The 71,532-nt window shown below is 38.2% G+C and overlaps 7 protein-coding genes, 1 non-coding gene and 1 pseudogene across 9 annotated transcripts; 6 read left to right on the top strand and 3 right to left on the bottom strand.

Annotated features, from left to right (window-relative positions):
- Positions 1-9,362: 9,362 nt before the first annotated feature.
- On the bottom strand, positions 9,363-10,514 carry LOC125588350. Its single transcript, XM_048759657.1, has 2 exons — positions 9,827-10,514; positions 9,363-9,490 (listed from the first exon to the last, which is right to left on the bottom strand). The coding sequence occupies exons 1-2, from the start codon at positions 10,512-10,514 to the stop codon at positions 9,363-9,365; spliced, it is 816 nt and encodes a 271-aa protein (XP_048615614.1).
- A 17,686-nt stretch (positions 10,515-28,200) lies between these two features.
- Positions 28,201-29,214, bottom strand: LOC106365859. The gene is made up of 2 exons (XM_013805369.1): positions 28,882-29,214; positions 28,201-28,815 (listed from the first exon to the last, which is right to left on the bottom strand). Exons 1-2 carry the CDS (start codon positions 29,212-29,214, stop codon positions 28,201-28,203), a joined length of 948 nt encoding a protein of 315 aa, XP_013660823.1.
- A 4,006-nt stretch (positions 29,215-33,220) lies between these two features.
- LOC125589419 lies at positions 33,221-33,326 on the top strand. The gene has a single exon (XR_007325611.1). It is a non-coding gene; the product is annotated as a small nucleolar RNA R71 (small nucleolar RNA).
- Positions 33,327-37,164: 3,838 nt separating this feature from the next.
- On the bottom strand, positions 37,165-41,529 carry LOC106365839 (annotated as a pseudogene).
- Positions 41,530-46,083: 4,554 nt separating this feature from the next.
- Positions 46,084-48,401, top strand: LOC125588349 (uncharacterized mitochondrial protein AtMg00810-like). The gene is made up of 3 exons (XM_048759656.1): positions 46,084-46,181; positions 46,262-46,655; positions 48,384-48,401. The coding sequence occupies exons 1-3, from the start codon at positions 46,084-46,086 to the stop codon at positions 48,399-48,401; spliced, it is 510 nt and encodes a 169-aa protein (XP_048615613.1).
- Positions 48,402-49,755: 1,354 nt separating this feature from the next.
- Positions 49,756-51,932, top strand: BNAC06G08300D (protein yae1). The gene is made up of 5 exons (XM_013784845.3): positions 49,756-49,950; positions 50,028-50,087; positions 50,906-51,027; positions 51,113-51,234; positions 51,312-51,932. The coding sequence occupies exons 1-5, from the start codon at positions 49,935-49,937 to the stop codon at positions 51,601-51,603; spliced, it is 612 nt and encodes a 203-aa protein (XP_013640299.1). The 5' UTR covers positions 49,756-49,934; the 3' UTR covers positions 51,604-51,932.
- Positions 51,677-52,958, top strand: LOC106365831. Its single transcript, XM_013805338.1, has 2 exons — positions 51,677-51,689; positions 52,348-52,958. Exons 1-2 carry the CDS (start codon positions 51,677-51,679, stop codon positions 52,956-52,958), a joined length of 624 nt encoding a protein of 207 aa, XP_013660792.1.
- Positions 52,959-59,939: 6,981 nt separating this feature from the next.
- On the top strand, positions 59,940-62,762 carry LOC106365824. The gene is made up of 3 exons (XM_013805327.1): positions 59,940-60,585; positions 60,814-61,040; positions 61,119-62,762. Exons 1-3 carry the CDS (start codon positions 59,940-59,942, stop codon positions 62,760-62,762), a joined length of 2,517 nt encoding a protein of 838 aa, XP_013660781.1.
- Positions 62,763-65,808: 3,046 nt separating this feature from the next.
- LOC106345664 (probable hexosyltransferase MUCI70) lies at positions 65,809-70,093 on the top strand. Of its 2 annotated transcripts, XM_022711269.2 has the most exons (8): positions 65,809-65,913; positions 65,985-66,339; positions 66,427-66,942; positions 67,020-67,375; positions 67,963-68,174; positions 68,469-68,725; positions 69,082-69,260; positions 69,620-70,093. In XM_022711269.2, exons 1-8 carry the CDS (start codon positions 65,851-65,853, stop codon positions 69,704-69,706), a joined length of 2,025 nt encoding a protein of 674 aa, XP_022566990.1. In that variant the 5' UTR covers positions 65,809-65,850; the 3' UTR covers positions 69,707-70,093. The 2 variants fall into 2 exon arrangements, with proteins under 2 accessions (XP_022566990.1, XP_013640291.1); XM_013784837.3 differs by having other exon boundaries at positions 65,810-66,339.
- The last annotated feature ends 1,439 nt before the right edge of the window (positions 70,094-71,532 follow it).

The following is a 71,532-nucleotide window of genomic DNA, read 5'->3' as shown; positions in this document are numbered from 1 at the left end:
ATTAAGTTTTCGTTTATAAAATGAAAAATTAAAATTATATCCTATTTTATGTAATTTATAATCATAATCATCAAGTTATAATACAATTATTATATTGAACTAAATATGATAAAAGTATATTAAATTGATAAGTTTTATTTTTGTAAATATAATTATTTATTTTAAAAATATATATTATTTATGACAGAACGACTTAAAATTAGCAAACTATATAATACATTTCTAAAAATTAAAATATTTTAAACTTTTGTATATACAATAATATATTATGTAAATGAATACGGATTAAAAAATATTGGTAAAAGGAAATCTAGTTTTGAAGGACGGGTCAGAATTTAGTTTTGAAGGACGGGTCAGAATTTAGCATAAATTAAATACAGAATAATTTTTAAATATGTTTTCTAATTAATATATTAATTTTATTAGTAAGTAAATGCAAATAAAATAAAATAAATATATAATAGGAAGTAACAAATACATATGGTTTTAAACAGTTAATTAATTATAACAAGTAAATTATAAAATTATTATATATAAAATAGTTGTATAAACATTCAAGATTATGATTAACATTAAAAATATATAGCACTAATGATCTAGAACAAATATATATTTATATATAAAAATAAAAACAAACATCATCGCGGTTGCGCGGATCAATATCTAGTTATATATTAAATCTTAAATATAATAGCTTATTTTGACCCACGAAAATAATTTGTATTATGAGGGTTTTCAAAACTCTCTTTTGGTGAAAATTTTCAAAAAAAAATCTTCTACGATTTCTGTTTTTTTTTTTAAAAATGTTTGTGGGACTGGGGGCTAATGACGAAGAAAGGTCATGCTTTCATTTTGAATGATTTGTACACATTATAGATCCGATTCGGTATTTCCCTTTACTATTTCATAAATCCATTTGTCTAAAAAAAAAAAAAAAAAAACAGTGGTACGTAATATATATATATATATATATCTCTACACAAAGGACGATAAAACAAAGAACGAAGATAAATAGAGTTTAGAAGAAAACATGGTGCGTGTTGAAGATCAATATTGACTTCCAATATGGAGAACAAAAGAAACATCTTCCCAGTCTTCAATTTGAGTTTGATTCTTACAAAGAAAGAGAGAACGAATTGCAACTATTTTATACATGAGTAAAGAAATATATATATATATATATATATGAATAAAGATAAGTATTGTCTTAGTTTTTTCGTAAACTCAATATATTTCATAATGACTAAAGAATTAATAAATGTTGTCAAGCCTTTTGTCAGAAGTTCTACACAGGACATACGATGAAAAATAAGTCTAGCATTTGCAAAGGGTATAGGAAAAGGCTTAAAGCGACTTTCCTTCACCCAACGGCTGCAATTGGTGTCTCTTGCTTCCTCTCCCTACAGTCCACGCAATGCTCCGTGGTTGATGTCTTGCGTGGCTAGGCCTTCCTGCGTTCTTCCTTTCTGTTATTCGTCGTTGTTGTTTTGTTCTTAGTTTTTTTTTCGGTGTGTCTTTTCCTAATTTCTATGTTTTCTGTCAAAAACTCGAAAATGGTGAATAAATTAAACATTTTTACCAAAAAAAAAAAGGGTAAAGGAAAATTCCAACTATTGAACTTATTTTTACTTAACGCCATTATGGTTTTGAGATATAAGAACTGGGGTGATATGGTGTTTTGAGTGATTAGAATGGGTGTTCAATAGCTATATCTATAGGAAATAAAACTTGTAGAATGAGTTTGGAATCTTCACAAAATCGTAAGAAAATCTAAAATTAATTGAGAATCATTTGAAAAGTTGTAATATATATTTTTTACTAATTATAAAAGAGACGTGATGATAATTATGATGTCAATTTGGCTTACGTGACATCATAAAAATCAATTGAATAAGTTGTAGGTCCAAAATCCAATAGCTAAAGAATATTATATCAACCCAAAATATAAGAAGCGTGTATTCTTTCCTTAAATAAAAGCTAATGGAAGTAGAAGCATTGTGGTGGTGAATGGAGAGCATGCTTCAACATTCAACATGCCAGAGCTTTGGGACATACTGTAAAGAGCCTCATGTCTGGCCAAGCTTTGCGACGGAATTGGAAAGAATATAGACGCTACAGGTATGATTCTCGGATTTCAACATCATTTATGTTCCACGAGCGCGCAATCAGATTTCAGACTTTTTAGCTAAAACTGCTAGATCATTTCCTAGGGAGTTACAATTTATTGGTTGTAACTCCCTAGTTTGAGTAATAGAATGGTCTTTTGACGTAAAAAAAAATAAAATAAAAATAAAATAAAAGTTAAGGTGTTACCTAATATGATTAACATATATATGACAATTAATGATTATGATGAAATAGATTTGATAACAATTTTTGTATAGTTCCTAATTTTTGTTTAATTTATATTATTAAAAAAAAATTAAACAATCACATTAACCATATAATAAAAAATTTAGATTTTTTTATTATATGTTATATTTTGAATTTTTTAAAATGACTTTAAATTACAAAAAAGGTTTAAAATATTTTTGAAATTTTTGTGATCAATGGCTTAATTTTTTTTATAACAAGATACAATGATCATAAAATCGTATAATATGAATTTTTATTTAATAGATATTCATATTAAATAATATATATAGATATATATTTAATATTATTTAAATTAAACTATGTACCATTTAAAAATATATAAATATGTTAATTTTGAAATTTGCATCGAAAAGTATCATATCAAAAAATTTGGATTTAATTTTTTTGTTACATCAAATATATAAATGTTAATAAAACCATATGAGTAGTAAGTCTCATTAATAAATATTTATATTAAAATATACTATATATTTATGTCAATATCATTGAAATAAATTATATACCATATAAAGTAAATAAAATGATTATTTTGATTTATTTACCATAAATATATAGCAAATAAACAAGAGGTATTATGTTGATTTGTGTGATTACTCTAATCTCCTATATTTTAATTGAGAAACAATTCAGCATGCGTAAGATTTTATTAACTAATATTGTTCGAACATCTTACCCGAGATCGATACAACTAAGATTTATTTAGAAGCTATTGAAATCACCTAACGAGAACATGGATTGCACAACAAATTTGTTTTCCCAACCCTAACCCCCTTTCTATTCGTGACAACACTGCCATAGAATATTTGGAACTGTCGATTGACAATATGAAATGGTAATTGTTTTAAGTTCAGCTCATTTTTAAATGGACCACGTACATACTAAAATGTGTTTTGATTAAAAATTATTGTATACCCAAAATCAATATGAACCATGGTCATTTCCGCTTAAAATTTTGTCATAATAAAAATATAGGGTTAAGCAAAAAATTTAAATTAAAAAAAATACGAATCAGAACGGATCCAAAAATAGTACTGAACTTTACCAAAATTGGTTAGATATCCGAATGGGTTCAAAATTTTGGTATCTAGAGAACCGGAACCGAATCAATCCGAACCAAAATATTTCGGATATCTGAATATATTCGAATAAGATTTATATACTTAAGTATATTAATTATTTCAAATTTAATATCTACAAGAATATACAAAATATATAAGATTTTTTAAGTTGTCCAAAATACTTGAAAATATATACAAATAGTTATAAGTACATGTTTAAAAGCTAAATGATACTTAAAATACCTAAAATACTTAAAATATTTATTGATTTCCTATCCAAATATTAAATCTAAGCCCTTTTTATGTTAAGTTTAAGTATTTTGGCACACATTATTCAAATTTATATATTATAAATAATTTTTATTTTTAAATTTTGAAAAATTTAAAGTATATATGAACTTTAATTTTTGAAAAAATAAATAAATAGGTTATATGAACCCAAACCCGAACTAGACCCGCAAAGATCCAAACCGAACCAAATCCGCAAGAATCCGAACCAAATAGTACTCGAATCCCCAACTCTAATCAAATGTAAAAAAAATTATTGATAACAAAATATAAAATATTTAAATACAATATATTTTAGTAGTTAGTTATAAGTAGATGTGTATGAAATTAATTAACTGCATATAAATGGTGAACAAATCCAAACTGTTTCTATAAATATGTAACATTATTAACATATATTTATACGTAAAGAAGAGAAAATCGGGAGTTATTGTTTCTTAACGTATTGATTTTTATATATTTTTCAAATATAAGTATACTAGGTGTTTTGTCCGCGCTTGCGGGCTTAATAATTTTACAAAAACATTTATATAAATAAACTTGAAAACATTCTTATATACATAAAACTATATATGGATTTATATTTATTTTAAAAATATTATGATGTAAAATATTTTTGGATTACATAATACTATCAAATTAATGAAATTTGTTTTTAATTTATGGGTAATTATATATTAATAATAATTTAATTATTAATTAATGATAATAAAGACTTCAAACGGTCTAAATTTGAACATGAGAGAATATTATAAATATTTTTAAATTCTTTGCAAATTTTTTTTATAAATTATTACAATGAGTGATTCTAATTGTCATAAGAAATCTATCTTAAAAGATAGATGATCCATTATATCTTATGTGATATATATATATATATATATATTAAAATAGACACAGTTTAATATTACTAAACTTAATATAATATAAACATGTATATAATATTTTCAAATTACTTAATTAAATATAATATATTTAACTATGATATTATCGTTAGAATTTTTAATTATTCAAAAGATAATGATAAATTATCAGCTAAATAAATCACTAAAATTATTTATTATGATTAATAATTGAAAATAAAATATAACTAAATCTAAATTATGGAGAGTATGACAAATAAACAAATTCACTTCTCAAATAATAGCATAGATTTTGGATTTGTTCCATATACGAGTTAGATGATTTAACTATAGGTTTTGTGACTTGATTCATTATAAGTGTAATGTACAACCTTATATACAGACTCCTATGGCTAGGGTATTGAGAGACTCAAATTATGTACAATTAAACCCTTAAGCATATATTTCCTTATACATCTATTACGCCCCTTCAAGATGGAGATGGTTTGACAACTCCAATCTTGTGACATGTATGCTGAAAAGGTTATCACGAAAGTTGTTTGGTAAGAGCGTCAATGAGTTGGTCTCGTGTTGAGACGTGAGTTACACGAAGTTGTCCTGACTGACTTGATTCATTTTAAGTGTAATGTACAACCTTATATACAGACTCGTATGACTAGGGTATTGAGAGACTCTAATTATAAACAATTAAACCCTTAAGCATATATTTCCTTATACGTCTATACGCCCCCCCCCCCCCCGGCAATATGGAGGTGGTTTGACAACTCCAATCTTGGGACATGTATGCTGAAAAGGTGATCACGAAAGTGGTTTGGTAAGAACGCCAACGAGTTGATCTCGTGTTGAGACGTGAGTTAAGCGAAGTTGTCCTGACTGAATCTGTTCACCGAGGAAGTGGTAATCCAACGCACTATGCTTCATTCTGAAGTGAAATACATGATTAGCACAAAGATATGTCGCTCCAATATTATCACAGTAGATGAGAGGGATCTTCGGTATTTGGATACAAAATTCTATTAACAAGGAACAGATCCAACGCAGTCCTGCAATGGCGTTTGAAACTAATCGGTACTCAGCTTATATTGATAATCTAGCCACTCCCTTTTGTTGCTTCGAAGACCATGAGATAGGGTGACTTCCCAAGTACACAGCATATGCATTTGTCGAAACAGTCATCATTTTCCCATGCCCAATCTGCATCTGAAAAGGCATGAAAGGACAAAGGACTATTCTTGTGCAAAAGGATACCATGTGACATCGTATCCGCAAGGTAACATAGAATTCACTTAGCAGCATTCCGATGAACATCTGATGGGCGATGCATATACTGAGATAACTTGTTGACTATGTAAGCGATGTCAAGCCGTGTGAATGCAAGATACTGAAGGCTTCTGATAACTGTTATGTACATTAAGTCGGGTCTGACAGTGGAGATTCAAGGTTGACTGAGAGCTTTTCAGCTGAGTTCAAAGGTGTGGAGACCGTCTTCTTGTTCTGCATATTAACTTTGTGCAGTATAAAGTTGCACAAACACAAAGATTATAAGAAATTATCTTCTTATTAGATTTAGAAACTCTCTCAAAACTAAACCTTTCAATGTGTTTCTCTTGATGGAACATCTCTCCATGAGAACTCTTTATATACGACGAATCTACATCTTTTCCTAAGGGTGAAGCTACATCTTTTCCTAATAATAATATGGAAACATTCCTAAACTCAATATGTTTTCTTTTTTCCTTAACCCATCAAACTTCACTTTAATGAGTTAACTTGCTCCTCAAGTTAATTGAAATTATCCAACATTCTCCCCCTTAATTCCAACTCGAATCTCGGGTATGTTGATCTTCTGAACTCCGATGAACTTGCGCATTGCTTCGAACTTAATCCTTGCCAATGGTTTAGTGAGTATGTCTGCCTTCTGCTCCACTCCAGGTACGTGCTTCACTTCGATTAAGTCGAACTCCACACATTCTCGAATGAAATGGTACTTCGAGAGTATGTGTTTGCTTCTACCGTGAAACACCGGGTTCTTGGTGAGGGCTATCGCTGACTTGTTGTCAATCTTCAACACGACCTTCTTGTCTTCTTTGTTCATGATCTCGACCATCAACTCCTTTAACCATATTGCTTGTTTTGCAGCTTCCGTAGCTGCCATGAACTCCGCCTCACATGAAGAGAGTGCCACTGTGGGTTGCTTGCACGATGTCCACGTGATCGGCGATGTTCCTAGGTAGAACATAAACCCTGTAGTGCTTCTTCCATCATCAACGTCTATGTTATGGCTGCTGTAACTGTAACCTGTAATCTCCATTGTTCCATCCCGTTTGAAGAAGAGACCATACTCTGTAGTGCCCTTTATGTATCGTAGTAGATGCTCCACTGCTTCTCCATGACTCTCTCTTGGACTCTGCATATATCTGCTTAATACACCAAACAAAAATGCCAAGTCTGGTCGTGTATGAAGAAGATATCTTAAGCATCCTATGGTGCTTTGATACGATGTTGCATCAATCTCAGGCTCCTCCTCTACCTTTGATACTTTCAAACTCGTGTGCATCGGAACGTGAGTATAGTTACATGACTCCATCTTCGTCTTGACAAGTATACATTGCGCGTATCCTCCTTGCTTGATGTGAATGCCATCAGCTCCTTGCGTTACTTCTATACCAAGATAGTATCTAAGCTTCCTGAGGTCTGACATCTCAAATCTTCTTGACATATCATCTTTGAATTGCTTGATAACGTTGAGCAAAGTTCCTGTTACAAACAAGTCATCAACGTATATAGCTATGATAAGAAGCTCCACCCTTCTGTTTCTTTTGATATACCGCAGGTTCCTTGGTGCACTTCGTGAACTCCAACTCCTTCAGAACACGGTCGAGTTTGATGTTCCAAGCTCTCGGAGCTTGACGCAAACCGTATAGTGCTTTGCTAAGTTTGTACACATGATCCTCCTTTCCTTTCTCTACAAAGCCTTTTGGTTGAGTCACGTATACATCCTCATTTAAGTCTCCGTTCAGGAACGCAGTAGTCACATCTAAGTGATGGATTTCCCATCCATTAGTCGCTGCTAACGCCAAGAATAGTCCTATGGTTTCTATCCGAGCAACTGGTGCAAACACTTCGTCGAAGTCTATGCCTTGTTGTTGCACGTAGCCTTTTGTAACTAGCCTTGCTTTGTATTTGATCACCGTTCCATCTTCATTCCTCTTGATCTTATAGATCCACTGCAAACCTATCGGTTTCAGACCTGTCGGCTTCTTGACGAGCTTCCAGGTCTTGTTTTTGATGATAGATTCGATCTCTGCCTTCATTGCATCATCCAAGCTTGTATCACTGCAGTTTCGATGTAACTTTCTGGTTCACCATCGATGGTGAGCAAGAGTCTGCCACCTTCAACTTCACCGAGTGGGATGTAATCATCGAACCACTTTGGTTTTCTGATGTTACGGCCATATCTTGATGTTACATGCTGGTCCTGGTTTGCGTCGTTGTTCTCTGCTACTTGCTCTTGTTCACCTGCGTCTACAGCTTCTTCTTCTTCATTATTGTTTTTCTCTTCGTGGTGTTGGTGATCTTGATGCTCATCACCATCTCCTTCTTCTGTAACATCGATATGAGGAAGCTTAAATGATCATGGTTCTTCGTCCACTTTTGTTGATAGTGTAGACCAATCCCAACTTTTCTTCTCGTCAAAGATTACAACTCTACTAACAACTATCTTCTTCGCGACCGGATCATAGAGCCTATAAGCTTTTGAGCCGGGCTATGTGCCTAGGTTGATCACCATCCTTGATCGATCATCCAGCTTCTTGAGATGAGGACCGTTGATTTTTGCGAAAGCTACACATCCAGAGATCCTTAGATGCTCAATGTTCGGTTTCTTAACATACAAGCCTTCGTATGGAGTCTTGTTTTCTAAAGCCCTTGTAGCAATGCGGTTTATGAGATACGTTGAATGACATACTGCTTCTCCCCATAGATGATTAGGTATCTTCATAGCTTTCATCAAACTTCTAGTCATCTCCATTAGTGTTCTATTTCATCTCTCGACCACACCGTTTTGTTGCGGTGTATACGGTGCGGTGAGATGTCTAGTTACACTGTTTTCTTCAACAAAACGAATGAACTCAGAAGATGTGAACTCTCCTCCTCTATCGGTACGAAAAGTCTTGAGTTGTAGCTTCGTTTGATTCTCCACATACTCCTTGAACTTTTGGAAACGATCGAACGCTTCACTTTTCTCTCTTAGCAGAATCGTCCACTTATATCTTGAGTAATCATCAATTAAGACAAATACATATCTATTGTTTGTTGGTGTTGATGGTGATATCGGACCGCACAACTCACCATGTACCAACTCCAATGCGTGTGATGCTCGATACTTTGCTTTAGGCGGGAAAGACTTCCGAGTTTGCTTCCCAACTAAGCAGGCGCTGCACACATCTTTCTCGTGTATCACCTGAGGCATCCCTACTACCATCTCCTTGTCTACCATATTCTTCATGACTCCAAAGTTCACATGTCCTAGCCGCGCATGCCACGTCCATGTAACATCATTTTCTTGTATTTGAAGACACTTCGGATATTCAACCTCCATTGGCGTCTTGTACAATCGGTTTGGTTGCCTTGCGACTTGTACTAATAGCCTTCCACGGGGATCTTTCAGCATCAGTAAGTCTTCTTTCATATTAACCTCACAACCCATCTCGGTTGCTTGTCCAAGAGTTATGATATTGTGTTTAAGACTTGGGATGTAGTAGATATCTTTGAGTGCTCATCTCTCCCCTGTTTTTCCGATTAACGTGATCGAACCTTTCCCAACAATCTTGACGTTTGATCCATCACCGAATTTGAATTTGCCTTTGATGCTCTCATCTAGGTTTGAGAAGAACTCTCTCTTGCCTGTCATATGGTTACTTGCACCATTGTCAAGGTACCATATACTTGTATTTCCATCGCATTCATCAAACCTCTTAGGAAACACTCTCTCTTCGTTGAGGAATACTACTTCATGCATATATAATGCATCTGCTTCTTGTGTTTCCGTTAGGTTAGCTTCTTCTCTTGGTCGTGTAGGACAATGTGACACGAAGTGCCCCATCTTGTCGCATCGCCAACATCTAACCTTAGAGTAGTCCTTCTTGGTCTTGTCTGAAGCTTCCACTCCTTTGTTATGACCATCAGAACCATTAGACCTTCCTCGTCCTCTTCCTCTTCCTCTTCCACCATAACCTCTACCTCTGCCTCTTCCTCGCGAGTTGTTATGGCTTCCACTACCTTGCATATCATTCTTTCCAAACATGAGATTCGATTGACCTTCATCTTGGGTTTCTTCTTTTATGCGTTCTTCGAAATCCTTCAATCTCCCAACAATATCTTCGAACCCCGTTGAATTCAGATCTAACACTTGTTCTAATGAAGCTACGATGTGAATAAACTTCGTTCTTGGAAGCCCCTTCAAAAACTTCTTTACCAACTTCGATGCTTCCATTATCTCTCCTAACGCGGCTGCTCTCGATGCTAAGCCTGAAAGTTTTCCTGCGTAGTCATCCACCGTGTCTGTGTCTATCATCTTCAGTTTGTCGAACTCAGCCATCAAAGTCTGTAACCTCGCTTTTCTCACGCGATCAGCACCTAGGTTACGGGATTTGATAGCTTCCCAAATCTTCTTCGATGTATCATGTTCTCCTATCTGAAGTATTAGCGCTTCCGGGACTGATTGAAAGATTATAGCAATCGCCATATTGTTCTTCTTTGCATCATAGCTCCCTGGATCAATCGTATCCCAAACATCGTATAAACGAACCATCACTTTCATTCGCATTGACCATACGGTGTAGTTGGTCGATGATAGCATCGGACATCGTATGTCCTTCTTCATCTCAAGACCTTTATCACGTCCTTGATAATTGTCATCATCTCCCATGTTTTGATCAAGTTACAACTTCTCTTGTAAACGATCTTCGAAACCTGGAGCTCTGATACCAATTAAAGTTGCACAAACACAAAGATTATAAGAATTTCTCTTCTTATTAGATTTAGAAACTCTCTCAAAACTAAACCTTTCAATGTGTTTCTCTTGATGGAACATCTCTCCATGAGAACTCTTTATATAGGACGAAGCTACATCTTTTCCTAATAATAATAAGGAAACATTCCTAAGCTCGATATGTTTTCCTTTTTCCTTAACCCATCAAACTTTACTTTAATGAGTTAACTTGCTCCTCAAGTTAATTAGAATTATCCAACACAATAAATCACTGATGTATTTCTTTTGCAGCAAATGCAAACCATAGGAGGTTCTTGTCACTTCAATTCCCAGAAAATAATGGAGATCTCCCATGTCTTTTATAGAGAATTTGTTGGTAAGTGATTGAATAATCGATTTGACAAATGAGTTGTTGCTTCCTTTTACAATGATGTCATCTGATATATTATGGATTTGACCACTTTTTATACCATAGTATATGTTCTATTTAGAGTCTTTACATTATGTTTGGAGTCTATTTTAGAATATTATGGAGATTATGGAGCTAAATAAACTTAAAGGGAAGAAACCCCGTACCTGAGCAAATGAAGAGAAGACATAGTCGATCCACATAGGAAGTGTCCGTCTACACATATCCTTGGTGTCAATCGACACAAGAGCGAGTAAGATTACAAGATTGCCCCTGATGAGTTTAGACATATATATGTATATATATATTTATGCTAGTGTTTAGGCAAAAGAGAGACACATATTTGATATTATTATTCTTTGAAGCTTTTTACGATTTGGAGCAAAGATCCAAGACTCCTTCAGAGTATTGTATTGGAACTCCCACCACAAGAAAACACTCCGAATTCCGACGGAGCTTCCGACGGACACCAAGGTCGTCGGACATTTGCGACGGAATACTGACAAATTTCCGACCAAATCCAAAAAAATGAAGTCGTCGGAATTCCGTCGGCCATTTCCGACGGAATTCCGACGACATACGGTTCGTCGGAATTTTCCGACGACTTTTCGACGACATTCCGATAAAAAATGTAACCGTTGTAGTCGTCGGAAGTTCGTCGGTATATTCCGACGACATTCCGATTAACAGCAAAGTCGTCGGAATTCCATCGGTATTTTCCGACGGAATTCCGACGAACCATGTGACCGTTGCCGACAAATACATATGACCGTTGTATAGCCGTTTGGGATTGGACAATTCCGACGGAATTCCGACGGACTTCTTTATATCCGTCGGAATTTCGTCGGAATTTCGTCGGAAAGTCGTCGGAGGTCCGTAAGCAATTTCCTATAAATACAACCCCTCCTCATTCAACTCATTCACACTTCATTCTCTCTTCATTCTCTTTAGTCATAACAATTCCGTGAAAATCATGTCTTCAGAAGTTTATTATCGTTCGTGGATGGATAAACCTCATTTGGATCCGAACACCAATTTGCTTACGGAAGAATACGTTCAAGGGATTGGAGAATTCATGAGGCTTGTTCAACAGCAACCGGATGCAAAAAGTGGTATGTTAAGATGTCCCTGCTCTTCTTGCAATAATAATAAGGTTATAAAAGAATTTGATGTTTGGACTCATTTGTATATGAAAGGGTTTTCACGTAATTATAAAGTTTGGTACCTTCATGGGGAAACTGGTTATGAATATGGTAGTACTAGCGAACCTCAGCCTGTTAGTGAACCTCAGCCTGATATTAGGTTAGAAGAATCTAGAACGGATATAGATTATGGTGTAGGTACTGAGCAGATGGTACATGATCATTATAGAGGGGAAGAACCAAACCCCGAGTCTAGGAGATTTTTTGACATGTTGGATGCAGGAAAACAACCTTTGTATCAAAATTGTAGAGATGGTCATTCAGTCTTATCATCTGCAACTAGATTAATGGGTATTAAGACAGACTATAATTTGGCTGAAGAATGTATGGATGCGATTACTGATTTTGTCAAAGGTATTCTACCTGAGGATAACCTTGCACCGGGTTCATACTACGAGGTTCAGAAACTTGTTGCAGGTCTTCAACTACCGTATGAAGTGATAGATGTATGTATTGACAACTGCATGATCTACTGGAGAGCGGATGAGACACGGAATGTATGCAAATTTTGTGGGAAACCTCGTTATCAGGAGACGAGGGGAAGAGTTCCGATCCCATTCAAAAGAATGTGGTATTTGCCTTTGACGGAAAGATTGAAGAGGTTGTATCAGTGTGAGCGCACAGCAAAAGCAATGAGATGGCATGCAGAGCATTCCACAAATGGTGAGATTAGACATCCTTCAGATGCAAAGGCTTGGAAACATTTCCAGTCAACATATCCAGAATTTGCGGAAGAGAGAAGAAATGTTTATCTTGGATTATCTACTGATGGTTTCAGCCCATTTGGAAAGCATGGAAGGCAGTATTCTCTATGGCCAGTTATTGTGACACCGTACAACTTACGGCCGAGCTTGTGCATGCGACGAGAGTTTTTGTTTCTCTCAATTCTAGTCCCCGGGCCAGATCATCCTAAAAGATCACTAGATGTGTTTCTTCAACCACTAATATATGAGTTGCAACAACTATGGGCGCATGGTTTTGAGACATACGATGTTTCGCGCAAAGAAAACTTTCAGATGCGGGCAGTACTTATGTGGACAATAAGTGACTTTCCAGCATATGGTATGTTATCTGGATGGACAACACATGGGAAGCTATCATGTCCATATTGTCAAGATGACACAGATGCTTTCCAACTAAAGAACGGAAGGAAAACGTGTTGGTTTGACTGTCACAGACGATTTCTACCACCTGATCATCCATACCGCAGGAGTAAGACTTCGTTTACGAAGAACAAGCAGGTGTTTGATGGTCCACCTGAGGAAGTTAGTGGGAAAGATTTGTTGAAGCAGTTTAGGTATTTTGATGCAGAAAGGACGCCAGATGTAGGTGGACATGAAAACATTCGAGTCAATGCGGTTGGAGAGCTACATAACTGGCACAAAAAGAGTATTTTCTGGGATCTACCATATTGGGAGAGTCATCTATTGCGGCATAATTTAGATGTCATGCATATTGAGAAGAACTTCTTCGATAATCTGATGAACACAGTCCTTAACATCCAAGGTAAAACGAAGGATAATTTGAAGTCAAGGTTGGATTTAGTCGATATTTGTGATCGTTCTGAACTTCACGTTGATGAGAACGGTACGGCCCCTTTTCCCATTTATCGGCTAGATGGTGCTAGAAAAGAAGAGTTCTTTGATTGGATTACAGAGAAAGTGAAATTTCCTGACGGATATGCATCAAATTTGGGGAACTGCGTTGATAGAAGCGAAGGAAAGTTTACTGGCTTGAAGAGTCATGATTGTCATGTAATTATGCAGCGCCTCCTTCCGTTTGCCTTTTCAGCATTATTGCCACGTAATGTTCATGAAGCAATTGCAGGGATTAGTGTTTTTTTCCGTGACTTATGCAGCAGAGTATTGACTGAAGAGGGTATTAATAATTTGAAGACAAACGCACCAGTCAGCATGTGCAACCTTGAGAAGATATTTCCTCCATCATTCTTTGATGTAATGGAACATCTTGCTATTCATCTCGCAAGAGAATTGGAACTTGGTGGTCCTGTGCAGTACAGATGGATGTATATTTTTGAGCGTTATATGCATCATCTGAAGAAGATGGTCAAAAATCAAAGCAGGGTGGAAGGATCTATAGTGGCACAGGTGATCAATGAAGAAACTGCAATCTTTGCTGAAAATTATTTTCCACCAGAAGTGCAAACAAAACACCGAAGACCTGCTCGGCATGATGATAGAGGGGAGAGAGCAACATATCATGTTACTGTCCCAAGCATGTTCAAGGAAATAGGACGACTTAGTGGAAAATTCACGAAGCGGAGACTTACGGACACTGAGAACGCTCATTTGCAAACATATTTGCTCACCAACTGTGAAGATGTTCTACAATATGAGAGGTAAAAATATTTATTCATTTATTGTTAGATTAATATTCAATAAATTTATTTCATATTGATAATATTTTTGTATATAGTGTATATATGGCGGAGTTGCGTATGACTCACAGGCATGCAACAGAAGATGAGCTTCGACAACTTAGAGATAACGGATTTGCTGCGTGGCTTCGTAGTTATGTGAGTCATATATCCTATTACCCTATGCAAATGATTAGTTTAAATTTAATATATATAAACTAATTAATTTTGCAATCATATATGTTTTTTTTATAGGTGAATGATGGTTTGGCCAGAGGTCTTGTGTTCGATGATTGGATACGCGAATTTGTGCAGGGACCAAACTATGTGGTCAAATCATATCCTAAATTTTGTACGCGAGGATATGCATTCACAAGGAAAGGTCATTCTAAGACAACATATGATGCTGGTGTTTCATCTTCTTCTGGTGACGATGTCTACTACGGCAACATAAAAGAAATATTGGAAATCCAATTTCCTGGAATGGTTGGATTGCGTTGTGTAGTATTCTATTGTGATTGGTATGACACCACCCCAGATAGAGGAGTGAAGATTGATGCGTTTGGTGTTACATCAGTTCATTCGCGGCGGAAACTTCAATATTATGATCCCTTCATTCTTGGTTCGCAAGCTGATCAGGTATGTCAATATATTCATAATTTTTTACCAATATAATTAATTAATGTTATATATTGAACTAATACTTTGTATAATTGATATGTATAGGTGTGCTACATCAGTTACCCTCGGGTGACGTACAGAGACGATCCATGGGTTACTGTAACGCAAATCAACCCAAGAGGACGAGTGGATGGAACTTCTGATGATGATGAACCATTGCAACCAGAGTCTACCAGCAACGCCCAGGCAGTTGAAGATTTGGAAAATGTTCAACTCGTTGAGAATTTGACTGTGTTTGGACATGATGCTGTCGTACATTCAGAGCCGGAAGCCGAGGTTGGGGAGTTTGATGAAGATTCAGAAGATTCTGATTAGTTTTTTTTTTTTTTAATGGTCCGTCGGAAATCCCTCGCAATATACCGACGACATAGCGACGACAACGGGTTTCATTGAAAATTGGAAAGGTCGTCGGTATTTCGTCTGAAAATACCGACGACATTCCGACGAACTTGTCGAGTTCGTCGGTATTTCGTCGGAAAATTTGTCGAGTTCGTCGGAATGTCGTCGGTATTTTCCGACGAAATACCGACGACATGTTTTTCTATAAAGTTTCAATCATAAAAATCTATAAATTTAGATGCCAAAACTATGAAAATAACACATAATAAGTGTTTAGTATAGTATTAGATCGCAACCGTTCAAATATAACAACTCATTAAAATATTTATGTATGCATATCATTGTTTTCATAACATCTCATCTTAACATTATGTACTTATACAATCATATTTATATAAGCTTACACTACAAAAAATATTGTTGTGTAAAATCGTGTTATAAAACATTTTTATTGTTAAATCTTTATGCAAATACTATATATATTATCAAAGGTTTGGATTTTGCATTTAGAAACTTGAAAAGAACACCCTAAACACTAAGTCGTCGGAATTCCGTCGGAATATACCGACGGAATGTGTCCGTCGGAAAATACTGACGGACACGTTCCGTCGGAATTTCAATTAGCCCGGGAGAACCAAACCGCTTGAAAATTTTCGCGAATCGGCATTTGGTATATTTTAAATATACCGACGGAATACCGACGAACCCGTGTCCGTCGGAATCCACGGAAATAAAAACCCTTCTCCTTTCTTCTTCGTTATCTCCGCGGCCTCTCTCTCTCTCAAAACTCTCCGGCGATTTCGGCGATTTCGGCGACTCTCCGGCGATTCCGGCCTCTCTTCACCGGCGAATCCTCTCCTCACCCTCCTATCTCTTCCCCAAACCCCAAATCATGTAAGAATCATCCCAAACCTTTTTTTTTTCAATTGTTTAGGGTTTTGGAAGTTGATCTCGGATTTTAGGTTGTTTGATTGAACATTTTAGGATTGAATGGATAGTTTAGGATATATAAGTTAGGATTGTTGTTTTAGTTTTTTTTGGAACATTTTTTGATTTTTAAAAACGTTTTTTTTTATTTTTAAAAACGTTTTTTGATTTTTAAAAACGTTTTTTGATTTTTAAAAACGTTTTTTGATTTTTAAAAACGTTTTTTTGAAAAAAATATAAATATTTAACACCATTTTTCTTCATTTATAAATTTTAACAACATTTTTCTATATTTATAAATTTTTTATAATTTTGTATACATATATATATATGTAAATCATGTATAGTAAAAATTTTAAAATTTTAAAATTTTTTATATTTTTTTTTAAGTTTCCACTAATAAATATTTAACAACATTTTTTTAAAAAATATAAATATTTAACAACATTTTTCTTCATTTATAAATTTTTAACAACATTTTTCTATATTTATAAATTTTTTATAATTTTGTATACATATATATATATATATATATATATATATATAAAAGGTTTAATAGTTTTTTTTAAAACGTTTATAAAACCTTTTGTAAATATATAAATGAAAATATGTTTGATGGGTTAATTTTTTTTTTTAGGGCCGAGGATGAAGCCCGCCCCGCAGCCCGTCTTCGACGTAGTTCGGTGAGCGGTTCCCGTGCATCGGTATCGTCTCATGACTCGGTTCCCGCATATATTCCCGCTCCAGCTCCCTCTGCCCCTCACGCTGCCCCTCACGCTGCTGCTCAACAGGATCCGGGGGTCATGCCGGTTCATCTATTGGTTCAACAACCAGGTCGAGAGCATCTCCCGTTTCTCCAACTCAACCCACGACGAGGCCATAGCACTTGGTTAGTATTTTTTTTATTTGTACCGTTATATTTTTTGCTTTAATTAACTTGCTAACTTGTATTTTTTTTTAAAGGTTCACCAAGTCGAAAAATGGCATTAGCCGGAGCATCAACCAGATGATGTACTCCATGCTCCGTTTTGGATATCCAAAGTGGAGTGTGATCCCTTCCGACGAACGAGAGTTGTGGTTTCGTCAGTTTGCGGTATAGTAACCCTTCATTTTTTTTAAGTTTTTACATTTTTTTACATATATTTACTTATTAAATTGTGTTTGTTTTGTAGCAAGAGTTCAACTGGCACTCCGATCTTACGGAAACAGTCCGTAAGAAATTCAACGAAAAGGCCATGGACTCTTACACAAAGCAGATAAACGCGTGGAAGACAGTTTGGCAGAAGAACAAGAAGCCACGGTTCATCAACGGGGGGGGGGGGGGGGTGGGAGCAGTTGATAGCTCATTGGGAGAGGGAAGACACTGCAGAGACGTCTTCTAGGAACTCCAGGAACCGGAAGAGCGATCGTGGCGGGAAAGGTATGTATGTGCACAACCTCGGCGCTTGCTCCATGTCTACTAAGGAGGATGAACTTGTAAGTTTTTTATTATTATTTATCTTTATATTTTTTAAATAAATATTTTATATATTTTTTGGCTAATAATGGCGGTTTTTTTAGATCGAAGCAAATGACGGTAATCCCGTTGATCGTCTCCAACTCATTAAGGTGGCTCACACTAACAAGACGACGGGTCAAATTCAGGACCCCGTGATCAGAGGTGTAGTTGATTTGGTGGAAGCTGAGATAGTTTCTCAATCTCAGCCTCTCTCTGATGACGGCGACTCCACGGGAGCTTCAACCAACCTGTCTCTATTGCAAATAAATGAGATGGTTGAAAAGGTAATTTTTTTTATTAATATATTTTTTTTATAATGTCGATTACTTACTTGTCCATATTTACTTACTTTAAATATTTTTGTAGGCGGTTCCTAAAAGGAAAGGAGGCCGTTTAGTTGGGTTGGCCCGTCGTGCTTCTTCGTATCCGGCATCTTCTTCGCAAGCTCCGTATGCCGATCCCATGATTCTCGAGGAGCTACATGACAAAGATGAACGGATTGGGGCATTGGAGGAGCAGAACACCACTATCCTTTCGGAGAATGCCACTATCCGTTCGGAGAATGCCACTATCCTTGCTGAGTTGGCATCCCAGAAGAAGTTCAACACCGAGATTATGCAGAAGCTAGATCGTTTGATGTCTTCGAGTTCATCTTAGTTTATTTCGGCTTTATAAAACTTTCGGAATGTTTTTTTTTTCTATTTCGGTTTGTATGAATTTTAAACTTTATGAATGTTTTTTTCCTATTTCGGTTTTTATGAATTTAAATTTTATAATATTATTAGTTTTAAATTTCCAATTTTTTAAATTTATTAATATCAAAAAATATATAAAAATGCAAAATTAATTTGTAAAAAAAAAAGGGTATATACCGACGGACAACGGTCGTCGGAATATACCGACGGACATATATCCGTCGGAATTTACCGACAAACTCATTTCCGTCGGAATATACCGACGAACGTGGTTCGTCGGTATATTCCGACGACCGATGTCCGTCGGTAAATTCCGACGCCCAAAGTTCGTCGGAATAAACCGAGGAACCACGTTCGTCGGAATTGTAGTTTTCCGATGAACTCTGGTCTCGTGTAGCCGCATCGTAATATCGTCGGAAGTTCGTCAGAATGACGTTTCTCGGTATTCGTCAGAAAGTCGTCGGAATTTCGTCAGAAATTCCGACGAATTTATTTTTTCCGACGAAACGATACCGACGGACGGGTTCGTCGGAAATTCGTCGGAATAGACCGATTCCGACGAATTTCCGACGATTTCGGCCATCAGAATCCCCCTGTTTTCTTGTAGTGTCCGGTTTTTCTACTTATGCAATCCATTCAGTTATTCCTTATGTCTTGCTTGATCATGTCTGAGTAGTTTACCTTGTTATACTTAAAGTTTATAATGGTTATGATGAATTATTGATTACTAGGTGGACGGCCCGCACGCTTGTGCGGGCTTAAATATGATCAATAGATTTGATGTTTACATTATCTATGATATATGACTATTACATGTTTTCTTTTATATCAACTTTTCATTTATGTTTATGAAAGCTATCATTTTAGGCAACAAAATGAAAACATACATATGTTAACCTATCGTTTATGTACATGTAATATATCATTATGAATTTTATATGTTGTATAGGTGATGGCCTGCACACTTGTGAGGGCATAAATATGATCCTTAGATATGATTATTACATTTACATTTTAATGTTCTTAATGTAGAGATTATAAGTATTTAAATGTTGATTAAAAGACAAAGGAATGGTATACTCTTCTTCAAAAGACCATGTTCAAATTGTATTTTTGAAACCTTCTTGGGAGTTGATCCATACTCTTTTTCAAAATATGTATCCTTTTCAAATCGATCTTCTCAGTCATTTGAAACTGTTCTTTCTTTTGCAAGTTCATCAGACAATATCGGTTTACTTGGTGATATACTTACTAAAGGAGAAACGATTACTTTTAAAGATTGATATAAAGATTACTTTTAAAGATTGATATAAAAGACAAAATGAATGGTATAATAACTACAAAAAAAACCACAAAATGAATAAACAAAACCCTTTTTAACATTAATGTTGATAATAACATTATCTAAAAATAATACATTTAGTTTGACACTGTCAAAGAAGGTGAAACTATTTTTTAGTTTATCAAACTCTTTAAAAATGACTTATCAACCTCTTTCTACTGATATATTTTCTTGTGACTGCAAAAACAGATAAATATATATAAAAAAAAACATTTAAAATATTTACAAATTAACATAAAAAGGAGTGTAAATATTTACCTTCCATGTATTGAATTCTCTTCATAACAGTAGATATGATAAACAACATAATAAATGGTACGTAACCATCATGTTCTCCATCTACATTTTTAGAAACGAGACACAAGAAATCTTCAATCTCCACACAAGTTCTTTTGATTAGAAGAGGTTCGCACCGACGAATAAATTTGTTTCTAACTATTGCTTGAATCTAAGACCCTTATAAAAAGAACAATAAATTACATATACATAGATAAAATATAAGTTACAGAGTAGTTAAGGATTAATTACCTTCTCGTCAATCAACACCAAACTAAGTGTTTGACCTTGGTGCATGATATGTTCTTTACATATACTTTTAATCTTCACACGAACAATTCATTTTGTTTCTCTAAAGTTTAAATCTTCTAAGTTGTCAATACACATTTTAATGATATTTTAAAATATACTTCCTCTGTCGTTTCTATGGTGTTTATATAAGATTTCTGTGAGGATGTGCTTTATAAATTAGGTTAAGAATAATATATGGTGTATTAATTTAGTTATTCGTTTGATACGATAGTATCGTTGATGTATATTCTCCTTTGATATAATGACTACAAAAATACCTTTCTATCAATATGTAATTCTATATTTTGGATACAAAATATAAAATATAAAAATTTGTGTCAAATATTTATATGAATATTTACTTTGGCAGACTATATTTATGACGGTTGGAAATGTTTAGATTTCAATTTACATATGTTAGATTGCAAAATCATATCCTCTTAAAAACCTAAAAAGGGTTTAAAATGGAGCATCAGTTCCACAAACTAAAGTTTTTAAAATTATTACAAACAGAGTTATCATAACATAGCAATTAAATCCATGTTGGATCAAATTTTAATTTAGCACATTGTCTTTCATCTGTGATCATGACCTTTCATGAATATTGCCAAATAATCAAATATCTTAGCTCATTGTTCAATGTAGTTCACAGGCCACAAACGCAAACCTAAAAAGGTTTTGTGGTTTTTGCTCAACCTCCAACTTTTCATATCCAATTATGATACGACGAATATTATTGACTTTTATGATTCAACATTTATGGTCTTCTAAACATTATTTACTTTTAATTCTAGATTGATGTTTAAAGTTACATCATATATATGTATGCAATAAATAATTCATGCATGTTGGTATGTAGTATTTAGACGTTTGTATCAGATTCACTATTTACTTAGTTTAGTTTGATGTTTACATTTCTATGATTACTCATGAAGAGATGTTTATATTATTTTATATTACGTGTTTTGTTATAAATCTCGCATGGCATCCATTATATCCCGTAAAAAATGAAATCACAATTCATGAAGAATCATATTATGTTTATATCATATATTTGTATTAGTACAAAGTTAATTAATCTGATGCATCAAATCTCGAGTAATTTAATTTTTCAATTAGTCTCACCAGTGATATTGTAATGGGCCATTATAATAGTGAAACATTGGCTTCAAAACAACAAAATGCGGGCCCGCCCATAAAATCAAAAACCATATGTTTAAGCTAAATTTATTAAGTTAACTAAAGAGAAAAAAACAAAAATAGCACTAAATCAAGTTTTTGTTCTCAAACTATCACTCAAGGTCAAAAATCACAAAAATAGCACTTAATGTTTTATCAAAAGTCACAAACTTAAGGTTTAGAGTTAAAGGGTGGGGTTTAGGATTTAGGGTTTAGGGTTTAGGGTTTAGAGTTTAGGGTTTAGGGTTTAGGGTTTAGGGTTTAGAGTTTAGGGTTTAGGGTTTAGGGTTTAGGGTTTAGGGTTTAGGGTTTAGAGTTGAGAAATGAGGTTTTGGGGATAAGATTTCAAATTTTGAAAAATAAAAAAATTAAAATTTTCAAAAGATAAAATGCTATTTTGGTAATTTTAGTTTTTGAATGCTATTTTTGTGATATAAACTTACAAATGTGTTATTTTGGAGATTTGCCCTTTAGTAAAGTTCCTATCTATCAATCGGTAATTGTATATTCTAGTAACAAAATATAATAATAGATTATGAAAAGTATAATGAATAACTGCTTTGGAAGACTGTATCTATAAGGGTTGGAAATGATAAAATATGTATACGTTAGCCTATAAATAAGAGGACTTAAAATGAACTTGTCGATGAAGTTCGTTTTTAGATTATGGATATCCTCAGAATTTTCTATATCGGGTGAGAAAGAATCTGATAATTAATTTTTTTGATAAAGACGTCTCTGATTTTCGTTTTGAAGAATATATTTTGTATTCTAACCTTAACATAATTATGAAAATGAAAGCTTAAATGTAAATTATGCTTATTATAATCTTTGTGATTTCAAAAAGGAATATTTAAATATATTGAACATCATATCTTACCTACTATATTCAGATTCTTTAATTGAATAAATAGATTTCCTTAAGTTACTATTGATGTATTGCTATATCCTTTAATATTAATTGAAGATCTTTTACAAAGTTGTAAATTCAATTTTGTATTAGTTACAAAGTGATCTTGTTTTTTTTTTTTTTTTTTTTGACGTCAAAAGGTCATTCTATTACTCAAACTTGGGTTGGTCTGGGTAACCAAACCGGAATAGAACAACCAACAAAATGTAACTCCCTATGAAAAGATCTAGCAGTCTTAGCCAAAAAATCAGCAGTCCGATTGTGCGTCCGTGGAACGTGAGAGATTTTGAATGCTGGGAAGCATATCTGTAGCGTCCCTATCCTTTCCAATTCTGTTGAAAAGCTTGGCCACGCCTGAGGGTCCTTTACCATTGCAATTAGTTCCTTACAGTCTGTCCCAAAGCTTTGGCAGTTACAATGAGTTTAGGCAAACCATAGTGTAATATTAATTTGTTCTAGAGTTAAACAGACGGACGAAAATAATATACGGCCGAATATAACATTGGCTCTTTAGCAATAATTACCTCAAACCTATTGGTCCTATCGGTTTGATATTAGCAAACGAACCTATTTGCTAAAGAAACATCTGAGAAACATACAAATTGGCTCATTAGAAAAACCTAAACGAGTATAATAGGCCAAATGTAATTGATACACTAAAACTGAACCTTTCTTACCGTCAAGTTAACAGTGGTAATTATAGTATTTGAGATTCAATCCAAATGACCAGTTTGCACTTTATTCTTATGAGTTTTCTACTTAGCTAAAACTAAAAGTGGGGTTTGAATTTTGGTGGTAACGTACAAGTAAAATAAATGATTGCCAAGAGTAAATTCGATATTAAAAAGAAGCCAATCTAGGGTTTCTCATTGGGTGTTGATTCTTAACCAAATATTTATTCAAGCACGATGTAACACAGTCTATAACACGGATCACTCAAGTAGAACAGCCCACTACGTGGTGCTGCTCCCTTTGCGGTTCGATCTTGACGCCTAAACTATCGTTTGGATCAAGGATCAGCCACAAGCAATAGAGATCAAGTCCGCTAGGTTCACCGAGCACTCTAGTATCTACTTTCGCTGACTAGAGATGCGCGGCTCATTCACTCAATATAAAGTAATCTACTACATGGTTAATGAGCAGATTCAACCTAAGATCTAGCAGTAAGTGATCAGGTTATAACTAGCATTAAGAACATAGATGAACAAAAACACAATATAGTCGCTTATTTATGTTTAGCTTAGCGATCAACACCCTAGAACCCTAGATGAGCTAGGCGATTACTCAGCCATAACATAAGATGAACAAGACATGATAACTGAATGATACTGCATATAAATCTCAAGAGAAATCAATAGAGTTCAGGATAATCTTCTCGGTGAAGAAGATGAGCCGTCTCCCTTACAATAGAAAATCAATAATTGTCTTAGTCTCCTTGTAAACACTAGCGTAAAACAAAATAAAGATAAGGATGGTTTTTTTATGGAGGCGCCATTGACTTCAGAGGAGAGTATAAGTGATTAGGGCAAATCTTTGAAAGATATGGAAACTTCCATAAATGTCTGGAATAATCGTCCGGCTGTTCCTAGTGGGATCAACCGTCAGACTGCTCCGCTCGATTGTTCCACCGGGAAATACTCCAATTCTTGCTCCTTTCTTCACGCTTCTTCCTTCAGCTCTTTAGTCTACTTCAGACTTGAAATGACTCTAAAAGGACTAGACTAACTCGATAAAACATTGAAAACAAGTTAGAAAGCATATACACAATATTGTCAAAAACACCATATATCAATTCCCCCAGACTTAGATCATTGTTTGTCCTCGAACAAGGCAAGTATCAAGATCAGGGAAAAGGTTTGAAAGTGTGGGAACTCTCCTATTTCTCAATAACCATACCTTAACCACGAATCTTTGAACCATACAAGCAGGAAGCTAGGACCACACACTCTTACCAGAACCACACTGATCGCTGTTCAAAGATCGGCTCCATATTCTATATCTCAAACATGAAAAAGCACACTATCGAGATAGAACTCCCTATATTCATTTAAAAGTGGTGTGATCCTCTTATCACATACATCATTCAGGGTAGACGGGCTAGGTGTGAACAGGCTAATTTTATAGTGGAGTCAAAGAGTGTTTAGGGGCTACCAATTTTTGTAGTGGATGCAGGATATCGCGCAAAATAGCAAGAGAGGACGGATCCATTGATGTCCATAACTTCTTACTCGTTTTGCTGATTCTGGAGCTATCGCTCCGACTGTTCCCCTGCTCCCTATCATTGGTACCAACTCTCTTTGTCCTTATTGTCCAGCGGTTCTCTTTTCTTGGTCCTTCTGCCGTAAGTCTTTTAGTATCGAAAGGAGAGCTCTTATTCAGAATCTCGGTCTGAAAAGAGAGAGCATGTCAAACAAGTAGAAGTAGTTGCGATCGATCTCATCAAAGAGCAACTAGCCAGGCATAAACTTCTTCCTCGTCTAGCTCCAACTGGGTTAGCTCAAGAGGGTCGACGCCCAACCAGCTGTTGACGTCTACTCTTTTATTCCTCCTTCTCCATCAGTGATCTCATATAAAAGAATATATACACATGTTTTTTTTAACTGAATAATACAAACGATGAGATCAAGATGATGGTATGACGGAGAAGGAGATGATGCATGGAATGATAGGTGCCAATGGTGACTCTGCTCGTTCTCCCTTGTTCACCACTGACTGTTCTGGAGCAGTTGTTCCGACTTCTAAACTGACTGTTCTCCTTGTTCTGTTCGAAGCTTTGCAACGATAACGAGTAAGAGGTTGTGTCGATCCTTTCCTCTCCAACTTTTTTGCACATATCTGCACATATGAAACTGAAAACAAAATGCATGAAGGTGGAATAAAGGCTTAGGTGCAAGGTAGGAACTAGCTAAAGATGAGCTAGGCACTCAGGATCAGCAAGATAGGTAAGAAGAATAAGAAGTCCTAAGTGTAGGTCTTGTTTCCCTGATCTAATGCCCATAACAAGAGGAAATTTGCTGTCAATATTAGGTTCAAGTTAGGTGGAGTTAAGTTTACCCAGTGTAACCTGATCGGCTGAAAACTTCTGGAGAGTCAAGTGAGATAAGTCAGGATTGTTCCAGGTCCAAGTGTGGGTCTTTCGTCTCCGCTAAGCTCACTGAATAAGAAAGTTAAAGCACGAGGTGGTTAAAAGATCATCACAGAATAGGGTCCTAATTCCCACAATGAGATAAGATGGTGGAGCAGATCAGTCCGACTCCTCGCTGTCGGAGCGACCAGCTGTCCTCCTGTTCCGCGGTAGTCGCAATCCAGCTGCGGAAGATCCAACCGGTTCCTTTGCCCGGGCGATGTGATTGCTGCGGAGTTTGCTCTTGCGCTGATGTTCTGCCCTCTTGGCTGCCGAAACAATCACCTGTGATCGCCTTAAGGATCCTCTTCATGAGGCTCTTGTTCTTGCGCTGGGAATCAACCATCCAGCGCCAGTAGGTCACATCATCGGCATCATCATCGAGGGGGCCCAAATCATAGGCAGCGTCCTCGTCTGGCGTGATGTCTTCTAAATCATCCATGTCAGCATCTGGAGGCGGCGCTCGTGGATCGGCGTAAAGGAACTCCGGGTCAGGCAAGAAGCGGATGTTCTCGATCGTGCTGAAGTCGTGAGGTGTGTCTGCGGGAGTTTGCAGTACATCACATTTCCCTCCTTATCCTCGAACTTGTAGGTGTACTCGTCGCGGAGGATGTGGCAAGCGATCAGATAAGGGGTGTCGATGTACTCCATCTCATGGTTGACCGCGTATGATCAGAGGTTGATCCCAAAGTACTTGAAGAGAGGAGTGAGTAGGCTACCGCATCGATCCTTTTTTCCTTCGGACTTGTTCTCGGCCCTCATCAAACAGTCCCGTCGTGTATAGAACATCCATATGAGATGGTACCCCGGGTTAGTGTTAACCGACTAGATTGGGATGTCTCTAGCTTTGGGGATCTCGTCCTGAAGCCCTGAGTACAGCATCTGCAGCTCTCCCTTGGTGACCTTCGAGGTCTGATCCTTAGCGAATAGGAGGTTGGAGACCATCTTCGCAATCAACCTTAGAGTAGGGTCCCAAAAATGGTATGTTGGCGTGAACTTGTTAATCACCGCCACCTCTCTACGCTCGTCCGACATCTCATAAATCTCGTTGAGCTTGTCAAGCGAGAAAGAGCAGAACTTGCTGTCGGCCATGAACGAGAAGTAACAGTTCTCATATGTAGGCTTGGAGGGGTCGTCGTACCCGATGTGAGCTGTAGCGAGCACTTGCCGAACGAGGTCCGGTAGAGCTCGTGTGTTCGGTAGCAAAGAGGAGAAATCCCCATGGCGTGGAGTGTTTTGAACACGTCAGTATCGAGCCCAAGGGAGACAAGGGTGTCCGCGTGACCGAAGCGAGTGGGCAGGATCTCGATGTTACGGAGCGAGTTGTACCATTTCGCAGACTCCTTATCCCATCCCTCACAGTTGAAGTTGAGGAGCATCGGGTCGTCGATATTGATTGGCTGACCCTCTTGGTCCTATCGCGGCCATGGGTATGAAGCCGGAGCCTTGTGGTTTGGAGGCGGCACGTAGTTTTCGTGGGTGATCTTTTGGGTTTTAACCGACTTTTGCTTGGTCTGTGGAGGCATCTGCAAAAGATAAGAAGCGGTTGTGGATTAGTACCGTTCGTGGGTTGTCTAGAAAAGCATGGAATCGTACCTATTCTCAAATAAATTCAAATCCATTCAGTTTCGAAACAACCCAACTATAACATTAAGAACGATGACCCGTGATTGACTTAAACTTAAACCATTCAGCGAATCAATCGACAAACTCAAGTGAAATCTCATTATCTAGGCGCACGAACAATAGGATTTTTATTTCCAATTCACAGTCAACTCCCAAAACAAGGCGGTTCATATTCTTTTCAGTTTCTATTTTTCTACCATTCTAGCAACCTAGGATGTGATATCAATTGATAGTGCGAGAGGAAGAAAAGAGAGAGAGAGAGCAACAAATCGCGATTTGCATGCGCGGTTGTGGGAGATGTCGATCTGTTACCTTGCTTGGTTGAGAGAGGTGACTGCAAAAACTGAATGAACTCGAAAATCCAAAGAGTTAGAATCAAAAGCTTGACAATCGATTGAGAGTTCAAAGAATTTGGCTTAGGGTTCTATCCTCAAGGGAGATGAGTTTGTGGCTAGTGGGGGCTAAGTGGGAAAGTGGGGTGGGTTAGCCTTAAATAGGCAAACCCTAACCGCTTCCTCTTCTTTTTTTTTTTTTTTGATTCGAAGACTTACATGGGGGAACAGTTGTTCTCCAGCGAGAATGGTCTACGGATTGATCCTCCGGGAAACTTCGGTTTTCTTTTTCCTAGAACAAATTTCAAAACAAACTACAGAAAAATTTGAAAAGAAAAACATATTTACACTTACCAGTGGGTTGCCTCCCACCAAGCGCTCGATTTAAGTCATTAGCTTGACTTTGGGTAGCCAATTAGGCTGTGGAGGGATCGCATAAGGGAATTTCTTCACCTTCTGTGATTGTTGTTTCAGCAAGGTATGGCTTGAGGCGCTGTCCATTAACAACGGACTCTCTCCCATTAGGGTCCATCAACACAACTGCTCCATATGGTCGGACCTCCTTGATAGTAAACGGGCTAGACCATCTGGACTTCAACTTCCCAGGGAACAGCTTCAGCTTGGAGTTGAAAAGCAAGACTCGATCATTCGGTTCAAAGCTTCCGCTGATGATCCGCTTGTCATGATATGCCTTGGTCTTTTCCTTGTAGATTTTTGTGCTCTCATAAGCCAGGTGCCTGATCTCTTCGAGCTCTTGAATCTGGATGGAACGCCTCTCCTTGGCCGATTTGATATCAAAGTTGAGCAGTTTGACAGCCCATGCTGCCTTGTACTCTAGTTCCACTGGGAGATGACACGCCTTGGCATAGACCAGGTGATATGGAGTGGTTCCGAGTGGCGTCTTGTAAGTTGTTTTGTAAGCCCATAGTGCATCATCTAATTTAAGAGATCGATCCTTGCGTGTAGTTCCGACTATTTTCTGCATGATTCTCTTGATCTCTCTATTAGACACTTCCACTTGGCCACTTGTCTGCGGATGATATGCGGTTGCAACCTTATGCTTGACACCGTTCTACTTCAAGAGGCCTTTGAAAACCTTGTTGATGAAGTGGGTCCCTCCATCGCTTATGACCACTCTAGGTACTCCAAACCTTGAAAAGATTATAGTTTTGAACATCTTGGTCACAACACGTGCGTCAATAGTGGGGCTGGCGATTGCTTCTACCCACTTTGAGACATAGTCCACCGTGACTAGAATGTACTCGTTCTTGTACGAAGGTGGGAATGGTCCCATGAAATCAATTCCCCAACAGTCGAACACCTCAATCTCAAGTATGAAATTCTGAGGCATCTTGTTCCTCTTGCTGATGTTCCCCTGTCTTTGGCACGAGTTGCACATGGAGATGAAAGCTTGAGCATCACAGAACATTGTGGGCCACCAGAAACCGGCTTGCAAGACCTTGGAGATTGTCTTGAATGCTGCGAAGTGTCCGGCATAGGAGGAACCATGGCAGTGATGGAGGATCCCTGGAATCTCAATTTCTGGAATGCATCGTCGGAACACTCCATCCTTGCAGTGTCAATACAGGAACGGTTCATCCTATAAGTAGAGTTTTGCATCCCCAGAAACTTACTCTTCTCATTACCAGTAAACTCAACTGGTTCTTTCTCCGCAGCTAAAAAATTAGCTATCTCGACAAACCAAGGTAGGTGGGAATATATCTTCTTGATCGCTCCTGGTCTGTGGAACAGTCTGCGGAACAGTCGGCGGAACAGTCTACGGCAAGGGTATCCAGTCTGTTCTCGTCATACAGACCAATCGCGTAGACTTATTCTTCTGGTAGACTGTCATCGAGAGCAGTCTTTTCGTCGATCTTCATTCTTGACAGATGATCTGCGACTCCATTCTCAATCCCCTTCTTATCCTTGATCTCAAGATCGAATTCCTGGAGTAGAAGGATTCATCTGAGCAGGCGTGGTTTGGCGTCTTTCTTTGTCAGCAAGTACCTCAGAGCCGCGTGATTCGTGTGCACTCACTTTAGAACCTACTAGGTAGGACCTAAATTTCTCGAAGGCATAGACAATGGCTAAAAGCTCCTTCTCGATTGTGGCATATCGGCATTGGGCTTCATCCATTATCCTGCTCGCGTAGTAGATCACATGCAGTTTCTTATCTTTTCGCTGTCCCAGCACTGTTCCCACTGCGAAATCACTCGCATCTGTCATGATCTCGAAAGGTAAGTCCCAGTCTGGAGGCTGAACGACTGGTGCACTTATCAAGGCTCCATTTATAGTATGGAAAGCAGTCAAGCAATCGCTATCAAACTCGAACTTGGTGTCCTTGCAGAGCAGTCTAGTGAGCGGTCTTGCGATCATTGAGAAGTCCTTGATGAACCTCCTGTAGAAACCGACAGGCCCCACGAAGCTTCGGATTCCCTTGACTGATGTTGGTGGTTGCAGGCTCATCATCACCTAGATATTTGCCTTATCAACCTCGATTTCCTTCTTGGAGATCTTGTGTCCGAGAAAAATCCCATCTTTGACCATGAAGTGGCACTTCTCCGAGTTGAGCACCAGATCTTTCTCCTCGCATCACTGCAACACCCTGCACAAGTTTTTCAAACAAGCAGAAAAGGAGCTTCCATAGACACAAAAGTCATCCATGAAAACTTCCATTATGTCCTCAATTAGATCAGTAAAAATAGGCATTATACAACGTTGAAAGGTTGCAGGAGCATGCACAAGCCGAATGACATTCTCCTTTAGGCAAACGTGTTGTATGGGCATGTGAACGTTGTCTTCTCCTGATCATCTGGGTGTATGGGAATCTGAAAGAAACTTAAATAATCATCTAAAAAGCCGTAGTATGGGTGGTTAGCCAATCTTTCAAGCATTTGATCAATGAAAGGGAGTGGAAAGTGATCCTTGCGAGTCGCAACATTCAATTTGCAAAAATTAATGCACATGCGATGTCCAGTTACAATTCGAGTAGAGATCAATTCATTGTTTTCATTTGTTATGACAGTTATTCCACCTTTCTTAGGAACTACATGAACAGGGCTAACCCAGTTGCTATCAGAGATGGCATAGATCACACCAGCCTCTAGAAGTTTTATTATCTCTTTCTTTACAGCATCTTTAAGATTTGGACTTAACCTCCTCTGATGTTCTATATAAGTCATTGATTCATCTTCTAGATGTATCCTATGCATGAAAAGATCAGGTGAAATGCCATCAATGTTAGCTAGAGAGTATCCTAATGTCTTACGGTACTTTCTTAGCTCACACAAAAGTTTAGTGGTTTCCACATTGTTCAGCTCAGAGTTCACAATAACAGGATAGGTGGAATTTGGTCCCAAGAATGCGTACCTGAGCCCCGTAGGGAGGGATTTGAGCTCGATCTTTGGAGCTTTCAGTTCGCTCCATGGATCGGTGAGTTGCATGTTCGGCTTTGTAGCACTTTTCGAAGCGGCTGCTTCGGTTGCACTACTCTGATTGCTCTCGTCTTGCTCCCCAAGACTTAGATAAGCGACCATCTTTTCCATGCTTCTGGCAGAGTCAAGCATCTTGTCGTACCCATCCGCGTCCACGCTCATAACATTGTGCTCAGTCTCAGCTCGGGTTAGAGCCAGTTCGATTGGGTCATCGATCAAGATTTCCTCAATCATCCCCTCTTGAGGAGATAATGCCTGATCTTCACCTTCAACTGTGGAAGTCTGTGTGTCTATCATCGGTTTCTTCAGCAGTTTATTCATCTCAAACTTCCTCGCGATATCTCCCAGGTGAAGATCAATCCTCCCTTGTCGAACATCAATAATCGCACCAGCAGTGCACAAGAAAGGACTATCCATGATGAGTGGATCTCTTGGTTTTTCTTCAACCTCGAGAACCACAAAATCTGCCGGAACAAAGGTGTTGCCCACTCGGACATGGAGATCTTCCAGAATACCCACCAGTGACTTTACTGATCTGTCCGTGAACACCAGGGAGATTCTTGTCGGTTTGAAGTCTGTGAAACCCAGTCGTTTTGCCACGGAGTAAGGCATGAGGTTGACACTGGAACCCAGATTGCATAGAGAACAAGCGAACACTGTTTTCCAATTTGTATCGAGAGAACAAACTTGCCTGGATCATCCAATTTCTTAATCGGCATGTTCTGAAGTACTGTTGTGCACTCCTTTGAAACCAACAATAGCTCACTGTCCCCAGTGATCTTGCCAAAGATCAAACCTTTCATTAAACTGTTTCATAGAAGGTATCATATGTATCGCATCCATCAGAGGTAACTTGATAGTTAGATCCTCTAGCATCTTTTACACTTTGTCTCCTCTCGATCCTTGCGAGATGTCTTTGCTGGAATAGGGTATGGAACCTTAGAGGTGTATTCGCGCGAAGGAACATGCTCGACAGGTGTAGCCACAGGGGTTGGATCAGTCTCAGCACACTGTTCCGGTTCCTCGTCAGATAAAGGGGGTGCTTCAGATTGTGGTTGCTCACCCTCCTTTTGCTTGCCCTTATCCGCCTCTGATAACTTCTTAGGGACTGCATCCAGTAGTGTTCTTCCAGTCCTTAGTGGTACGATACTGCATTCCTTAAGATTCTTATCGGTCTTTCCAGGCATAGTACCTTGTTGTCTCTTGATGCTCTTGGCTGTCTGCGCGATCTGAACGTCCATCTAACGCATATGGCTGGCTACATTATCGTATTTCGTACTCAGGTCATTGAACATATGATTCATCCTGGAGTTGATGTCCGTGGTGACTTGATTTAACGCTTTCCCTTGAATTTGCTGACGCTGGAGCAACTGCTGCATCATCGTCGCTAGACCCTTCATCTCGTCTTGCGTAGAAGTCGTTGGCGAAGAAGCAGTTTGTTGAGCAGTCTGCTGCTTTTGGTTCTGGAACTGGTTATGCTGTGCCTGGCTCAGGACATATGTTCTTCCTTCGTACGGTTTCTGATAGTCGATGTTCTATCCTGGACTGTTCTGCGCGTTATCAACCGGTTTGTCCGTCCTAGGATACACAAAGAGGTGAGGGTTGTTCCTAACATTGGGGTTCGGGTGGTAGTTCTTGTACTGCCATCCTTGTCCATTCACGTAGCCCACTTCTTGCTGATCATCCATGGTATTGTCCCCTTCAGATGTGGCGTCTGAAACATTGTTCTCTGATGCCGCTTCCTCCATGATGAACACTTGGCTCTGATTGCCCTTCAGAAGATGGTCAACCTTTGCCGCCAGATCGTCTGTGCTATTTACACTCTTGGACAGATCGTTTTCCTTATTCTTGTTGAGTGAGCTTGACTCCATATTTTTGATCAGTGCGAACGCGCCTGGTGTTGTTTGGGTCATGAAATCTCCATTGCTCGAGGAATCAAGAGCATTGCGAAACTCATAGCTCACTCCATCATAGAACACTTCCAGTATGTAGTCATCCTCAAACCCATAGTGAGGGCATTCCCTTCGGTACTCCTTGTAACGCTCCCAAGCATCATAGAAAGGCTCGTCGGTCTTTTGCTTAACTTGGAGATTTTATGCCTCAGAGCTGCGGTTTTCGTCTTCAGTTAGAAGTGACTTAGGAACGCTGCTCTGACTTGTTCCCATGTAGTGAGTGTACCGGTTGGGAGCGAGGCAAGCCAGCGAGCTGCTTTCCCATCAAGAGAGAATGAGAACATGGTGCATTTGACGTAGTCTGGTTGCACTCCATTTGCGCGAGAGAAGTTGCAGACTCTCTCAAAGTTTTCGATGTGATCCAAAGGAATTTCAGCTGCGAGGCCGTTGAACATCTTTTTCTGCACCAGGCCAATTAAAGCAGGCTTGATCTCATAATCCTGTCGAGTGCAGGCAGGGGGTTGATGGTGGAGCTAGTGGTAGGGAAGTTCCGCGAAAGATTCCGCTCTCTTTTTGGAGCACCTTGTTGCTCAACTTGCTGAGCAGCGAGTTCAGCCGCTGCTTGGCGAGCAGCTTCCTGTGCGTTGATGGTCTGCTACATCTGCTGCATCTGTTGTTGCATGAGCGCCATTGCAGCAGTGAGATCATCCTAGCCTCCGTGATCATCCATTCTGATGTTAGTAGGCCGCGGTTGTTGACGGTTCTGTCTTTCTAATCTTGCGAGCTCTTCCTTACTTAGCGTGAATAATGGTCCTTGTGCGTTGCTCTGAGTATGTCTACTGGTCATGCACCTGGATCATTGGCTGAAACAAAGAGAGGAAAGCAAGTTAGATATTTTAGACTAAGTATAGAACTGAAAAATAGAGGTAAGTATCTGGTCTCCGTCGCAACGGCGCCAAAACTTGATACCCTAAAACTGAACCTTTTCTACTGTCAAGTTAACAGTAGTAATTGTAGTATTTGAGATTCAATCCAGAGGACCAGTTTACACTTTATTCTTATGAGTTTTCTACTTAGCTAAAACTAAAAGTGGGGTTTGAATTTTGGTGGTAACGTGCAAGTAAAGTAAATGATTGCAAAGAGTAAATTCGATATTAAAAAGAAGCCAATCTAGGGTTTCTCATCGGGTGTTGATGCTTAACCAAACATTTATTCAAGCACGATGTAACACAGTCTAGAACACGGATCACTCAAGTAGAACAACCCATTGTCGTGGTGCTGCTCCCTTTGCGGTTCGATCTTGACGCCTAAACTATCGTTTGGATCAAGGATAAGCCACAAGCAATAGAGATCAAGTCAGCTAGGTTCACCGATCACTCTAGTATCTACTTTCTCTGACTAGAGATGCACGGCTCATTCACTCAATATCAAGTAATCCCCTACACGGTTAATGAACAGATTCAACCTAAGATCTAGCAGTAAGTGATCAGGTTATAACTAGCATTGAGAACAGAGATGAACAAAGACACAATATAGTCGCTTATTTATGTTTAGCTTAGCGATCAACACCCTAGAACCCTAGATGAGCTAGGCGACTACTCAGCCATAACACAAGATGAACAAGACATGATAACTGAATAATACTGCATATAAATCTCAAGAGAAATCAATAGGGTTCAAGATAATCTTCTCGGTGAAGAAGAGAAGCCGTCTCCCTTACAATAGCAAATCAATAATCGTCTTAGTCTCCTTGTAAAAACTAGCGTAAAACAAAATAAAGATAAGGATGACTTTTTATATGGAGGCGCCATCGACTTCAGAGGAGAGAATAAGTGATTAGGGCAAATCTTTGAAAGATATGGAAATTTCCATAAATGTCGGGAACAATCGTCCGGTTGTCCCTAGTGGAATCAAGCGTTAGACTGCTCCGCTCGATTGTTCCGCCGAGAAAGACTCCAATTCTTGCTCTTTTCTTCACGCTTCTTTCTTCAGCTCTTTAGTCTACTCCAGACCTGAAATGACTCTAAAAGAACTAAACTAAACACCATATATCAGTAATCATATTATAATAAATTTTTATATGTAATATAGAAAATATAGATATTGATGTAGATATATATTTCTGAAAGTAATGTTTTGATCAAACAACACATACATTTAAAAACTGAAAAAAAAGTATTAGCCTTATTGATTAATAGCGTGAGTTTATTCAGCATAATATATACATTGACAGTTATCTAATTGTATTATGACTAAGGTTGAACGAAGAATGTGGCGAATGCGATTCTTTGTGGATTATAATATAATTGTGTACAATTTGTCTAAATTCATTCAAAAAACACATAGTAAAACAAAAAATGAAGCACATTCTTCTTTGTTATTTTGTTCATCACATAAGCTAAGTAATCGGGAATCTCTAAATTAATATGCTTGGAAAGTATGTGATAAACAAATAAAAAATTATTTTATACTTTAAAAAAATATAAGAAAACCATGTCAACAGAAAACATGTATAATATAAAGTGTGTATATTATTGATGTTGGTTAAATAGCATTCAAATTTCAACTGAATCGAACCGAAATCAGTAACACACATTCTGTCTTTTTATGGTTAGAATGGAAGAAAAAAATCTAACTTTAACATGATACACAGATATAGGATAATGAAAAATTAGGCAAGAATAATTATTTTGTTTGTTAATAAAAAAGAAAAATAAATGCAGAAAACTTGATTACCAAACGAATTTATATATCAAATATTTTTTCTTCCTACACAATTTCTTAGAACTTAAATTAGGAAATTTATATTGAAGATTAAGAAAAAACTTTGGCACCAAGGAATGAATTGCCTAATTGTTTTCATAGTTTAGGAAAAGGCTAATAATGATTTTTCGTAGTAGTTAATGCTTCAAATTAACCTAATTTTTATCATATATAAAGTATTGGTTGCAAACAAAGAATAACATCATCAAGTACTTGAAGAAAATATTGATTGCAAACAAAAAAAAAACTAATTTCTGTAGTGTTAATGTGGCTCATAATAAACCATATTTCAAATTATAAGTCTAACCCAATTTGTAGTCTTTTTTAATATTTTAATTTTTCATTTTATGTTGTAAAAATAAATAAAAAACTGATATTTTGAAAATTAGAGTAACTTCAAAATCGAAAAATATATAAATCTAAGTTAGTAAAAGAAAATATCAAACGTATCGACCTATCATAAATTTTAAGTTTTGATCCACAATTTCGATCAAAAAATTTATCGGTTCAACGTATAGGTGATTATATAAACAATCCAAAATTGTATATATATAAAAAAAATTGTGATCATATAAAATCATATATTTGTCAATATACCATATCTTTTATATTTTAACTATATAACTTACGCATTTCTTATCTTAGTTCAATGTTATAATACCGGTTTGAGCCATGGACTATTATTCATATGATTACACACGTTGAACCAATACATAGCTTAAGGCAATCATATAAGATTTGAATACGGCCCAAAAGATTTCACTATAGTTTTCTCTTATGCTTAAAGAAAATGATTTAAAATTAACAGAAAGGTTTTAAATGAGTATCAAAACTTTTCTTGAAGAAACCCACTAATTTAAGAAATGATGTGAACTATATCCATCATGATTTGAAAGGCTTCACAATGTGTAAATAAATTATTTAATTAATGGGTTACATTATTTTTGCTTTAAAAGTTTACTTGGAAAACCAGTCAGTTTAGTTCGATAGCCGTGCTTGCATTTATAGGAATAGATTATTAGATTGTATTATTAATATTAAACAATATATGCTTCCTAATATTTTCGATATACTTTAGGAAGTTCTGAATATATTTCTGTAATCAAATCATTTAAATTTTTTGTAGAAATGATACACATAAATTATAGAAACCAATTTAAGAAACTATAATATTCTATTGTTTCCTAACAGTGTCACAAAATTTTTGTGTCGTAAATATTCTTAAGCTATCATCATTACAAACCTAGGGACTAATAAACAACTATCATTATCGGGTTTACGGGACTAATAAAGATTATTTTGACATACACATTTCAATCAAATAATAGAAGAGAAGGCATATATGCTCACGGTAACGTAACCCAAGATTGGATAAAAGATTTTTATCTAAACTTTTAACAATAACTAGGGGCATAGCCCCCGCGCTATCGGATACGTTGTTTGATGAGTTGTGTAGTGTTGTGTATAGGTTGTTGTAGTTTTTTTTTTAACTTTTGATTTTCCGTGTTATTTATTATGGTGATGAATGGAACATCGGATATTACACAGTTTGATTAAGGTGATATAAGAATGACCAGCGAATTCATATTTGTTGATATTTTATTATCTTATTTTCGTAATGATTTGATGGACATTAACATTATTAGCGCTTCCATGTTCAAAAGATGAAATTTAAGGGATTGGTTAGTGTTTAGTGTTTACTTAGGTAGTTGTTAGTATATAAATCAAATAGCGTAAAAAATGTATAATATTCGGATTTAAAAATTTAACAATTTATACGAACAATAAATTAATTTTTTTATTTTATCCAAAATTAACTTCAAAAATATAGAATTAACTTCATGAAGCCATGAATTACAATATGATGTGGACAATGAGTGAAGACGTTATTAGTCACATATTCTAAACAGAAGGTTACATATTTTTAAGTATATATACTGAAATAACTTTTCATTATCAAGAATCAAAGTAGAAAGCCCATGAATTCGCCATGTCTAAGATAAAAAACGATTTGTTTCAAAGCTAAGAATATGGTAATGAATTAATGAGTTGGTGCGAGGTTCGTGATGTTCATACCTTCTCATCTTAAAGTAAGAGGATGATACCCATGATGTTACGTGAATCTCAGAAACGGAGATGACGACCACTAATCTCCTTTGAAATTTGGCAAGGGCGAATATCGTCAATTTGCATCGGTCAGAAATAGCATCACCGCATATGTAATCATTTTAGAACAGAAAGATAATAACATCAACGTGGAGATGGACAGAATGAGACAATCAGATGTTGGTATCTCTTTTGGGGGCTCGTTTTTTAAAGTGGTTCATCTGATTTTGGTTATGATCGCTTGAGATTTTGACGTAATCAGTATATAAGAAATCAAGAGAGATGGGAGACGATGAGTTGAGTGGAAAAAAAAGGCATATTGAGAAGACAACAAACAACTATAAAGACTAAGTGGTAAACCAAAATAGAAAAGGGTATTGTTTCAAACGTTAAAAAAAAAAAGACAGGTCATGCATAAGTTTGCAGAAACTCTAAAAACTGACGACAACTAACAATTTACACCTGACAACAACAGACCGGCAAACACTCAGCATGAAACACTTCAGTCTTGATGAGGAAAACTGAAGGAGACAGCACAAGTTTCCAAGGATGGATCCTACTTGCCCCCAAGAGATGGGAACTGAGCAGTATCTCCAATGGCAGGCGCAGCTTCACTACGGTAACCATCAAATCCACCACCAGAAGCACCTTCCCCATCACGACCACCACGTCCCCTTCCACGACCACCACGACCTCCTCCTCGGTAGTAGTTCTCACCCTCACCTGGTTTCAAAAACTCGTTGATGTTCACAGCCTGTAAACCACAGAACACATCCATAAGCAAACTTATTGACTTTTACAAACTCATTCATTCAGACAACAATGTAAACCTTCTTTGCGTTTGTCCTTATCCGAACCCTGGGAGATAGATCAAATGCAAGGTTCAGAACCGGTTAAGAGTGTTTCTAGTCGACAAGACTGGGAGATAATATGTCTTACCAACTTGATGAAAATTTCATCGAGACTTCTTCTTGTTTGAGAGTTTTTGCATTGATTCAAACACTTTAGTATCAACTTTCCTTTCAGAGGTGTTCTGAGACTGAAGGGCTTTTCTCTTCTCCTCAAGTATTTTTCTCATACTCATCCAGAGTCATTGCCTACCAAACCACAAGCCAATAAGCATTGAAGGATAATAAAGAAAAAAGCTGAGACAAGAGTAAGTTCAGTTCCATGTCCTAATCTAGCAACCTAGCATCTCTCTTAACTCATCTGCTTACCTTTTCTTCAGACTCTTTCTGCTCCTCCACTTCAGCAGTGTTCTCCTTGTTAGCATCAGCAGCAACCTCATCACCAGCAAGCTTCTCAGTCTCAACACCAGCAACTTCTTCAGTCTACCTAAAATAGACACCAGAGCTTCTTTTTTAATTCAATTTCACAATCACTACTATGAGATAAAACATCAGAAAATGCTTACACAACAACAACTCCTTCTCCTGGAGTTCCCCAATTTCCACAACCAGCTTCTTCGCTTTTGATGTCACCCCTTCACCAAAACTTAAAGCTTAATGCAACAACAACAAAAAAAATTGAATGAGGTTAGGACAGACTCTCTGCCAGTTCCACTATGACGCTCGAATGTCCTTCGAGGACGTTCACCGTCACCAGCTTCACCACGTCGACCACCACCACAACGAGCACCGCCATATACACTACGTTTCTAATAGAGAGGCTTTGAAACGCCTGCTTCCTCAGAGGGCTTACTGTTACCATCACCGCCTCTAAAATCACGGTTGTAACCACCACGACCACAGCTAAATCCACCGTCTCCACCACCAAGTCCACCGCCACGTGGAGCATCACTCCTAGCCTCTCTCACTAATCAACATCATTAAAAAAACAATCAGATACCACGAATGGAATCAAATAGACACGAAAGTTTAATAAATTGCTAATCGTGTTATGCGAATCTCACCAGGTTGAGCAAGCTGCCTCGACGGAGCAGATGACTTAGCAGAGACGGCGGAAACAGGTGCAGGTTTCTTAGGATTATCTGCAGCGATGGAAACGGCGATCTGGCTCGGATCCTCAGCGCCGTCATCCAACAGATCAAAAGGGTTCAAAGTTGCCATATCTTCAAATCAATCGAATTAATTACAACCCTTGTTTTTTTTCCTAACCAAAATTATCACACAGACAGAACACAACTGATGACTGATTACATCAGTTGGTGAGAGAAATCTATAATTGCAGCGAAGGTGTAACGTTTCATATTTGGAGGGTTTTTGCGAGGAGACGTACATGAACCTTATCAACACCTAAATTTACTACTGAAATAAATCTGTTGAGATTCAATAAACAATTAGATTTAGTTTTGTGTGTCGGCTTCAGGATAGATCTCCATCACAGCTACATCAGTTTTGTGTATCGGCTTCAGGATAGATCTCCATCACGGGCTCGCCGAGGAAGACCCCGCCGGTTCGCCTAAGCTATAAAAAAATCAAAAATTAGATTCGAAACAAAAAAAACTCAGATTTGGACAAGAAATAACGTACAGATTCAATAGCGGCATCGATCTTAGCCTTAGATCGCTTGGTAGAGCGTAGAGATGATGAAGACACAGTTCAGGAGATGAAGAAGAAGAACAGAAACGCTTGGAAGCGAAGAGCTACGTCTCGTCTCAACTATATCTCAGGAAATCTAAAATATCGGAGAAACTTTATGTAAATGTGGGACCCACAAACATAAAGGAGTTGCTGACGTGTCACAAAGATTCAAGACCCTCAGAGGAAGCCGAGGGGTAAGAGCTTCCGACCTTCATAAATATATATTAGGTTCGGCCATCAATGTACAAAGGTATCAGTTAGCTTAGTGGTATAAATGTTGGTGTTTATATCTCAATAACCCGGGTTCGAGCCATGGGTTTGACACTTTTTCACACTTTTTAAAAGTGGGATCCACAAAACGATGACGTGGCGCGCTGAGAAATGAGCAAAAACTGATCTATTATAATATAGATTATCAATGCTAGCAATTCACCACCATTAACGGAATAGAGTGTTGTGATTTCAGTTTGAAACAGTTTATCCACGAGATTTTTGTAGGCAATGAACACCTCGCGAACTTGGGATTTTATGGTGAGTGGGTGCATCCAAGTATATTTGGTGTAATGGTCAACAAGAACTAGGCAGTATTTATGGTTTTCAATCGAGGTTATGGGAGAACTCCAGACATGGGAGAATATGATTTGTAAAGGACGAGATGAGGTTAATAGGACATCGGAGAAGATTGTGAGAAAGGCAGTTTATGACTCTTATTAATAGGACAATGGGTGCAAGACAAATGTTTCTGAGTAGAAGATGACAAAGGTAATTGAAACTGAGAAATAATAGAACTTAAAATAGAAGAAGATGAATGTCCTAAGTGGGCATGCCATTGCGTACTGCTGGTTTTTTGTGAGGGTGGAGCGAAAAGAGAATGGATGGTGGATGGGGTCACTGGCCACTTGTAGAGATCGTTTTTAGCGTCCTTGGCATAATGGTATCATCGTGCCAAGAAAATGAGCGGGGAAAAATTCCACAGACACTTGGTTAGAGTTACATAAATGATAAATGGTAACATATATATTAAGTTTTTATTGATTTTGGGAACACAGAGAATATTGGTTAAATATAAAGGTCAAAGTTTTGAAGGTATTAAGGAAGAACCAGTGTGCGAGATTGCAAGACTAGACCCATTTCCTATGAGTACTTCATCGTTTCCAAAATATGGCTGATGGAGAGACATATTTGCGAGATAACTTGTGATGTGGTTAGTTGCCTCGCTGTCCGATAACCAGTTGTTGGCCGTGAACTGAGATGCCATAGCCACATTTGCTCTTGGCTGCCAAGGTGTAAATGGACTGCATACATCATAAACGTTGTGGTTTTGCTGAGCTTGAGTACACTTGAGGGCACTATGACCTTGAGTTCCACATAGTTGGCATCTCCCGAGGTGTGGACGAGGCTGATATGTATCATGTTGATTGTTGTTTTTCTGCCAATTGTTGTTATTTTTGTTGTTGTTTCAGTTTGTAAACTTCCTGTTGTTGGGGTTGGAGCCACGCTAGTTGTTGTTGGTGTTGGAACCTCGATGTGTGGCTATGTTTTATGAGACAGGATGAATCGTTTGTTGTAGAGTAGCGGATTGTAGTTTTGCTTCATGGTTGAGCAGCCTCTCATGAATCTTTGTGAGAGAATGAGTTGTGTCTTTATTCTCAATTTGATCAGCCACATTTTTGTAGTCTTCAGGAAGACCAATGACAAACTCCATGTTGACATGAGGCAATAAGAAGAGGAGATGAATCAGTAAAAGTCGGTTTAGACAAGTGTTCAAGATGACTTGTGTATCAAGACCTTCGGCTTAGACAAGTGTTCAATATGACTTGTATATCAAGGCTGTCCGTACAACCTAGGAGCCCTAACGTGACTTACAAGTAAAGGAAGAGGAGAGTTGTGAAAAATATCAACTAGAAACACTCTTCTTAACTTATCTGAGGAAAGAAAACGTTGGGGAACTAGTCACGTGAAGAACCAAGGTCTTGGGAAGACAGACAGCCGTTGGGACATGTCACAGTCAGCCTGGCGCGCCTGCACAAGTCAGTTTGGACACTAGTCACATTGTTTATTCTTATTGTAGGATTCTCTTTGTTTAGTATTTTCCTAGGATCTCTACTTGTCTATTTAAGTGTTGTATCCAGAACCTAAAATGTATTAAGGAAATATGTTCCTCGTTATTCTCATGTCTCTCTCTTTCTAAGTTCAAAATACTCTCTCTCTCTCTTCCGGATTCTACTTGTTTTACTTTGATTCTCCTCTGTTCTTGATTCTATACTCTAAATACACCCTCTTATCTTTATAAAACTATATGGTATCAGAGCAACAAAGCTCTTGAACCTACTTTCAACTTCCGTAAAAGCTATACTCTGTTCTTGTTGTTCTTATTTCTCCAAGATTCACTATCTTGTAACAAGTGAAAGATGGAGAACAACAAGCCTGCCAAAATACCAGTGACTCTAAAGGGAATGAACTACTCCCTATGGTCAAAGATTGGTGAAAACAGCCCTTAAAGGAAGAGGATTATGGAGCCATGTCTCAACTGAAGCAGCCCCAAAGCAGATCCTTCAAGGAGAAGATGGAAAAGAGACAGTGGTGACTGATGAAGACAAATGGTCTCAAGAAGACCAGATGGTGCTCTCTCTCCTCCACAGCTCTCTAGATCCGGCCATCTTGGAGTCTTTAATATATTGTGAGACTACCAAAGAATTATGGGAGACTCTCTACAAAGTTTATGGAAATATTTCCAACCTAACTCGAGTTTTTGAAGTAAAGAGGGCCATCAATGCTCTTAGCCAGGCAGACATGGAGTTTCAAGCTCACTTTGGCAAGTTCAGGTCCCTTTGGGCTGAGCTTGAGATGCTCAGGCCCCACACAGTTGATCCCAAAGTCCTGAGTGAAAGGCGTGAAGAGGATAAGGTCTTTCCTCCTCCAACCTTGAACCCAACTTAAAATGACCTTATTAAGCACATACTCAGATCAAACAACCTCCCTACACTAGATGAGGTATGTGCGCAAATCCAAAAGGAGGAAGGGTCATTAGCAAACAAAAGGGTGTACAAACAAGATGATAGGAAGGTCCTAATCTGTTATCACTGCAAGAAGAAAAGCCACATGAAGGACAAGTGCTGGATACTTCATCCCCATCTTAAGCCAAACAAGTTTAGAGAGCCACACCCTCAGTTCATGGACGCTAAAGCTCACTTCTCAAATGATGGAGTAGAACCGGCAACTCCACCAACTCCAAGCTCCAATGCTGGTATGGGAGGAGCCTCGGCATCAACATCAGCTTACTCTGCGGCCAGGAACCATCCAGATTAGACCATCAAGCGATCTGACTTAGAGACTCTCATCAAGGCCTTGAAAGAAAACTCTGATAACCCTAGAACCCTTGGTTCCTCTCTTAATGCCTCTCACATTGTTGGTAGCTCTATGAATATTTTAAAATCAGCTAGACCATTAGTAATAGATTCTGGTGCATCACATCATATGATTAGTGATTTAAACCTGATTAAAAACATAGAACCAACTCTAGGAAATGTGATGATAGCAAATGGAGATAAAATCCCATTAAAAGAAGTAGGTGAACTTAAGCTATTTAACAAATTATCTAAGGCCTTTTACATGCCCACTTTTGCTTCAAACTTACTGTCTGTTAAAAAGGTAACTACTGATCTGAATTGTCATGTTACCTTCACTCCTAATGATGTGTATTTTCAAGATATTGAGACTAGTAGGTTGCTTGGCAAATGTATAACCAAGGTAGACTTGTACTTGATTGAGAACACACTGCCAGCTGCTGATTCATCTTATGCTTTTAAGTCTATTTCTGAATTCCCTAAAGATGTAATATGGCATGCTAGATTAGGACATCCTCATTCTCGTGCCTTGAACATCCTGTTGCCTAGTGTTTCTTTTAAAAGTGATTGTGAGGCTTGTATTCTAGGAAAACATTGTAAAAGTGTATTTCCTAAATCAATGACCATCTATGATAAATGCTTTGATCTAATACATTCTGATGTGTGGACTGCACCTTGTACATCTAGAGAACAACATAGATATTTTGTGACATTTATAGATGAAAAATCTAAGTACACATGGATCACTTTGTTGCAATCTAAAGATAGGGTGCTAGAAGCTTTTAAAAACTTTCAGAACTATATCACTAACCATTTCAATGTTAAGATCAAGATTCTTAGATCAGATAATGGAGGTGAATATACTAGCACAACCTTCTAACAACATCTAGTCACACATGGAATCATCCATCAAACTAGTTGCCCTTACACTCCACAACAAAATGGTGTGGCAGAGAGAAAGAATAGACACTTAATGGAGGTTGCCAGGAGCATCATGTTCCACACTAATGTACCTAAGCGATTTTGAGGGGATGCAGTTGTAACTGCCACTTACCTGATCAACCGGACACCCACAAGGGTCCTCCTAGATGCCACTCCATATGAGGTATTGAACAAAACTAAACCATCTATAGATCATCTGCGTGTGTCTGGGTGTGTGTGCTTTGTGTTGGTTCCAGGCGAGTTAAGAAACAAGTTGGAAGCCAGAAGCACAAAGGCAATGTTTATTGGATATTCAACACATCAGAAAGGCTACAAGTGCTATGTACCTGAGACTCGGAGAGTTCTGGTATCCAGAGATGTTAAGTTCATAGAATCAAGAGGCTACTATGGTGAGCAGAGTTGGAGTGAACTCAAGGACCTGTCCCAATCCGCCTCTGATAGAGCAAGCAACCTGAGAGTGATTCTAGAAAGGCTCGGCATCAACATGCCAAAGGAACCTGAGAAAACCATGGAGACTCTAACTCGTGATATAGAAGCTGAGAAAGATATTGAAGTCACTCATCCTGATCATGAGGGGGGCAATGGAACTGGTACTGGTACTGATGTGAATCAAACTGGCGCACAAACAAAGGCTGAAGAGAACTCAGTAGCTCATGATCAAGATGAGATGCCATCAGGAGGATCAGAGACTCTTGCACAAGTAGGCAAGCCTAGTAATGGAGTAGAACCTGATCAGATACAACTAGTAAGAAGGAGTACAAGAATCAAGAGACCGGCCTCAGAATGGCGAGCCTACTTCAATGCTGAAGTTGTAGCTCATCCAACAAGTGCAGTATGCTCTCTTGCTCAATATCCAGAAGAACACCAAGTCTTTATTGGAGAATTGGATCAAGAATACATCCCAAAGACATATGAAGAAGCTATGCAAGATGAGGAGTGGAGAGAGTGTTGGAGATGAGATTGGAGCCATGATCATGAATGATACATGGTTTGAAACTCAGCTTCCCAAGGGCAAGAAAGCTGTGACAAGCCGCTTGTTATATACTATTAAGTATCTAGCCAATGGAAAACCAGAAAGGAAGAAGACAAGGTTAGTGGCAAGAGGATACACTCAGGTGTATGGAGAGGATTATCTGGATACCTTTGCACCAGTAGCCAAGTTACACACCATAAGAATCCTCCTATCACTTGCTATCAATCTAGAGTGGGATCTAAGGCAGATGGATGTGAAGAATGCCTTTCTCCAAGGAGAGTTGGATGATGAAGTATACATGAGGCCACCTCCTGGCCTAGAGAACATAGTTAAACCAGGGAATGTGCTAAGGCTAAAGAAGGCAATATATGGCTTGAAGCAATCTCCAAGAGCCTGGTACCATAAGCTAAGGACAACACTCAATGGGAGAGGTTTTGTCAAATAGAAGCTGATCACTCCCTCTTTACTCTAACCAGCCAGCAAGGTATTGTAGTCATCTTGGTATATGTTGATGATATTATCATCACTGGTAGCAACAAGGAAGGTATCATCTCAACTAAAACTTTTCTTAAAAATGCCTTTGATATTAAGGATTTGGGAGAATTAAAGTACTTCCTAGGGATTGAAATATGTCGATCTAAAGAGGAGCTCTTCTTATCCCAAAGGAAGTACACACTTGACATTTTAAATGAGGCAGGAAACCTTGGAAGTAGACAAGCCAAGACACCATTGGAAGAAGGCTACAAGGTACTGCGAGAAGGGGAGTATGAAGCCACTCCTTTTGAAGATGTCAAGAAGTATAAAAGAGTGGTTGGGAAGCTCATATACCTTACAATCACTCGCCCAGATGTTTGCTTTGCTGTGAATCAAGTTAGCCAACACATGCAAGCACCTAAGGTTCATCACTGGAACATAGTCGAGAGGATCTTGAGATACTTGAGAGAGGCTCCTGGTCAAGGAGTATGGATGGCGTGTAACAAGTGTACTGAAGTTGTGGGATATTGTGATGCTGATTGGGCTGGAGACAGAGTTGATAGGAGATCAACAACCGGTTAATGCACCTTTATTGGAGGGAACCTAGTCACTTAGAAGACTAAGAAGCAGAAGGTAGTCTCTTGCTCAAGTGTTGAGGCAGAATACCGATCTATGAGGAAGCTCACTAGTGAACTCATATGGATCAAGGGACTGCTAAAGGACTTGGGTATTGAGATCACCACACCTATGACTATGCACTGTGATAACCAGGCAGAAATACACATTGCCTCCAACTCTGTCTTTCATGAGAGAACAAAACACATAGAAGTGAACTGTCACAAGGTGAGACAAGCGGTGGAGCAGCAAGTCATTCTTCCATGCTACATAAGAAGTGGAGATCAACTGGCTGACATCTTTACCAAGGCAGCCAACATCAAGGTTTGTGAGTTCATTCATCCTAAGCTTGGACTCATAGACCTCTCTTGTCACTGATCCTCTTCCCATGAAGTGTTCTACTCTTTTTCCTTACTTGGTTTTTATCCCAAGTGGTTTTTTCAAGTAAAGGTTTTAATGAGGGAATGCTTCATGGAATCCAAACTTGACCAGTCCTTATGGTCAAGTTTGAGGGGGAGTGTTGACATGAAGCAATAAGAAGAGGAGATGAATCAGTAAGAGTCGGTTTAGACAAGTGTTCAAGATGACTTGTGTATCAAGACCTTCGGCTTAGACATGTGTTCAAGATGACTTGTGTATCAAGGCTGTCTGTACAACCTAGGAGCCCCAACGTGACTTACAAGTAAAGGAAGAGGAGAGTTGTGCAAAATATCAACTAGAAACACTCTCCTTAACTTATCTGAGGAAAGGAAACGTTGGGGAGCCAGTCACGTGAAGAACCAAGGTCTTGGGAGGACAGACAGCCGTTGGGACATGTCACAGTCAGCCTGGCGCGCCTGCACAAGTCAGTTTGGACACTAGTCACATTGTTTATTCTTATTGTGGGATTCTCTTTGTTTTAGTATTTTCCTAGGATCTCTACTTGTCTATTTAAGTGTTGTATCCAGAACCTAAAATGTATTAAGGAAATATGTTCCTCATTATTCTCATGTCTCACTCTCTCTAAGTTCAAAATACTCTCTCTCTCCCGTATTCTACTTGTTCTTTGATTCTCCTCTGTTCTTGATTCTCTACTCTAAATACACCCTCTTATCTTTATAAAACTATACTCCACTTGATCTTCAGTATCTTAAGGCTTACAAAAAATCATGAGTTGGTCAAACCTTGTGATGAGTCCCTGCATATACTCATCAAAAGTCTTATTTCTCTTCTTCCAGTCTTTAACATGTTGTCTCAGTTGTTTGATGTGACCACATGTGGGTTTAGCATACATAGCCGCCAGTGTTTTCCAGATTTGGTACGCTGTTGTGGCTCGTGATAGCAGTGGTTGGATGGTTGTTGAAATGGATCAAAGGAGAGCACTGAATACAAGTTTTTCTTGTTTGTACAGCACATGGACTTGTCTGCTCCACATCAAATTGTGTGTGCTAGTGAGTTTCGTCACATTAGTCATGTTGACGCTCAAAAATATTTTGTTAATGATAACGATGGTCTCTTTTGTTTATATAGGGGATGAAGCCATTTTGAGTGTTGTTTAGAGGAGGCAAAAAAAAAAGAATATAATTTTTAGATATGGTGACTCTGATACCATATAGGTTTAATGATTTGATTCATTAGATAGAGACTTGTATGACTAGGATATTGAGAAACTTGTATGACTAGGATATTGAGAAACTCGGGAGATGTCAACTAGGTGGACGATCAACTACGCACAACCTTATATATAGACTAGGATATTGAGAAACTCTAATTACAATTAAACCTTTAAGTATAGCATATATTTCCTTGTATGTCTATATTAACCAAAAAAAAAAACACTTTTGGATAGGTTATCTTATAATATATATAGCTGAAATAAGAATATATTCGAATATGAACTAAGAATATTTTTGAAAACTTTGAGGAATACCAAATTCTTATCTTTCGAGGTTAATTAATATTATGGTTGGGTATTTAAAACGGTTTAAAAAAAATCTGTTTACTTATTAAGATAACATAACAAACAACATCGCTAGGTAGGGCTTGGCAAAAAACCCGGATCCGAAGAACCGAACCGAACCCGATCCGAAAAAGTAGTACCAAACCTGAACCGAAATTGATTAAATATTCGAACGGGTTCAAAATTTTGGTATCTAAAGAACCGAACCCGACCCGAACCGAAATATCTCGGGTACCCGAATGTAACCGAAATATATTTATATACCTAAATATATTACTTATTTTTAGATTTATAATGACTAAAATATATTCAAAACACCAAAATGCTTGAAATATCTATTGATTTTCTATCCAAATATTTAAATCAAACCAATTTATATGTTAATTTTAAGTATTTTGACATGTATTATACAAATTTATATGTAATATATTATTTTGATTTATAGATTTTGAGAAATTTTAAGCATATAATGAATATTAAAATTTTAAAAATAATTTAAATGGGTTATCTGAACCCGAACCGAACCCGCAAAGATCCGAATCGAACCCAAACCGGAATTTAGAAATACCCGAATGGAGCTGAAATCTTTAAACCTAAAAACCCGAAACCTGAAAACCCGATCCGAACCCGAATGGGTACCCGAACATTCACCCCTATCCCTAGGTTTCAGAACTTAAATAAACAATGGATGAAGTTCAAAATTCTGAAACTTATATAACAATAATCAATGATTTATACACATTTTAATATATAATAAATTTTAGATGAAATTTATTTATTATGTATCCAAATCTGTTTTTTAAGGCAACATCGGTATCGAAATCTACATTTTTCATTCTGAATTCAAAAGTTTGAATGTTGAGATTGATTTTTACGTAATTGAAAATGGTAGAGAATTGAATTATAAGCCCACAGTTTTCAAATCCAAATTAAATTAACCGAAAACAAAACGACTGGGTTTGAGCCTCATAGTCATCACATCATAAGACATAGGCAACTGGGTGGGGTGAGGGGTAGAAAAAAGTAAAGTGAAAAAAGTCCGAAAATCTCTAAACTAGTAGTGGCCGTCGAAGTCTCTCCGTTCTCTGACGTCTTTTGGGTCAAACTTCGCTGTAGAACGGATGGAGCCGCCTGAAGGTTGTGATAACTAATAATAATACCAGTTTTATGATTTTAAATAAAAGCTTTGTGTTTTGTTTGTTACGATTACACAGATGACAAGTCTAATTTCGCCAAAGAGCTTTACGGAGAAGGTTTGCAGCTTTCGAAACCTGGTGAGAATCTTACCTTCATATATATGTTAGATGCAATTGAAGTGTCTTGTCTCTTGCTCTGTACCTGACAATGCTTTTTTTTTGTGGCTAAAATATATGTTGTCATAGTTTAGTAAGATTTCAGTTTGGCCTCACTGAGAATAATTTCTTGTTCTATTACTGGATGATTCGTATCCTCATGTTTGTTTTGACGTGATCCTGTCACACACTTACGGAAGTCGGTGTCTTCTCAGTTCCTGCCATCTGTTCTAGTTTACACATGCACTTTTTGTTTGCTATTACTATTCTCCTTGCAACCTATGCTCAGTTATAGGTATTGTTATACTGATCACATTAGATTTTGTTTGCCAATGCTGTTCCTGCCATCCGGGTCTACGGATGAAGATGCTTTTGTGTTCCGAAAACTTCAAAACCTTAGTGTGAACATGGATATATTACTGTACTGTTGTGCTAGATATGCTCAGATGATAATAGAATTGCTAAAAGCAGCCTGTAAATGATCAGCTTTTGTTCTTTTATCAAACATGTGCTGCAGTTTCACATAGGTGATGGTACTAAGTTGACGCCAAGGCATTTATGTTCAGTTTGAAACCCTATTCATTAATGGATTCTTTGTAGATTTTTTTTTCACTCTCACGGTATACAATAAAGTGTGTCATGTTTCTGAAACCCATCTGCTCATGAGTTCTTTGTTGTCTTGCTGTGTTCTTAGCTGGATCCTCTTTTCTTGGATTCTTTTGTGAGCTAAGTAGATTTCATGATATGATTAGAGCAGGCAGGCATTAACTTAAACGCATCGCTAATGTTCGTTCGTTTAGGTAATGATGATCACAATCTTGAGGGTTTAGACGGATCCTTCTTTGGAAGTTCAGATGATGAACCAAGTGAAGTTTACTCAATGAACAAGGAGACGGAGAAGATACGTGACAAATTTCACACGGTACTATTTTCTCTAAATTGAATTTGTTTTGCCTTTATTTACTAAAGAAATGTGATTTGATTTTTGTGCTGATTCGATGTCATAGGTTGGATACCGTGATGGGATTAGTGCTGGGCAAGAAGCTGCTGCGCAGGAAGGTTATAACGTTGGATACAGGGAATCAGTTCTTGCTGGCTACAAGTTTGGTATTGTTAGAGGTGTTTCCAGGTAATTAATAGATTAGCTTTTTTTCCCGGCTGTGAAGCATATCGAGTAGTAGTCTAATACATATTCTGTTTTTGAAGTGCGATAGCTTTCCTCCCAGATGAGCTCAGAGAAAAGCTGATCGATGAACAAGAAACTAAATACAAGTTTCGTAAATTACACGATTCTGTGCATGCTCTCTCAACTGAAGCCGCAATGAAAGTGTTTTATGGCACTCTGACTACAAAGCAGGTGGAAGACAAGAGTGGAGAAGAAGGGTCTGACTCTAGTCTTGCTTCTGTTACTTCCACAACTGACTTGGCAAGCTATGTAAGTGAGCTAAGCTCTCTTCTTGACAAATCTCCTAAGATTGAAGTTAGATTGGACACATAGACCAAGAGAAGCATGGAGAAGAAGGCTTGACTTTTTGGTCCTGGTTCTGGTGCTGCAACCGACTTGGGGAGCTATGTTGCAAGATGGTGAGCATATAACTTCTTTGGTAGTTTGGATCGTCCCAATATTTAATGAACACGAGTATACCACTAAACAATAATATTATCCTTTTATGCATAGCATTCTTTCGGAAGAAACACTTCTTTTTTTTTTCTGTCATCATCGGAAGAAACACTTTCCCGGAAGAAAGATTGTATTGCTATTGTGAAATCTTTACCAACAACTGATCATGTCGTTTTGAAAATCAAATAGATGCCCATCTTATCCTAGTGATTTGTTCACCAAATAGAACCTTCCGACCCTCCTCAGTTGTAACCTCTTGTTGCAATAATCTGCATTCAGAGTCGAAGCAACTAAAGTCAATGAGGTCTCAGTACACAACTGTTTCACCAATATAATCCAGAGGCTTCTTTTGTAGAAAAAAATCAGTAAAGAAGTGCTCAGCTTCCTGCTTTATCGATCTGCCTGAGAGGACACCGTTGAACCATCATGAGTGTGTTTTCTTGACTAGTATTATGTGTATCTAGAATCTTAACAACATAGTGGAAAGTCTTATTATCCTCATCATGAGTGTGTATCATGTAACGGTGGAAACCTTAAATCTATTATATTAATTTAGATTCATATTTTTATCTATTGATAAAGTTGTCTTTTAAGTTTGAAATGGTCCATATCTGAGAGCAGCTTCGGTGCAGGATCTTCCTATCAGAGAAGAAAGGGTTAAAGCGTCTGTTAAAGAGGTGGAGAAAGATCCAGTGGCTCAGAGAACGGTGCTTAGATTAGAGCCAGCTCCGATATTGATTTCAGATGTTAACAAAGGAAAGGGTCATGTTTTTGAATATGGTGAAGATGCATCTGCAAGAGAAAGCTTTGATCTAAACAAGAATCCTCCGAAAATGATGGCGGCTGCTATAAAAGCTAATAGGAGCTTCCATGCTTACTCGGACCCTCTGCTTATCAAGGATTATGTTGAAGAAGCCAGGGAATCTAGTTTTGCTTCAATATTTTCTGTCCCTCCAACGGTTTTCAAACCGGGTGCTTCGGTACCTGGTCTTATCGGGATGGCCAGAAATCGCACAGCTGTGAAAAGACGCCCTGACAAAACGGCTAGAAACGTAAAAGCGTTGGTAATCAGTACTGAAGTGAAGAAGCCAATGTTTGCACAAAGAGAAGGGAAGCAACATGTGGGGAACAAGAGAAGAGCAGTTGATTCACAGGAGGAAGAGATGAACACATCTACCCAGGCGAAATGCCTTAAGGTGATCCCAAATGAGAGATCGCCCAAGTCCCAATGAGCATTATGAGCTGGAATTGCCAAGGTTTGGGGCGGCCTCAAAGCTTGACAATTCAACGTCTTCGGGAGATGCGTCAAAAATATTTTCCGGAGATATTGTTCTTAATGGAAACCAAAAATTGTAGAGATGTAGTTGTGGATCTTCAAGTGTGGTTAGGGTATGATAAAGTCTACACTGTGGAACCTAGAGGTCTCAGTTGTGGTTTGACAATCTTTTGGAAGAAAAGTGTAAATATTGCTTTTAAGTATGCAGATAAAAACTTGTTGGATATGTTAATCCAGTTTGGGGAATTCACTTTTTTCTATCTTGTATATATGGTGAGCCCTCGGTTGATGGAAGAAGCCATGTTTGGGAAAGACTCAACAGAATTGGTACGACTAGAAAGGAACCGTGGTGTCTTATTGGTGATTTCAACGAGATCCTGAGCAATGATGAGAAGACTAGTGGTCCGTTGAGGTCGGCTGAGTAGTTTCAGTACTTTGCAGACATGTTGAGTATTTGTGAGATGGAGGAATTGACTAGCAAAAGCGACAAATTTACGTGGGGTGGAATGAGATGGCGTAAATGGATTCAATGTTGTTTGGATCGTTCTTTTGGGGATAAAGTCTGGTTTGAAACTTTTGCTAGCTCAAATCAAAATTTCCTTGTCAAGAGAGGATCAGACCACAGACCAGTCTTGGTTAATTTTATGTCGGTGCACGAGCAATTCAAAGATCAGTTCCGCTTTGATAGAAGATTCACTACAAGAAAACAGCGACATACCAAGGGAAAAAATTGTCGGTATGTCGTCGGAATAACGTTATTCCGACGACATACCGACGAAACAAGTCCTCGGAAATAGCTCCTCGAAAATTCATTTTTCCTCGGAAATCCCTCGGAAATTTCCGACGGAATTCCGAGGAAATGAATTTCCGAGGAAACTCCGAGGACCACCAGTTCGTCGGAAAGGTCCTCGGAATATACCGAGGGAGAACTTCCTCGGGATATTTCGATGGATTTTCCGATGGTCCAATCCTCGGAAGTTCCGACGAAATGTTCCTCGGAATTTTCGTCGGGAATTTCCGAGGAACGGAGCCCTCGGAAAATTCTGAGGAAGGAGTCCCTCGGTATATTCCGATGACTTATTCCGAGGAAATGTTCGTCGGAAATTTTCGAGGGTTCATTTCCTCGAAATTTCAAAAAAAAATTAATTTTTCTTTAAAAAATAAAATTATTGAAATTTAAATTCGAAAATATAAAATTAAAATTAAAATTGAAAACATATTAGATAATATTCAAAGTTGTACAAATAAAAATAAAACATTCTGAGTTTTTGAAAAAAAAAAACTACGGGTCTTGCACGTTCGGAAACACCTCGTTCGGGTACATCCTCTGCATCATCTCCATCATTTGCTGGTTCAGCCTCTTCTGTACCTCATAGCCCGCCTGTTGAGCCGCCATCTGGGTCTCCAACAAAGATATGCGATCATCCTTGTCCTTCAACTGAGCCGTAAGTACTTCTGGGTCAACAAAGGGCGGTGGTGCAGAAGAAGGAGGAACCGACCGTGGGCGACGGCCCAAACCGACCAAACGTCTCTTCTTCTTTGGAACCGACTGGAATATAAAATAGCCAAATTTAAATAATAAAAAGATGATAAAATAAAAATCAAGAAATAAATGAATTGAACTTTAAAAAAAGAACTTACCGATTCAACGATTTCGTTGATTCGAAACTGGGACAAGTTGGTCGAAGCCGTCGAATCGTCATCGTCGGTTTGAAGCTGAGACACTTCGTCTTGCACCTGAGTTTGGACCAGGGTGAACAATTCCCTCACAAGACCATCATCAATCTTGCCGGTCTTCTTGTTGGTATACGCCCTCTTCATTAGGGCGAGATCATCAACCGGCTCGCCATCATTTTCTTCCGCCTTGAAAATAACATAAATTAAACAAACATTAGAAATTAGAAGAAATGCACAAAAAAATAAAATTTCAAAACTTAAATAATTGAAGAAAAAGCGGCTGAACTTACCATGCGATCCCCTAGAGTGGCAATAGATTGAGCACCCAAGTTATGCTTGAAGACGCCCTTCCCTTTACGGTCGCTCCTGCGGTTGGTGGAGTTGGTGGAAGAAGTTTCTTTCGTCTCTTCCTTATCCCAATGCACACACAACTCCGTCCAGACCGTGTTGTTCATCGACTTTGAGACCTTTTAATAAAAAAAAAGAAAATAGTTTAATAAATTAAAAAATTGTTTAATAAATTAAAAACAACCTTGTTGATTTTCCACTTCTTCTTCCACTCGTGGATCTGCTTCCCATAGTTGTCCATAACTTTATGGACGAAGTGGTGATAGATAAAGAGCGTATCATCGGAATTCCAGTTGAATTCTTGCTGAAAAAAACACAATTAGTAGAAAATTTATATTAAAGATTAAAAATATAAGTAAAAAATTAGAATACTTACCGCAAACTGGCGAAACCACAGATGCTGCTTGTCGGTAGGGAAGTCAGTGAAAGTCGGATGTCCCTTGTCGAGGGACGAGTACATCATACGGTTGATCTATGCGCTGATCCCGTTCCCGGATCGGTTGAACCTAATAAAAGAACAAATTATTAATAATGAATCAAATTTTAATGAAACAAAAATACGTTTAATTACCATGTTTGACCCCGTCCATGTGGATACGGAGTGAGATAGGGAAGATGGTCACGACCGGGCTGTCGAACCAACTCTGCAACACTCATCACTCCCGGAGGACCCGGAGGAGCAGGAGCGGGTGCAGCAGCGGGAGCGAGAGGAGCAGGAGCGGGTGCAGCAGAGGGAGATGTATGGTAGGAGCTGTGGGGCGAAGCGGAATCCTGAATCTGGCTGGAATCCCGAGACTGGCTCCCCGTACCACCACGACCACGACGCTGTCGAGGCCGGGTCTGATCATCATTAGACCTGTAAATTAAAAAAAACATATTTAAAAATTAGTTCTAATAAACAAAAAATAGTTTTAATAAATAAAAAATAGTTTAATAATTACAAAAAATAGTTTTAATAATATTAAAAATGTTTAATAAATATAGAAATTTATATTATATATATATATAGTTTATAACCACAAAATATACATATATTTTTTTAAATCCCAAATAATAGTTTATAACCACAAAATTAATAATAAAAAAAAAATCCAAATCAAGTGAATACCATAATCAAACTCGATTTTACACAATCCTACCATTCACCCTAACAAAAATCTATAAATATCATTCCAAAATCATCAAATCTACTTAAAAATCTAACAAATCTAACCTAAGAGAGTGGGATAGGGTTCATACATAATGCAGTGACTGAAATTGAGAAGGATTAGGGCGGATTCACCGGAAATCGTGGAGAGAGAAAGGAGGAAACGGCGGAGAGGAAGAGAGCTTCAGCGGAGAGGAAGAGAGAAATGGGGAAGAAGATCTGGTTCGACCTAATAAAATGAGGCGTCCGACGGAAAATGTCTGTCGGAATTTCCTCGGAATAATTAAATACTTCCGTCGGAATTTCCTCGGAAATCATTAATTCAATATTCGCGAAATATTTGGCGGCTTGGTTTACCCGATTAAATGAAAATATTCCGAGGAACCATGTTTCCTCGGAATACCCTCGGTAATTACCGAGGAAATTCCGAGGAAAAAAGGTTTGGGGTTTCAAAACATCGATTTTTTTTTTGCCGTATTTCATTTCTTATACAATTGTAATGCATACCATTGAGGATTCTTTGTATAGATGATCATAAACCATGAAATAACAAAATTTCAAAAATAATTGTAAGTATTCCCTTTACCGTTTATTAAAGTGTATAAGTGTTTCTCTTATGTTGTGTGGTTTTCGTTCATGCAATCGTAAAAGTGTTTGTTATTGGGTAAAACACCAAAGTTTGACTTCATAATCTGGTTAAGACACTTAATGAAGGTTATATACGTGTTATTCAATCCGCAAAACGTTTTTTCGGTTAAAAACCCCTAGTTCCTCGGAATTTCCTCGGAATATTACGAGGAAACCCTTATCTTCCTCGGAATTCCGTCGGAATATTCCGAGGAAATTCCGAGGAAAAAGACTCTATAATCAAATCCCTAAATCGACAAGGTCTATTCCGAGGAAATTCCGAGGAAAACCTATCTTCCTCGGAATTTCCTCGGTATTTCTATTAAAAAAAAAAAAAAGTTGATGCTAGTCTATTTCTGAGTCATCATCACCAGATGAATCTGAATCTGGATCTTGGTGAAACTCTCCAATCACTGGTTCATCCTCTACGTGAACGACGGCTTCCTCTCCGAAGTCGGTTAAATCGACTACAAGGCCAACTCCAGCTAAATCCTCCCAATATGGCAGATCCCAGAAAATACTTTTTTTGTGCCAGTTATGTAGGTCTCCAACAGCATCTACCGGAAAACGCTCATGTCCACCGACGTCTGGCGCCCTTTCTGCACCAAAATCTCTTAGTTGTGTCTTCAAATCTTTCCCACAAATTTCCGGAGGTGGACTGTCAAACACCCTCTTGTTCTTCGTAAAAAAATTCCTACTCCTACGATATGGATGATCAGGTGGTAGGAATCTCCTGTGACAGTCAAACCAACACGTTTTCCTTCCGTGTTTTAGTTGGAAAGCATCAGTGTTATCTTGACAATATGGACATGATAGCCTTCCATGCGTTGTCCATCCAGATAACATACCACATGCTGGAAAATCACTTATTGTCCACATTAGTACTGCCCGCATTTGAAAGTTTTCTTTACACGAAACATCGTATGTTTCAGCACCTTGAGCCCATAGTTGTTGCAACTCATATATTAGTGGCTGAAGAAACACATCAAGTGATCTCTTAGGATGCTCTGGTCCAGGAACAAGAATCGAGAGAAACAAAAACTCTCGTCGCAAGCACAAGTTTGGGGGTAGGTTGTATGGTGTAAGAATGACTGGCCATAGAGAATACTGTCTTCCACTCTTGCCAAACGGGCTGAAACCATCAGTACATAATCCAAGGTAGACATTTATTCTCTCATACGCAAAGTCGGGATACTTTGATTGGAAATGCTTCCACGCTTTTGCATCTGAAGGATGTCTGATCTCACCATCTGTTGAGTGCTCCGCATGCCATCTCATTGGTTGCGCTGTGCGTTCAGACAGATACAACCTCTGCAACCTTTCCGTCAAAGGTAAATACCACATCCTTTTATATGGCACTGGAACTCTTCCACTCGCATCTTTATAACGAGGCTTCCTACAAAATTTGCATGTAACCCGCTGTTCATCCGCCCTCCAATAAATCATGCAGTTGTCGCTGCATACATCTATTACCTGATACGATAAACCAAGACCAGCTACGAGTTTCTGAACCTCGTAGTATGAACCAGGAGCTACATTATCCTCGGGTAGAATACCTTTTACAAAATCAGCAATCGCATCCACACAGTCTTCATCCAAATTATAATATGTTTTAATGCCCATCAATCTTGTAGCAAATGATAAAGCTGAATGACCATCTCTGCAACCTTCGTACAATGGTTGCTTTCCAGCATCCAACATATCCTAAAATCTCCTAGCTTGTGCATTGGGTAAATCTTCCCCTCTAAAATGATCATTTACCATCTGCTCAGTACCTACACCATAATCTACATCCGTTCTAATTGGTTCTTCTAATCTAACCGCTGGCTGAGGTTCGCTAGTACTACCATGTTCATAATCAGTTTCCCCATGATGATACCAAATTTTGTAACTTCGTGTAAACCCACTCAAATATAGATGAGTCCAAACATCCCACTCTTTAATAACCTTTCTATTTTTACAATTAGAGCAAGAACATCTTAACATGCCTGTTTTTACTTCCGGTTGTCGGTGAACTAACCCCATGAATTCGGTTATACCTCGTTGGTATTCTTCCGTAAGCAATCTCGTGTTCGGATACAAATGAGGTCGATCGATCCAAGAACGAAAATAATTTGAAGAAGATATGTTTTTTATGAATCAAATTCGTGTGTAAAGAGAGTAAGAGGGAGGATGAAGATATGGAGTGAATGAAGAGGAAGAGGGGTGCTTGTATTTATAGTTGAAATCCTGCCGACAGACCGAGGAAATTCCGATGGAATTCCGACGCCAACTGCTAGTTCGTCGGAATTTCCTCGAAATTTTTAAAATCCCCCAACGGCTCTCCAATGGCTATAATATATCATCGGAATTCATCGATTTTTTCCGAGGAATACATTTTCCTCGGTATTCCATAAGAATATTCCGACGGATTGGTATTTCCTCGGAATTCCGTCGGTATATTCCGAAGAAATTCTGAGAAAACCAAATTTTGTGTTTCCTCGGAATATCCTCGGAAATTCCTCGGGATATTTCGAGGATTTCATTTTCCGTCGAAATATCCGTCAAAATACTGTTGTTTTCTTGTAGGGACTTCTTCATCACCCAAATGTTAAGAGAGAGGTGGATTTAGTCTGGGTGGAGGGCAGACGTAATCAAAGCCAATGTGTCTCTCAGAAACTGCGAAGATGTAGGAGGGCGATTAGCCATTTGAAAAAGGACAGGGTTTTTAATGCCAAAGATAAGATTAACTTGCTGGAACAAAGATTGGAATGGTTACAATAAAGATCCTTCCCCTGTTTTCATAGGATTAGAGAGACAAAGGTTGAGCTTATTCGTGCGTACAAGGAGGAGGAAAGTTATTGGAAACAGAGAAGTAGAGATAAATGGCTACATAGAGGAGACCGCAATTCCAAATTTTTCCATGCCTCAGTAAAGACCAACAGATCAAGGAAAAATTTGCTGAAGCTGAAAGACAAGTGGGGCACTGAATTGTGGTCTGATGCGGCAAAGGGAGAAATAGCAATAGATTATTTCTCGGAGCTCTTTAAATCGTCCCATCCTGCTTCCTTTGAGCCTGTTTTCAGGAACATGGTTCCTAAAATTTCTGATCAAATGAACCATGTTATAACTCGTCCAGTCACCAAATAAGAGTTAAAAATGGCGATCTTTTCAATAAAAGCGGAGAGTGCTCCGGGGCCGGACGGTATGACAGGTTTGTTCTTCCAAAAGTTTTGGGATGTTATAGGAGATCAAGTGACTAAAGAGATACATGAAGTCTTCATTTCTGGTGTCTTACCTAGTGATTGGAACTTCACCCATATCTGTCTATTGCCTAAAGTGCAGAACCCAGAGAATATGACGGATCTCCGACCGATAAGCCTCTGTTCTGTCCTCTACAAAGCTGTAGCTAAGATTCTCGTGACTCGTATGCAGCCGCTACTGGGGTTAGTGGTCTCAATAAATCAATCAGCCTTTGTTAGTGAAAGATTAATATCGGACAACATCATCATAGCTCATGAGGCGGTCCATGCTTTGAAGGTCCAACCAGTCGTTGCAAATGAGTTCATGGCCGTGAAAACGAACATGTCGAAAGCCTATGACAGGGTTGAGTGGAGCTACATTAGAAGTCTCTTGCTGGCGTTAGGTTTCTGTGACAAATGGGTGGAGTGGATAATGATGTGTGTTACTTCGGTAACCTTCTCAGTGCTAATAAACGACCAACCCTTTGGTCTGATCACTCCCCAAAGAGGGATCCGCCAGGGGGATCTTCTCTCGCCCTTCCTGTTTGTCCTTTGCACAGAAGGTATTTCACATCTGTTGAACTGAGCAGAGCAGTCAAGTCTCATTCACGGGCTGAGCTTCTCTATCAATGGCCCGGCAATTCATCATCTGTTGTTTGCGGACGACAGTTTATTCATGTGCAAAGCGGTGGTGGAACAGGCTACGGTGCTTAATAAAATTCTGATATTCTATGGCAAAGCAACTAGCCAAACCATTAACCTACAAAAATCTTCCATATTCTTTGGTGAAGGGGTTATGGATGAAGAGAGGCTGAAGATTCAACAGATTTTGGGTATATGGAATGAAGGGGGAGCCAGTAAATACTTAGGATTGCCGGAGTGTTTTTCGGGCTCCAAAGTAGAATTGTTTTCCTCTCTAAAGGAATGTACACAAGGAAGAGTGGAGGGATGGTCCATGAGGAAATTATCTCAGTCAGGAAAAGAAGTTCTGCTCAAATCTGTGATCACTTTTCTACCGGTATTTGCCATGTCGTGTTTTCGACTTCCAAAGACAGTGCTCAGGAGCATTAACAGCATAATTGCGAATTATTGGTAGAGCTCAGACGTTCATATTCGGAAAATCCACTGGGTAGCGTGGGATAAATTGTGTCTCCCTAAGTATCTTGGTGGGATTGGATTTACAGACCTAGAATGCTTTAATCAAGCATTGCTACCGAAACAGGCGTGGAAGCTCCTTACATCTCCTCTCAGTTTGTTATCTCTCTTCCTCAAATCAAGATACTTCCCGCTAGTAGATTTCTTCTCTGCCTCTTTAGGAGAGAGACCATCGTATGTGTGGAAAAGCTTATTGTTTGGCAGGGAATTGTTACTAAAAGGTCTAATGTATCGGGTGGGGATTGGACGCAAGACGAGAGTGTGGGCTAATAGATGGTTAGATGATCCAGTTGAAGGGTTGAGGGCTCCTTGGGTGAAGAACATCACATTTGATGTGAATCTCATGGTTTCTGATCTTATTGACTCATCATCACGGAATTGGAACCTTGCAGTCCTAAATGATCTCTTTGTCCCTGGTGATGTGAGTATCATAACTGCCAAGCTACCTGCGGTTGATCGTGAGGATTTTTGGGTGTGGAGATTCAATCACAGTGGAAATTTTACGGTTAAATCAGCTTATTGGTTAGCAACCTCAACAAAGGTCTCAGTTGGTAGGAGGGAAGCTGAGTCGTTACCCTTCCTATGCCCGTTAAAGGAGCAAGTTTGGAAGGTGATAACAGCTCCAAAGATCAGAGTGTTTCTCTGGAAATGTTTGAGTAATGCTCTTCCAGTAGCGGAGTTGATATCGGAGAGGGGTATGAAAGTGAATATGAGATGTCAGCTTTGCGGTCTTGAAGGAGAATCAATCAATCATACCCTTTTCGAGTGCTGTGTAGCTAGACAAGTATGGGCCTTATCTGGAATGCCTCACCCGCGTAATGGTTTCTGTGATTCCTCCATCTTTGCAAATGTTAATTACCTTCTCAAGATGTCCAAGAATCTTGGGATTCAAGAGAGGGCCAGAAGATCATGGCCATGGCTCCTGTGGAACTTATGGAAAAATAGAAATCATTTGATCTTTGAAGGAACCTCCTTTTCGTGTACAGAGATAGCTAGGAAAGCTGCTGCAGATGCTGATGAATGGTTTATGGCTCATAGAATTGAAGAAGAATGGTTGCGGTTGGAAGAAACCCCAGCGGTGGTAGCTGTAGAGAAGTGGAGACCGCACCGTCAGAACTGGTTTATGTGCAACATAGCAGTGGATTGGGCGAAGTACTCGTTGCTAACTGGTGGTGCTTGGGTCTTGCGTGATGAAAAGGGAGTGGTGTTATGTCACAGTCGTCGTACATTTGGTCAGTTTCCTTCTAAAGAACAAGCTAAGGAGACCATAGTGTTATGGGCGGTTGAGAGTATGAGAAGTCAGAAGGTGAGCAGGGTGATCTTCACTGGGGAGTTTAAAGAAATTTTTGGAGCTGTAAATATGCCCTCAGCGTGGCCATCCTTTTGCCAGCAAGGTGACAATGTCCGTAGAGCGGTGGTAGGTATTGCTGAATGGGAAGCCTTAGTGATCGACAAGAATTTTAATAGAGGTGCTTCATTCATTGCTCAAAGTGTCAAGAATTGTGGCTTCACTCAATCTTATGTTTCATCGGGTCATCCAAGGTGGTTACATGATCTCTTTGTCGATGAAAGGAGTGCCCTCTAATTGTTTTTTGGTGTGTTAAAGATGATGTTGTAGGAGAGTTGTTTTGTTGCTGATGGGTAGGCACTAGATGGAAGTATTTTTGCGACTCTGTTATTGTATGGTTCTCGGATTTTCTAATGATAATTCTAGTGTTAAAAAAAAAAGTTTGAAATGGTCCAACAAAATAATATAAAATTATTTGAAACATTATAAATATATTTATTATAATTCAGTTGCTATTTTGGTCATCCGATTATATTGATTACGGTTAATACTTAAACCAACCGAAATTTACTATTTATTGTATTAATTAACTCTTATATTCTTATGTAATTCATTCAAATTTTTGCAATGTTTTGTATGATCATGTCTGAGTAGTCTTCTTGTTAGATTTAATAGTTTTTTAGAGTATTGATGAACTTGTGATATATAGAATTGTTATGGTAATCATATTTCATCCTTCACCAGGATTAATCTTATTGCTTATTTGGAGTAATTAATTAGAAATCTGATCTTAGGATATTTGAGAAACATGAGAATGAAATCAACACTTGATCTGAATCATGTTGAGCTAAATTGTTAATCACAACGAAAATTGGTCTAGGACTTAGTAAACATATCAAATTGGCACTTAATGTATTTGGAATAGCAACGAGAGTTGGACATCGATGATTTAGACATCTAATAGTAATCACAATGAGAATTGAATGGCTTACTTATGAATTCGAGTTCTATGATTAATCTTAATAAAACCGTTAGCAACTATTTATTTGAGTTATGATTTACCTATTTGATATCCCTGGATCTAACGCTTTTCCCATCTATTTACAAACCAATTTATTTGATTTGTTTTGATTTATTGCTTTCATATTATTTGCCTAACTTAACCTATAAACTTACAATTTATTGTGTAATCCACGCTACATGTAGATTTGATCCATAAATACTGCAATCAATCTTTTATTTGAGAGAGTTGCTCTTAGAGTAATTTGACCATTATCATCTTCTCCTAGTGAACATCGTCGGCAAAAGACTATAAAAACAAAGGAAGATATGAAAAAGAGAAGTGTATGACCCTTGAATTTATAACCGAGATTACAAATATATCGAGGAGATTATGCCAAGGGATAAATCGAATCTATGAGAATACGACCCTATGAGAATACGACCCTGCGGATATCATGGGTGAATCACAATTATCCCAGCGATAAAGGAAGATGTTGAAGTTCAAAAAAGATTTTATCCTTACTCCGTAACAAGCAACGAACGAGCCAATTAAGGACTGTGGGACAACTATTGGACCCAAAATCTGACAAAGCTCATTAAAGCAAAGACATGCAATAACCTTAAGATGACGACTTTAACGTAGATCCAAATGAAGGTCGATCTTTGGTGATTAATCTTGAACTCGACTAGGACCAGAAGCCAAGTTTGCAGGATTGAAGAAACAAGTAACACCAAATGGGATATTCGCCAAACAAACTCCAAGATTTCTGGCAACCACCAAGTCTCTAAGATTTCCGGGATCGTAACATTAGGAGGAAGATGAAATATCGGAAGCCATAAACAAGATGATGGATTATAAAAGGGATACGAGAGCAAGGAGACAAGACACGCTGGAACACTCCTTGGCCTATTGACCTCGAGCTCTTCACTTACCCCTTTGAATCTTGTCCTTACTTTGATTCCTAGTCTAAGTCTTGTTTAGACTACCATTTTCATACGTTGTAAACGATTCAACATCAATATATATAAAGTCTATTTTCGTCAACTTGAGTCTGATTACATCGTTGTATTTTGAGGATATTGTTGCCACGAAATTCTTCTTCCCTAATCTATTAGAAACATTACCAAATACATAGTGTAGGTTTTAGGATCCACACACATGATATAACTCATTAACCACTTTGCGCTAGTTTGGAAATCCAGTAACCGTCAAATAACTGTTTCCGCTCATTCTCTTTGGATCTTAGTACACATTTTGGCTCACTAACCATTCCGCGAAAAATGCATATCAGTATGTCCATGCTCTGAACTAACTAATCTCAGATGACAAAACCAACCATCTTGAATCCGACCAGCATGTTCTAAACCGACAAGCCCAACTTCTATGTCTGAATCCGCAAATACTTGTCTGAATCTGACAATACTTGTATTAATCTGACCATCATTGTCAGGTCAACAAGCTCAACCATCCTAACTGAATTGGATCATTGTCCAGCTGTCCGGTCCGAGAATGACCACACTTGTTTGAATCCCACAATTGTTGTAAGAAAATTCCACATTATCTGAATAACTTTCCAAACTCTTATGAAATTTACAAACTGATCTGAGTGTAAAACCAACTGGTCGAGCTTATCTAGCTCCAAGCATTCCATTCATACTCAGAATCATTTTTCATCTAGTGCATCCAAACTTGGCCAAATCTTTTCATTATCATCCAACACTGGCTGGGTTTCATTTTTCAATTATTCAACCATTTCATTTTACCAAGTTCAATGTTAGCCAGATTAGTCAACATTTATATGTTTCGATGCAATAACTTTTTAACGATCCTCTTTTTTTTTTCTTTGAAAAATTTTAAATTAGAATTTTCTTTATTTCCATATCGATTTTCAGAAACTGTTTGTTCGAACTATCCAAGCCAAACCGTCTTTGGACTGTTCACTATGGAGAGTGAACGCTTCGCTCTAATGAAATCTGAGGGTTGGCCTTGGAAAGTAGCACTAGTGGCATCAACTATGAGGACTTGACAACAACAAAAGTGTTCGAGTTATGGTGTTCGGAATCGGTAGATCCCCGGTTTGCTTAGACGTGTACTTTTTTGTTAATTTTTATTTTGTATGTTGCATAGTTTTATTTTTGTACATTTTGGTTATCTACTATTTACTTTGTTTAAACTGCGGTGGTACAAGTACACAATTTTATGAAGAAAATTATTGAAAATTTGTTGATGGACCCAAAATCTATAAACCCAAAAAGCCCAGAATAGAGAATATCCACAAATGAGCGGGTCGGACCAGATCTAGGGGCTTGTGATTCCCCGCATACAGCTAATAAGTCGCCGGAAGCGCGTCGTCGATCACGCGCAATCATCTGTAACCTGCCTATGTTTCTCCTTTCTCTCTCTCTTGATGTAAATGGTGAAAATCGATCTTTATTCGTCCGTGAAGTAAGTCAACCAAGTTTGCTTCATTCATACTTCAAATCTCCTTCTCAACAACCAGTCCCCTTCACCTGTAGGGCGTAGAGAGAGAGAGAGAGAGAGAGAGGGCTCGTCTCGTCGACAATGCTAGTATGGCTCAATATAGACAATCCGGAACCGAGAGATTGAACGGTCGCGTCGGCGGCAGTTACCCTCAGTACGCCAACAACGGCGCATCTTCTTCTGATCATATAGCGATCGGGATCCGGAACGGCGTCGGAGGAGCGACTCAGCACGCTAAGACTAATCGGTGGAGGCGATCCGTACGACCTGAGAGGATTCGTCGCCTTGGAATCGGGTCTGTAGTCTTTGTCATCTGCCTTGTGCTCCTTCTCACTGTTCTAGCCTACTATTACATCTCTGGCTTTACTAACAATGGCTACGATGATAAAGGTCCGTTCGATTCCTTCTCTTGCTATTATATCTCTTAAGATTGTTTCTTATAGCCTCCATTTTTTTTTTTTTTTTTGTCTGGATTAGATTCTTACGACGGTGATTTTCTGGCGAATGTGACGAGAATTGACCCTGAGAAGGTTCTTGAGTTTGGTCAGGGTTCAGTGGTTCATGGACGAGACTCGAGATATTGGGATAAGGATGACAGACGACGGGATGATGACTATAATGAAGATGAAGTAGAGCATCAACATGTTGATGTGGCTGAAGTGAAAAAGGTGGGGAATGTGGGTTTCTACAATGAAGCTGGCCGGAACGAATTAAACAAGTATCAAGCTGAGTATCAAGCTTCCCTTGATTTGGACCCTAATGACGATGATGCCATTGATTCTCAAGGGGATGAATACGTTGATTCCGGGCATGACGAGGATGACAATGAAGATACGCATAAAAACAAGCCTACCGAGGTTAAGGAGCATATTGAGGAAAAGGATAGTTCGAAAAGCTCACTTGAGCATTCTTCTCTTGTTAGTAAGGGTGGTAAGTCCGGTAAAAAATCACGATCTGATACAAAAAGAAGAGGTCGAGGCCGCAGATCTTCAGGTGATAACTTCGTAATCAGCTTCCTTGATAACTTCTTTGTCTCTGCTCATCATTCTCTTTTTGTTCAAATCTTTCAGGTGCATCTTGTGAGATGAAGCTGTTGAATTCTAGTCAACCAATAGTGGAGCCCTTGAATACTCGAAAATCTGCTAGGTTCTCCTTACAGTACATAGAGAATGAAGATAAACCCGATGGGGAAGAACAGTGGGAGCCTAGGTTTGCAGGTCATCAGAGTTTACAGGAGCGGGAAGCTTCCTTTTTGGTTCAAGACAAGAAAATTCATTGTGGTTTTGTCAAATCTCCCAAAGGATCTCCAACCACTGGGTTTGACTTGACAGAAGATGATACTAATTATATCAGTAGCTGCCACATTGCTGTGATCTCATGCATCTTTGGCAATTCTGATCGCTTGAGGCCTCCTGCCAATAAAATGGTATTATTCTGTCCATCGTTGATGTATCTTTATGTTGTTTGGCCTTCTGATTTTCTGCGTCTAAAATTTGTTTCTGTGACCAGTGAGTTGTGTATCATAATAGGAGTCTACCGCGCATACATTGAACCTAAGTTTTAGTGGCACATACATAGTCACTAGCATAGACTTGCGAGCCGAGTTATCTTAGAGAGTTCAAGTGACACGTGTTAAACTGTAGGTGCAGTTTAACTAACTTTTGTAGACTAATGGGTGGAAATAGATGAAAATGAGCAGTTTTGAGCTAGGTACACTAATAGTGAGTTATAATGAATGCTTAAATAGCTGGCATCATAAAGTTGGTTCTGTGAGTGTTTTCATCAGCCATGGACAGCCATCTGTTAAGATCTCTTCTCATGGCCTTATAAAGGTTTACCAGGACATGGGAGTAGCTCCTCTAGCAAAACTATCTTGCTTCAAGGAGCAACCTCATTTTTCCTTAATAATCTCAGAAGACATATTAGCTCTTTTGTAATCCTTATTTCCTTTTGCTTGATTTTTTATGGTATTTTGTTACTTGTGCTAACCTGAGTTTTTTATTATTCGTTTAGATAAGTAGGTTGTCAAGAAAAAATGTCTGCTTCATTGTGTTCGTGGACGAGATTACCATGCAAACACTTTCTGCAGAAGGCAATGCTCCAGACCGAGCAGGATTCATTGGTTTGTGGAAGTTGGTTGTTGTGAAGAATCTTCCTTACGCAGATATGCGGAGGGTAGGAAAAATACCAAAACTGTTGCCACACCGACTTTTTCCATCTGCAAGGTAAGTCTTAACTCTGATTTTTGATGGGTCTGACTAGCACATATTTTTCCAGCAGTTGCAGTTAGAAAACATATAAGTGTCCCATGGTTGAGTAGGTTTAAGGAAAAATACCTGAAAGAACATGAGTTATAATTTGTAAAGCATATGCATAATTGTCATTCTGAGCCACAAAGAGAAAGCCATGTTTGGAATACGCATGCATCTGGATGCATATGCAACGCCGACCAAGCTTCTCAAGTCAGACCAAATCTATATTAGTACACAAAGAAACTCATCTGCTGTTTATTCTTCCAGGTACTCAATCTGGTTAGACAGCAAGTTGCGACTTCAGTTGGATCCTCTACTCATTCTGGAGTACTTCCTATGGCGTAAAGGTCACGAGTATGCTATATCCAATCACTATGATCGCCATTGTTTATGGGAAGAGGTTGCACAAAACAAGAAGCTGAACAAGTACAATCATACTGTTATAGATCAACAGTTTGAGTTTTACAAGGCTGACGGGCTGACCAGATTCAATGCTTCAGATCCGTTTAAGCCTCTTCCTAGCAGTAAGATTTTGTTGGATAACTGATATAAACCAAAATTTCAACCCTTTTTTTTGCGGGGAGCGTTTTGCATTAGTTAGTGGCCATAACTGGGTTGCTCATTAGATGCACACTGAGTTTTTAATTTCCTTATCAAGTATTATTGTTTATGATCAGTCGAGGATTTAGATATTCGCATGCGCAACTATGCTAATAGTTTTTGCAGCCATCCATTACTGCAACATTTAGGTTATATGCTCTTGTTGGTCAAACCCTTATTGCCACCATGCAAGGGTCAATCAATACCTGGCATTGGTCATATGTACAATACATTTGTGCGTTTTGCTTACTTACAATCCTCTTGTTTATCTTGGTCGCAGATGTTCCAGAGGGGTCTTTCATTGTACGTGCACATACACCCATGTCGAACTTATTCTCGTGTCTTTGGTACAACGAAGTGGAACGCTTCACTCCTCGTGACCAGCTGAGTTTTGCCTATACTTACCAGAAACTAAGAAGGATGAATCCTGACAAACCATTTAATCTTCACATGTTCAAGGTAAAGAAAGATATTAATAACAATAAGCTGTTTGATGCTCATCTAAAGCAGTGGGTTGCCTTGCCTCCATTTGTAAGCTGGGTTTAGGGTTGTAAAATCGAAAGTGCTTTTGACACGAGGTTGAGTAAAGTCCTATAAACTAGTAGTATCAGAGCCAAACCCCAAATGCAGTGAGTGGCTTGTCTAGTCGTGCAACCCCAGGGTAGTATGTAGTGGTCTCATATTTTATGGATGTCTTTTTGTGTTCGTACAACGATTGAATTGTGGATTAGATTTCATACCGTATTCTGCGTAGCAAAGAGTATCTAGAACTAAATTTCTAAGTTTCATATGTTCTGTTTCCTCGTCTGAATTTTCAGGACTGCGAGAGAAGAAAGATTGCAAAGTTGTTCCGACACAGATCAGAGGAGAAGCGAAACCTTATACAAGCAGCACTACAACAATAAACGACCTGAACATCTTTTTTTTTCTAAAATCTGTCCTGTATATTACTTGTTGGTTTCTCTACTTCCATATTACACAGTGTCACTTAGAGAAAAGCCACGTTTCTTTGCTCCTGGGGACTTCAAAACTTCTTTACGTTGGATCGAGTATGTTGCTTGGAGGCGAGAGTCAGATTACGAAAACAATGTGAGGTGATTTGTAGTGTAGCGCGACGTTTTAAGAGTTGAAACTTTGAAAGACAAAGAAGAAGAAGCTTTGATTAGATTCGATTTCATGAGAAGAGGGTCCTCGATTTTTATTCAATTCATTGCTTTGTTTTTGTCTGTATCACTATCATGCAACCAATTTATCCCCTTCAAAAAATATAATACATTAATTATATTTTACTATTTTGAAACAAACAAAAAAAGAGGCAAAGAGCCAAAGCCAAAAACTATGTCGAATTTTTAATTTCTTTCAGATTTTTTTTTGGTTAGAGCAAATGTCAAACTACTCATATTATAGAGAATCAACTACAAAGCAAAAGGTTTTTTTTTTGGGGGTAGAAACATTAAATTCATTTATAATTTTGTGTTTTTGACAAAAGATGCAGAACACAAGAAGTAGGTTGACATAAATTAAATCTAACAACAACAAAATACATAAAGTAAAGAACACAACTAAGAATGTTATATAAGGCTGAGATATTTAGGGTTATCCCAGCCCATAGATAAAAAGTAAGATTCCTAACCCTAATTAATTGTTCTAAAGCATTTCTGGCCAGTTTAGGATTGAGCTGAAATAAAAAGATGGGTTTAAATCGGGTTAGGCCCTATTAGATTTGTAAGAAACAAATCTCTGTTTTATGGTGAAACGAAGTTGTTTTGTCTTTCCCCAAAATTCATCGATGATCTCTTCTTCCTCAGATTTTGACGACGATCGCTCCTTCTCACATCTCTTCTTCCTCCTCCGACGATCTCTTTTTCCCCCAACGACGATCTCTTCTTCTCTATTCTGGTAATTTTACGAGAAAACCCTTGTTTCTTATATGTTACTTTCTCTATTCACAGAGTATTGTGGGCCTTAGGGATTGTAAAGTTGTTGAACTTTTGATTCATGTTTCTGATGAGCTCGTCATTTGTCTTCTCTTATTATAACCCTTTTGACTTTGTTTCGTTTCAGGGTAAGAGGAGATTTTAACCCATCTTTTAGCTTCATCTCTGATACGATCTGGTACGTCTCTCGTGGGAAAGAATTTTTTTATTATTCTCAGATAGTTCATTTGTTTTGATTCTGTAATAAACTCAATTTTTTATCTGTTACTTGTCTTTGTCTTAAGTAATATTTTCAGCTTATGAACTAATCTTGTCTTATTTTTGTACTGAGTTTCAGCTACTGATACTATGGATCTCCCATCACTTGAAACACTTGCTGCTATGGATGCTGAGAATGAGAACATAGAGGTGCAGATGGAAGGTGAAGAAGAATCTCATGAGCAAACACTAAGTGTCACTCAGCCATTTCAACCGGTACGTAAAAGATGTAGGGCTAAATGTTGGGAAGATTTTATTCATGTAGGATTACAGGATGATGGAAAAGAAAGGGCTAGATGTAATCATTGTGGTCTTAAGTTGGTAGTAGAAAAAACACATGGAACATCAACACTAAACCGCCATTCAAAGATATGCCCTGCTAAGCCTAGGTTTGATGCTGTTAAATATGATCACAAAACGGATAGAGAGAAGATGTCTTAGATAATTATATATCATGACTTACATTTTAAGTATGTTGAATACGAAAAAGTAAGAGAAAGAGATAGATTTCTTAACCCTGATGGTCAACATATCTG

Source organism: Brassica napus, chromosome C6, assembly GCF_020379485.1.
Source record: "Brassica napus cultivar Da-Ae chromosome C6, Da-Ae, whole genome shotgun sequence".
Classification (NCBI taxonomy): domain Eukaryota; kingdom Viridiplantae; phylum Streptophyta; class Magnoliopsida; order Brassicales; family Brassicaceae; genus Brassica; species Brassica napus.
This window is presented reverse-complemented; position numbering and strand designations above follow the sequence as displayed.

Coding starts and splice junctions, on each gene's coding strand:
- LOC125588350 (XM_048759657.1), bottom strand. CDS start 10,514: ATGGGAGATGATGACAATTATCAAGGACGTGATAAAGGTCTTGAGATG. Junction 9,491..9,826: donor CTCGCGAGGAAGAGGCAGAG/GTAGAGGTTATG, acceptor ACCATATGACAG/GCAAGAGAGAGTTCTTCTCA.
- LOC106365859 (XM_013805369.1), bottom strand. CDS start 29,214: ATGTTCTGTGATGCTCAAGCTTTCATCTCCATGTGCAACTCGTGCCAA. Junction 28,816..28,881: donor GGACCCACTTCATCAACAAG/GTTTTCAAAGGC, acceptor TATCATCCGCAG/ACAAGTGGCCAAGTGGAAGT.
- LOC125588349 (XM_048759656.1), top strand. CDS start 46,084: ATGAGGCCACCTCCTGGCCTAGAGAACATAGTTAAACCAGGGAATGTG. Junction 46,182..46,261: donor AAGCAATCTCCAAGAGCCTG/GTACCATAAGCT, acceptor TACTCTAACCAG/CCAGCAAGGTATTGTAGTCA.
- BNAC06G08300D (XM_013784845.3), top strand. Junction 50,088..50,905: donor TTTGCAGCTTTCGAAACCTG/GTGAGAATCTTA, acceptor TCGTTCGTTTAG/GTAATGATGATCACAATCTT. Junction 51,235..51,311: donor ATTGTTAGAGGTGTTTCCAG/GTAATTAATAGA, acceptor CTGTTTTTGAAG/TGCGATAGCTTTCCTCCCAG.
- LOC106365824 (XM_013805327.1), top strand. CDS start 59,940: ATGGCGATCTTTTCAATAAAAGCGGAGAGTGCTCCGGGGCCGGACGGT. Junction 60,586..60,813: donor GTTTGTCCTTTGCACAGAAG/GTATTTCACATC, acceptor TCTTTGGTGAAG/GGGTTATGGATGAAGAGAGG. Junction 61,041..61,118: donor CTGTGATCACTTTTCTACCG/GTATTTGCCATG, acceptor AATTATTGGTAG/AGCTCAGACGTTCATATTCG.
- LOC106345664 (XM_022711269.2), top strand. CDS start 65,851: ATGTTTCTCCTTTCTCTCTCTCTTGATGTAAATGGTGAAAATCGATCT. Junction 66,340..66,426: donor CAATGGCTACGATGATAAAG/GTCCGTTCGATT, acceptor TGTCTGGATTAG/ATTCTTACGACGGTGATTTT. Junction 68,175..68,468: donor CGACTTTTTCCATCTGCAAG/GTAAGTCTTAAC, acceptor TTATTCTTCCAG/GTACTCAATCTGGTTAGACA.